The 60,948-nt window shown below is 39.7% G+C and overlaps 3 protein-coding genes and 1 long non-coding RNA gene across 4 annotated transcripts in view; 1 reads left to right on the top strand and 3 right to left on the bottom strand.

Moving 5' to 3' along the window:
• Nucleotides 1-596: 596 nt before the first annotated feature.
• Nucleotides 597-18,474, bottom strand: LOC115022356 (macrophage mannose receptor 1-like). The gene is made up of 32 exons (XM_029453329.1): nt 18,315-18,474; nt 17,646-18,002; nt 17,071-17,241; nt 16,210-16,365; nt 15,810-15,920; nt 14,273-14,410; nt 13,982-14,161; nt 13,221-13,375; nt 12,797-12,910; nt 11,598-11,713; nt 11,303-11,451; nt 11,014-11,213; nt 10,770-10,891; nt 10,490-10,562; nt 10,234-10,372; nt 9,976-10,014; nt 8,523-8,683; nt 8,361-8,422; nt 6,820-6,920; nt 6,561-6,703; nt 6,299-6,404; nt 5,817-5,944; nt 5,655-5,687; nt 5,057-5,098; nt 4,598-4,697; nt 3,690-3,922; nt 3,141-3,306; nt 2,133-2,312; nt 1,913-2,029; nt 1,326-1,481; nt 1,111-1,137; nt 597-1,025 (listed from the first exon to the last, which is right to left on the bottom strand). Exons 1-32 carry the CDS (start codon nt 18,418-18,420, stop codon nt 790-792), a joined length of 4,317 nt encoding a protein of 1,438 aa, XP_029309189.1. The 5' UTR covers nt 18,421-18,474; the 3' UTR covers nt 597-789.
• A 5,168-nt stretch (nt 18,475-23,642) lies between these two features.
• Nucleotides 23,643-24,712, top strand: LOC115022387 (uncharacterized). The gene is made up of 2 exons (XR_003833881.1): nt 23,643-23,885; nt 23,986-24,712. It is a non-coding gene; the product is annotated as an uncharacterized LOC115022387 (long non-coding RNA).
• Nucleotides 24,713-26,949: 2,237 nt separating this feature from the next.
• On the bottom strand, nt 26,950-51,691 carry LOC115022384 (macrophage mannose receptor 1-like). The gene is made up of 32 exons (XM_029453365.1): nt 51,564-51,691; nt 50,959-51,315; nt 50,537-50,707; nt 50,193-50,348; nt 49,704-49,826; nt 48,813-48,950; nt 48,523-48,702; nt 46,309-46,463; nt 43,884-43,997; nt 43,252-43,367; nt 42,965-43,113; nt 42,676-42,875; nt 41,945-42,063; nt 41,395-41,467; nt 41,113-41,272; nt 40,874-40,912; nt 39,043-39,206; nt 38,858-38,919; nt 38,003-38,103; nt 35,447-35,589; nt 34,652-34,757; nt 33,834-33,961; nt 33,668-33,706; nt 33,521-33,562; nt 31,781-31,883; nt 30,952-31,184; nt 29,423-29,588; nt 28,992-29,159; nt 28,786-28,902; nt 28,331-28,486; nt 27,881-27,916; nt 26,950-27,785 (listed from the first exon to the last, which is right to left on the bottom strand). The coding sequence occupies exons 1-32, from the start codon at nt 51,667-51,669 to the stop codon at nt 27,535-27,537; spliced, it is 4,371 nt and encodes a 1,456-aa protein (XP_029309225.1). The 5' UTR covers nt 51,670-51,691; the 3' UTR covers nt 26,950-27,534.
• Nucleotides 51,692-55,770: 4,079 nt separating this feature from the next.
• LOC115022357 (macrophage mannose receptor 1-like) overlaps nt 55,771-60,948 on the bottom strand; it is a 14,206-nt gene continuing 9,028 nt past the window's right edge. The window contains exons 19-31 of the mRNA XM_029453330.1: nt 60,761-60,861; nt 60,512-60,654; nt 59,981-60,086; nt 59,558-59,685; nt 59,420-59,464; nt 59,225-59,327; nt 58,762-58,994; nt 58,467-58,632; nt 57,422-57,589; nt 57,156-57,272; nt 56,614-56,769; nt 56,491-56,520; nt 55,771-56,383 (exon numbers count right to left, since the gene is read on the bottom strand). Of these exons, the coding sequence (XP_029309190.1) occupies nt 56,136-56,383; nt 56,491-56,520; nt 56,614-56,769; nt 57,156-57,272; nt 57,422-57,589; nt 58,467-58,632; nt 58,762-58,994; nt 59,225-59,327; nt 59,420-59,464; nt 59,558-59,685; nt 59,981-60,086; nt 60,512-60,654; nt 60,761-60,861 (1,744 nt within the window). The 3' untranslated portion in view covers nt 55,771-56,135. The remainder of the gene's footprint in view (nt 56,384-56,490; nt 56,521-56,613; nt 56,770-57,155; nt 57,273-57,421; nt 57,590-58,466; nt 58,633-58,761; nt 58,995-59,224; nt 59,328-59,419; nt 59,465-59,557; nt 59,686-59,980; nt 60,087-60,511; nt 60,655-60,760; nt 60,862-60,948) is intronic.

Below are 60,948 nucleotides of genomic sequence, written 5' to 3'. Positions count from 1 at the left end.
ATGCAATACAATTTCAAGCTGGTTTGAAAGATTTATTAGTAAAGTTGTGTTTTGTACATTTCAGATATGTCAGAATGAAATTGCTGTGCAGACGGATCCCCCTCCACGGACACACCACAAGTCCATGCAGGCGCGACCACGTGTCAGGTCAGCTGGACTGCAAGTTCCAATCCAAATATGTTTTATAATCAAGCATTATATATAATATGTATGTATGTATGTGTGTGTATATATATATGTATGTATGTATGTATGTATGTATGTATGTATGTATGTATGTATGTATGTATGTGTGTATATGTGTATATATATATATATATATACATATACATATACATACATACATACATACATACATACGTATGTATGTATGTATGTATGTATGTATGTATGTATGTATGTATGTATGTATGTATGTATATATATATATATATATATATATATATATATATATATATATATATATATATATATATATATATATATATATATATATATATATATATATATATATATATATATATATATATATATACATACATACATACATACATACATACATACATACATACATACATACATACATACATACATACATACATACATACATACATACATACACACATATATATATATAGCAGATAACGCGTTATATATAGCGTTATGGTTATGTCAATGGTAATCACTTCAACCTTATTTGAAATAGTTTAGTTCATTAAAGCCAGTTTTTTATAACTGCATTGAAACTTCTCTCATTTCAAAACAGAACATGAAATGCTGGTATTTACATCACACAGGCCGTGGGTTCTCTTCCTCTATATTTGCAACCAGTTTATTTGCGTCGACCACATTGTTGAAGAAGAGTGGGTTGTCGAAGGTAGATAACTTTCCAGGGATAGGTAAGCGGAGGCCAGACTTCTTGAAGAGAAACAAGGCGATGACTGCTCCAATGGCAATCGCAATAATGACCAGCACAACTGCCAAAATGATGTGGCCACGGGTTTGACGATCCACCACAGGATTAACTGTACAGATTCCACACATAGATGATGAGCCAGAACAAATGTATAATTATGAGTCAAATAAAAAGGATAAAAAGATGTAACCTACCAGTTCCCTGTGGCGCTTGTTGTAATTCTAGAAAGATAACAAACATGATTTAAAAAATAAATAAATAAAAGTAGCATTTATGTTTCATTTCATTGACATTATACTCTAAATATTAAAATCAATCTATGAATATATTTTTGATTTCATTTAAATTGTTGTTTCAAAAACATTACTTTAATTGTTAACCAAGTCCTATTAAAGAATGATGATCTCACCTTTGGGTGTTTTGCAAATATATCCTCTTTGGTACCACTGATTCAATGCCATCCATTTACCATCCTTAGATTTAATCGATCCATAATCACCCATGTTTTGACCGTTAAGCCAGTTATTGTAGACCATGACGGTTTTATCCAACCACTGCCACATGCCTGGGGACAAATAGAAATTCAGTATTTTTTTCCCTGAAGTGGTTCTTTAATTTTATACTTTATACTGTGAAAGGAAACAAGATTTATAAACATTGAAGTTTTCCACATGTGCTTGTATAACTTATAACATTTCCTATATTTTTTCTTATTGTATATTGACCCCAAAGCCACATTAATTGGACCATTGGGGGAAGTAGAACAAGCGATACCTTTCATATGATACATCTAACTTTGATACAAAGATATTGATGGGTACAGCTGTATTGGTTCATTCTCCATTTGTTAACTTAGTTTATATGCCTGTTTCAGTTCTTTATTCAGCAGGAATAAGTAATTAACAGTTATCTGTTTTACAAAGAAAATGTTCCTTCTTAATGTCCTAGTGTAGCTTTATGTTTCTTTTCATGAAAGATCAGACAATGTGACTGTACCTTTGTGAGTTTTATACAAGCCGATCCAGAAAGAGTTTTGGCTGTCTTCATACATTTTGATATTGCTTTGAATGAATGCTTGCTCCAAAGGATCTTCAATGCTGGCAAGACTTCCACCTTGATAAACAAACAAGCAAACAAAGAGACAGGTTTTTAGTTGAAGTAAACACAAGTGATACGAGTGATAATATGCATTAGACCATCCATAGAAAATACTTACCATGTCTTATACAGTTAGCAGATGCATCTGGCCACTCAATCATGTTAGTGAGAATGAGGTAACAAAACCTCCTAAATGGTCGCCAGAAGTTACTCTGTCTACTGTATCTGGATGTTTCTGGGTCTTCGGGGTCTTCGGGGCAAAATCCTGGGAAAGAGCTTGACTCTGTCGGTGGCACATCTGTGAATGAGAGACATTGACTCTGCGATAAACTAATTACTGTATGGCAGTACATTCTATCAATTCCAATGCACTGAAGTAAGCACCTATTTGACAATATTGTGGAACACTAACGAACCAGGTGAAGGCAGGATGTTAGTGTTTCACATTCTCCATTGTCTTGGAGAGGCGCTGCGCACCCCTGGAAATTCAATGTGTTTTTTTCCCTGGATTTCTTTCTTTTTTTTATATTCACAACTCACTTTTCACATTGAACAGGTGCTCTTCTATTAATTAAAGTAAACGCTTATGTTATCTATCTAATTTATGTGCATGTTTCAGTGTTGACAGCGTTGGTTTCTATTTAGTTCTCTCCTCTCCTTTCTGAAAAGTGAGTTGTGAATAAAACAAATATTTATTTATTTTAAATTCGAGAAAGAGAAAAAAACACCTTGAATTTCAGACGGGGCGCGGGGCTCTGTTGGCAGGGCGCAGCGCCCCTCCAAGACAATGGTAGGGGAAACACTGCACACTAAAACACACTCTGGTGCAATAGTTCAGTCCTGTTGTTTTATGGCTTCTTTTTACATCCTCCATTGTCTTGCATTGATGTTGTCTAGATATATTCAGTTTTATTTTTTATTAATAAAATGACTTGTATTCATATTATTCCATTACATTCCAGATGTTTTAGGCTTTTGCCGTTTCAGGATCGGTATCGAGATACTTTATGCAGGTATCATATCAAAGTCCAAATTTTAGTATCGTGACAGCACTACAGGATGTATGTCGACATTAACATTCAGGATGCGCCACATATGAAGTTATTAAAATATACACGAGCCTTACCTGTAGACTTCATGCAAATGCTGCTCATGTTCCGATTGCAGTCAGCAGTCGCCCATTTTCCATCCACACCCATGAACACACAAGGTAGGATTGTGCTTGGTTCTTGTCTGCCCCAATTGGGCATGGTGACATGCCAGCCATCAATATATCTGAAATATCCGCCAGTCTGAAAGCAAAGATTGATAAAACTGCATTCAGCATCATTCTTTCAAAAGATGGGCTAGTCAGAGCTAATCAAGGATCAACTCATTTTCTTACAATTAGCTAGTCACCAGCTCTGCTGAAAAGGATGTTAAATGTTTTCTTTTGTGAAATGTAGTTTTTGTATTTCTGGTTAATCTGAATACATTAATACTGCTTTGTTAGGATTTTATGCTACATCATGGACAAAAGTATAGAAAACATTTAGTTATAATAAAAGACATCAATAATATAAATGGACTATTTGTAATAAATATTTATCGAAACAAATATAACTTGATTTTTAACAATTACAGATGAAATTACTAAGGTAAGAATGTTTAGTTTGCAAGGCTTTCAGCACTGTACCTGATCTTTGTTCAGTCCAATCCACACAGGACCGTTGAGACTCAAAGCCAGCAACTCAACATAGGCCTGTGTCCACTTATTTCGCAGACTAGCCAGTTTAGCACCATCTCCTTCACAGAGCTTTTTGGCTGCATCCCAGCTCATTTGTTGAGTAACAACCTTGATAGAGTCATTAAATATTTTGACATAGTCGGTAGAAAGTGTTGGTTCAGGGGAGTCTGGGAGAGAAGGGTCTGTTCGGGGCGAGAAATTAGGCGCATTTAGTTTTTCCATTCGTTCTTAAAGCCAGGGGCCTGTACAGATGCTCAACAGGTATTATTGAAATTACTCACTCATCCCATTTTTTAAAAACTGTCCCGTTTGAATAGGCTTGGGTATCAAATACAGTACAAAGCGTCTTCAATGTGTAGTGTTGGAGTCATGTTTATCACATTTTGATGGTTGGGGAATATTGATCATGATACAGAACAGTCACAACAAATCGTTAGTTGCTTTAATACAACTGGTGCTGTTGTAGGTAGAATTTGCCGATCGCAAAATTAACTGAGGCTTCTTTAGCCATACAATTGCAAAGTGGGTCCTGAATTTAACCTCATTAACTCTTTTTTTTTTTCATCATCACTGACCATTATTTGTTCCAAAATACACCAACATCTCTTAGTCATGCGAAATGATGTTTGGCTGATGGTATTACATTTTGGGAATTAGGGAAATGCATAGTATCTTGTAAAAGTAAAAGTTTGGATATAATAATGATAATAATGATATGGACACATCAGGGTCATCACCATGACAATCCCTGTATGCAACGAATTTCAATAGCACAATATTGTAACAGTCCTTGTTTGAAAAAATCATTCTAGGTCATAGGAAATCCATTCAAGAGAAATGGCCAAGGATAGGCTCACCAACATTTCGAAGACAGACATATCCTTTGGTGTCATTGCAGGAACCTTTTATCCATTTCCCAATACCAATGTTGGGATTGGTAGTCAACGCAGCACACCTCTTCCAGTGAAACAGTGATGTGAGGTAAAGAGAAAACTATGGTGAGATTTAGACTGACAGCAGCTTTTCCATAAAAAAAACAAAAAAACAGAAGTACTACTGACTAATTTGCAAAATATGATCAATGGTTGAACAGGATACCTTTTCTATTGTCTAAGAGGAGGCAGCTCTTATGTTACTGCCTACACATAATAATCACCACCATGAACAGAATCAACGAGGTAGCAGGGCAACCAATAATATACTGTACTTGTAAAAGGATTCCCTGTACATTCTTGATTTTATTTATTTAGACAAATTCATATAAATATCCTCACAAAATAAGCAATAATCCAAATAATTTTCTGTTAAACTATTACCTCAGGCTCTGGCATACGACCAAACGACATGTGAAAATCCATCTTCAATAAAAATCGGGATGTCAGAAATGTGTATGAATATATAAACAGAACATTTTATACAAACAATACAGATGCATATCATTTATCAAAATTGTGAATTTAGATTGTGTGTACTAGACATTACCTAGGGCTGCACAATTAATCTCATTTTAGTTGCGATCATGTATTTGGCTTCCCACAATTAAATGAACATGATGATATTTGATATTAATGTTTAAATTAGTGCTCCGCTTATAGAAAACGCAGCTGAATATCAAATCAAGCGCTTCCTAAATTAACAGCCAGACACCAGCCAGCGATTGAGATGTTTTTGCTGTATTATTATCATTCATATGCACCCAATGGGTTTATGATTAAATAGTTTACAAGAGCACAACATTGCCTATCCTCTAAATCTAGCCTTTTATTTTGCTCTCAAAGTGCACCAGCGTGGTGCATTTAACTTTAAAATGTCATTTAAGGTAAATACTCACAATTCATATTGCAGAAAAGTAATATTGCAATGTCGGTTTTTTCTAATATGGTGCAACCCTCAAGTTTTAAATATGTTAACTACCTCAAAAGGAATCATTCCAGATCGATAATGTTCCTGCAAAAATAGAGAAAGAATTTTCATGAAAAAACAGTAAAAATAAGAGAGAGCTTTAGAGTTTTTAGTAGTGCATCACATATCTCTTGTACTTAATATTATAACACAAAAATCAAAGTGTCCACTTACTGCAGACGCCCAGTTGGTGTATCGCATTCGTCGCCCATCAATCCAAAGAAATTTATTGCCATTTAATTCATACAAACCAACCCACAGGTCTGTGGTAGGTTCGTCAGCCAATTTAGTAGTCAAAAACACTGAAAATGTAATGCACATTAATCATATAATTAATCTTTTATTTTTTCACCAGTTTTGCCTAAATATACATAAAATACAGTATATAGTGTATACTAATAATGGACAAAGTAGAAACAGCTTTAGAGCTTGAGTACTGTGTATATATAAAACCATGTATACAAGTATTTTAAACAAAAGAAAATATTAATGAACAAATGTTGTTAATGCAAACAACTTCAAATGTGTATAACTATTCACTAATAGGGCCCATTTTCTCTGGCTGACTTTACTGGGACACCCAACAGACATTTGCATGATATGCCCGATATGCATATAAAAATAATAGTTTTCTGGGAAAGAAACACAGAACACACCTTGTGCATGTCTTGAGAGAATTGAGGCCAGCTTTCCTCCCATTGCTTTGCATTGTGTCTTTGCGCCTTTGAACGTCTCCCTCTGTTTATTATTGATGCTGTAACACTACGGTGAAAAATCAACAGCTTTGAGTGTCTCAAAAGAGCAGCAACTTTATTTTTCATCCACATATAGATCAATGCTTTGTTAGATTAAAGGCCCATTTCATGCAACATCAGTTTCTCCATCATGACATTTATGAAATTAAAAGTGACCTCTAACCTTTGAGTCAAATTTTTCCCAGTTTTGTGGACAGCCACCTTTCGGAAGAATTGTTGGCGGTACAGTGGCGTTGGCAGGTGGTGAGCTACTGCGTTTACAAATGAACTTGTGCTCATACCCACAATTAAAATCATGCCAGAACCCTGTAAATCAAAATACAACATTAAACAAATACTACAAAATATTGATATAAACAATGTTAATTTTTACATTTAAGTTCTTTATTACATGCATTATATGAAAGTAGGCCATTACTCACCCGTAAATGAAGTCATGACAGCGCAATTCTCATCATTGCGTTGGAAAACAGGTTGATTTTCATCCCACTTTTGAAACACCACTGGAGAACCATCCATCCACCTTTTTTGAAAATTTTAAAGACACATACATCCTTGGCACACATTTACTTTCATTTCCATATTGTGTTTTTTTAATGTTATAAATTGTTATATTGCAATAGTACAAAATTAGTTCTGCTCTTCAATCAAGGCAGAAAAATCCACCAGATTTTGTACAGAAGTAATTTAACTGCTTCATAATTCACGCTGCTCTAATCAATACTAATGCTTGTAATGGCGAACCCACATCACTATCACCATGCAGTCCCCCTCAGCTCTCGAGAGCCCTTTAGTCTATTTTTGATTAAATGTTTTGGTTTTCTTGCTCGGAAACTCAGCTCTTATCAGCTTCCTCACCAGCCACGACAGGAAGCAGTTTTTCTGACAGACAGACTGTATGCTACCTGCCCAGAACTAAACGGCAGACACTCAAAGTTGGGACTAGCAAAGTGAACAAAGTGGAGCATCTAGCAAGCTCAGGAGACTGGCACGTCCCTCCAGGAGTTGGTGACTCTCTTACTCTTTTGGGTGACCAGACTATTCAGAGATGATAATGATGATGATTAATTTGAATAGACAAATTGTGTCCTAAAAAGAAGAGGTGCGTCTTGAGGCGGGACTGAAATATGGAGAGGGACTAAGAGTCACGGATGTCTTGGGGGAGGGAGTGCCAAGATTTGGTGTGTGTGAGGAGTCGGGCGGCGGAGTTCTGGACCAGTTGGAGTCTGTTGATGGCGCTTGCGGTGATGCCATATAGAAGGGAGTTACAGTAGTCAAGGCGGGAGGAAATCAAGGTGTGAATCAGTCTTTCACCTGCTAGGCAGATGAGAGACGGTCTGATTTTTGCAATGTTGCGGAGGTGGAAAAAGGAAGTTTTGACAATATGGCTGATATGGGGTTCAAGGGAGAGGGTGAGGTCGAAGATCACGCCACGGTTGCGTGCCTGAGGAGAAGGGGAAACAGTGGTGCCGTCAATTGTGAGTGTCAGGTTAAAGGTTTTGCTGAGTGTGGATTTGGAGCCGATGAGGAGGAGTTCAGTTTTGCTATTGTTAAGTTTGAGGAAGTTGTGTTGCATCCAGTTTTTTATTTCTGTGAGACATGAGTCGATGTGTGAGAGGGGTGGGTTATGGGGGGATTTGGTGCTGAGTTAGATCTGCGTGTCGTCGGCATAGCAGTGGAAGTCCAGGTTGAAGTGGCAGAGTATCTAACCGAGGGGGAGGATGTAGATTGTTAAGAGGAGCGGGCCGAGTACTGAACCTTGGGGGATACCTTGGGTGACTGGCGCTGTGGCAGAGGAGTGGTTGTGATGGGAAATGATGTGGGATCTGTCGGACAGGTAGGACTGGAGCCACCTGAGTGCAGTATCCTCGATTATCTACATATCGCATAGTTTTGATACGTTTCTTTTAACTCTTTTCTCATTTTTGTTTAACCCATTATTCATTATGTAGTTCATACTCACCCATATGTTCTATCAAGCTCTACGTTCAGGCCTATCCAGTAATTCCCACCTTCTCTGGACACCTACATGCACAGACAAAGGGCAACAGTAACACTAGCAGTACTTACGTTGCAGTATGTTCTAAGCTTAAATGCTATGGCTAATGAGTACTCGCTCACTCACCTGTTTCCATAAAAAGACACTTTCAGCTTCACTGTTGATAGTAACCAAGTCACTATGCCTCTGTTGGCAGGCTCTACGAGCTTCTTCCATGGCCGTCGACCAGAGCGCTATATAATACTGAGACCCATTCCATTCTCGCCACCCGTCTGAGATTTTGTAGTCTGAAGACATGTCAGAAAGATGTAATGTATTACAGGACATGTGTAGGTTCAGATTTCAGTTACATTACATGCAAGCGGCATCAAGCGATCCCCTGACTTTTCCTCTATTGCCACCGTGAAGTTCACATTTGTGGCTTTGAGTGAAATATCTTAGTAACTATAACGCTTGCAATGAAATTTGGTGCAGATCTTCATGTCCCCCTCAGCAGGATTCATATCAATAAGTTTGGAGGTCCCTTAACTTTTCATCCAGCATCAGACCAAACTTTTTGTTTTTCTAATACTCTGATTTGTGACAAATTACCTGCAAAACTAATAACTAGAGATGTCACGGTACCAGAAATGCAGTAGTCGGTACCGATACCAGTGGAATTCCACGATTCTTGATACCAAATCGATACCACGGTAAAAAAACAAAACAATAAATCCCATGTACTTCAACATACACTCGTTTGAATATTGTTTTTGTCAGAAGGTTTAACGGGTCATAATTCCTTCTCCAACATCTATTTTATACTGCTGCGAAAAACATCTTCTTCAAACAACTGTAACCTTGAATACGCTTTTCAAGATCACATTTGAACACATCATGGTAAAGGTATAATTTATCTTGGCCCGTAATACAAGTCAATTGCACCTCTGAGACTGAGTGCTAACAGCTACCGTCAACTTGCTCTCCTGCTGATTTCAACACGGGTTTGTTGTTTCATAATGTAGCATTATCAGGAAAACATAGGTTGTGTCTCCTGGACAAGTCACAGTGAGTTAACTGAATAAATAATCACAAAAAGTCAAGTGTGTACGGAGCGAGTGTTGGGTTGAGCAAAAGAGAGCGGTGAGAGGTAGCAGAGGAGAAATCCTGCGGTCCAGGGCCAGACCAGTTTGCTTTAGGAACCGATGAGCAGAGTCAGAATTGAAATGCCTTATTTCCTTTCCGATTTTAACACATCGGCGTGAACCCCCCCGGTACCTACAGTACTTATAGTACATACGGGTCCTGTCACGTTTACAGAATTTTGGCATCGACTTGGTCCCGAAATATTGGTTCCTCATGAGATTCCTACTAATAACATTCCTATCAGCCTCATCTGTACTTTGTGTTAATTAGCAAATGTTAACACACTAAACTAAGATGGTGAACATTGTAAACATTACACTAAATATTAAAGGAGGCTCAACCCACAGTGAAGTAACTGCAGCAAATTTAAACCATACATTAGAAAATAATGTTTGGCCTAAAAGCATATTTGCAATGTTTTCTTTGTGGTTACATAGAAAAATGGCCCACTTACCTGGAGTGACGCGGTCTGGAGGTGGATTTGGAGTTACTCCTGTAAGGACAGATAGAAGAAATTATATCCAGAACACTGAGCAAAGTACTGGAGTGATAGTAGGTAGTTGAGTTCACCTAAATACATTTGATAAAGACATCGTTGGAAGGTCGAACTTGTTCAGTTAACCTTCAACAAAGGTTACAAACATGACATGCTCTTCTTTGAAACCTTGGTAACCAAACAAGAGCGAAAGAAACCGTTCCATTCTCATTTTACCTGTACGGATCTGGCAAAGCCAATCATCGTACGTCTCGCAATGCACATCGTTCCAAGACCCACTCGATTCGATTTCAGTGCAAGATTCCACATTGTTTTTGTTGTTTGGCTCTCCATCCTTCCAATTTTGAAACTGCAGCTGTAAACAAAAGCAAACAATAAAACACATGATTTATATTGTTATCTATTTAATTAAGCATCCTAAACTAAATGATGGTCTCAATTATTATCATTAAGTAGAACACCAATAACTCACTGGCGATCCATCACTCCACACATAACCGGTGACTGGGTCAGGGGCACTAAGTCCAATCCAGACTTTTTCATGTCTGCAATGAACAATGATTATATTATGAATATCATACTGATGATTCAAATATAAAACCTGTTTGAAAAATGAAGATCAAAGTTTTGCCTAATTTAGCAGTCATCTGTAAATGCATTACCTAAGGCTCAGCTGGACTAGCTAACCTACATCTTCTTCTGCAACACGTTTCGCATTTCTTAATTTTGTACGTTGATCGGTCATACTGTACCGAGGTAGGGGCAATGTCATATCATCAGCACTGTGAATGCTGAGCAGGTCTCCTCTGATGGCCCTGCAGTAATCTCTGGCCTCATACCAGGTCCTCTTGTCAAAGGATGACTGTGAAAATAACTTCAACACAAGGCAGAGGTTCAACGTGGTTAGGTAGAGTGACAAGCAAACAGTGTTTTATTGTCTTTGCAGTCTTTGTATGTGCGATTCTTTAAGCTTTATTTTTTTACACGTGGCTGTACCTTATAACAATAGTGTCTTGATCTCATTTGAGCCCAGCCGTCCGCGCACGTGGCAGGGGGAACAGTCGGTGGTGCAGGGGTTAAAACTGCCCCCTCTGCCAGGTGTTTGCAGATGTATTTCTCCTTATTGGTGCAGGGCAGCACATCCCAGAGGCCAGCAAAAACCCCAGTTTTCATGGCAACACAGCCCTGTTGGTGACCTTGCATTGTTGAGGGAAAATGGTAAACTGTCAATTGTGAAGCTACCTTCTGACACACCTTACAGATGGAGTTTAAGATTGTTCCATACCTGGCATCTGAGCGTTCCAGTGAGTGTACCTCACAGAGTCTGTGTTGGTCCACACAAATAGATCAATGTCTTTCTGGTTTGAGAGGCCGAGCCAGAAGTATTTCTCTGCTCTCATCCCCACCAAGCTGACAAGGAAGGCATTGTCCACTCTGGAGATATTTGCACAATTAGGATCGCAGGATTTCTGTTCTCAGTAATTGAAAAAAAGCCTTTTTATATTTTTATTCTGTTTGTCCTAATACATTTGAAATGTAGAGTTACTCAGGACATTTGGAGTGAAAATAATTGTTCTTACACATTTGAAACATCGGCTAAGTAGGAACCTGAGTTCATACAGTCATCTTTGGCTTCATCAAAAGCTTTGTTCTGTGGCCCTATAAAGTAGCAGTAAGAGCCATGTCTTCTCCACCCCTGGATTGTTGGAAAAGAAAAGAAAGTGAAGAAAGACAATTGTGAGATATTTTATAACTTTCCATAATTAATGAATTTGTAAAGGAGGAAAAGAAACTGATAAAAATCAAAGATGATATAATCACTACAATTACATAAATATTCTAGAAATGTAAACTCGGCCTAAATGCAGTATAACGTTTTATAAAGTTAAACCTTTTATTTAATGCTGCATTCATGGATTTTAAAGAAACATTTTTGAACATTTAGGGGAATCACACGCTGAAAAACATACAGCCCCGACATGTTGTTCTTATAACATAGTAAGGGGGACATTAGCATTCATTTGAAGCGGTGTTTTTTACCCAACCTGTACATTTAGGTATAATATTTAATCGCCTTTTAGCTTTCTATTTTGGTCTTGATGAGGAAAATATCTCAGGGATGGGCATTTCAAGCAAAAATACTAGTCGATATTAGCTGGGAACTATTCGACCATGGTCCAAAGACAACACCTCCCCCCTGCACGCACATGCGCACACTGCTGCCAGGCTTCACTCTCAGATGACTGTGCATAGTTGTTGCAGACTTGTGTTATGCTAACTTTACCTGGAAAGTTTGCACTCCACCTCCATTTTAATTATCTTTTTTTCGTCACACAGCATTTATTGACGACTGTAGTGGGTTTTGCATGTTTCTCCTGTATGTACCAAACAGCAAACTCTGCTTCGAGGTAGGTAGGTGTGTTTCAGCAGCCTGCCTCTGCTCCACCTTATTGCCCCTTTTTGTATTAGCGAAGAGTTAGGTCAAGATGGCGAACACAGACACTACGTCCATTATATATACAGTCTATGGTTTATACAGTAGTATCTAGCCCATCCCTAGCATGGATTAGATATTTGTCGAGCTGGGCAGGTAGAGTACCGTGAATTTATCAGAGCTTTGCTGCGCTGTAGATAACCAAACTGCTGAGCTAAAAAGAAAGGCTCTAATGAGCTTTGGGAGATGATAGAGTTAGGTGAAGTGCCTAAAGGTTATCTCGGATTACTTCATGAACAAGAGAAGCTGTTTTTAAATGGATATAAATAAGTAAACATAACTAACAACTTTGCAGCCTTCATCCTGCTCCACTTCATCTCCAGTGGGTTCTGAGGCACTCATCTTCATACAAATGAAGCCATAGTTCCTCTCGCACACTTGGTCAGCCCAGTTCCCATCCTGTAACAAAGTAGTGTTATATATTTATTCATCTGGAGACTGGATGTATTGGAAGGTACTACAGACAATGCACTAGTGAAATGGCAAACGAAAATGTCAAAGTCTTTAAACTGTACAAATGAAAGATCATACTTAGGGTCCAGAGATATGCAGTAGACAATATACTGTATTCAATGTCAACTGCTGTCTGATAAATCAGGTAAAATAACAGTATTTGATGCCATGTTCTCTAAAAGGTTTTGAGTGTATTTTAAGTGCATATACAGTACATACGGTAATATGTGCACCATACCCACATAGTGCTCCTTACCTCTCCCCCCATGAGAACACAGTCCTGTATATCAGTTGAGAATTTAGGTTTCCCAAATTCCCAGCTCGTGAAACTGACAGTCGAGTGGTCACTCCAGTCAAACAGCCTCTCGGTCTTCCTGTCATTCAGTCCAATCCAAAGATTATCAGAGGATACTGCAGACATGGACAAAAGGATGTTTCTGTAAACAACTTGCCATTAACTTAATGTTGCTAATGAATAATATGGGTGTTAATCTCAAATTTCATCACAATACAATGTTATAGATTCTTTGGACAAGATACACTATTTTACGCTATCACAAAGTCTGCCACCATACGATTTCAATTCAATTCCATTCAGGGGCCTGCGATCGATATGAGAGGATGTCATATGACCATTTAACACATTCAGTCTCACCATCAAATCCCACCACTTTGTATCATACAGACGTCTAAAAGGGGGCCTTGTGCCTGGTATCGGCAGAGAAAAGAGAGATTCAGCGGAGGAGTTTGTCAAGCTGGGGATGCGAATGGACAGCCTGCCGATTGGCTGAGGGTAACACCCCATAGGCTTTGCTGAATAATACACAGCAAAATAATTTTAAAAAGAGAGAAAATCCAGGCAGAGGGCAGGATCTCTGTGGATGCCGCCACATACTTATCGTGGGTCCTTGTGTATGATTGAGAGGGATTATTTTTTTTAGTCTATACATTGTTTTTAAGGAAATGATTATACCTTTTGAAGATAAACATGCGTTTGTTTTTATTGTTTTCACGTACTGTATCCAAGTTGAGAGACGATAAAGCTTTGGTCCTCCACATTTCTGATGGTGACTAGGTCTCCTCCTTCATTACGACACACTCTCTGAGCATCAGTCCATGTTTTCTCAGTACGGTTAAGGTGGAAGCAGTGGCCATTGTAGGGAATCCAAGGTCTTGAACAAAATCCTGGCTCAGCAGCTGATCATGAAAAGAACAAGGAAATATACGGACTGAGTGACAGATATACGATGTAGCTATACGGTTTTAAAGGGCATTTGTAGTGTAGAATAGATAGATCTTTTTCTTTACCTGGTGTAGGCGCTACCTCGGCCGCACTGCTGTAGCAGATGTACCCGAGTTTCTTGCTGCAAAGTGAACTTTGCCAGGAGTACTGGACAGCGGGATCCAAAATTGCACAAATGTGTCCCAGATCAGAATGTGGATGTCCTAAAAAAAGATAATGGTTATACTTACAAGTTGTTTTTTTGCAAACAGCCTCAGATTTGTCTCAGTGTTATAGTCTCGCACATAATCCCCCGTAAAATCGTTTACTCTTCAGTTTTGTAAGGATTTAACAAACAAGATATGTTTTCATTTGAGCTTTAGATGTGCTGGAAGACAGAGCATGTTGACTTTATTAGAACACATTTTATTTCAGCATGACTCGAGGCACACATGGGAATTATAATACAAAAAACAGAAAACGTATTTTTCAGTCTATAAGTTGAGTTTACAAAGTTCATCACCACATTATGTTTGAATGAGTGAATACATATAGTACGACCAAAGAAAAATGTAAAGAAAATGTTGAACTTGTACCATGTTGGAGGGGAAAAATAAATTGGAAAGATATGCTGGATTCTAACTAGGTCGACTTCATTAGGCAGATAGCGACATCATTTAACGGCTCACTTTTATTTATTCAAAGGTATGAGATTGTAGAGAACTAGTTTTACACTTGTTAACGCTGTAACTCGTATACATATTTAAGTGGAATAAATTTAAGCATGAGGGAGAAAAACGTTCAACTTACTCGTCTGTGGCTACATTCTGCAAGTCAAGGCTAGTTTATTTATACAGCACCTTATCATACACAGAGGTCATACAAAGTGCTTTACAGACAAAGAAATGACAGAAGTTTAAAATAAAATAGATGAAAGTACAATTTTTAAACCAAATAAATAAAGATACAATTCAAATGGATTACTTAAAAGCGGTGGAAAAGAGAACAGTCTTTAGTTTAGGTTTTAAAATGGCTACGTTGGGGCGTATCTTAGTTCCAGCAGTGGGCAGCATAATGTCTGCCGTTTCACCACATTCAGACCAAACTCTGGACACAACTAACTGACAAGTCCCTGCAGATCTGAGTTTGTAATCAGCAAACATATCTGCAATATATGTTGGGCCTAGAATTGATATTATATTAAACTGGAAGCCAGTGCAGGGATCTAATATTTGGGCAAATGTGTTCTTTCTTCTTGGTGTTAGTATTCTAACAACAGCATTTTGAATGAGTTGCAACTGTCTAATGGTCTTATTGGGGAGGCCAGTTGGAAGTGTGTTACGGTAGACAACTCTACAAGAAAATAGATTGTGATGGTCTTTTCTAAATCTTACTTCTAAATCATTCTGGCATCTTAAGATGAAGACTTTGTTAAAGTTTTAATGTGGCCATTACATTTACTTTTTAAAGATGTAAATGTAAATTAAGGTTTGTTTAATAGTTTGTTTTAGATTCTATTTTGTTTAGATTCTTTTTGTTAATACATTTCAATATATTATATAATGATAGTGATAAATATATCACAATAGAGAAATACAAAATTGAAGTGAAGGAAAAACCTACCAGAGTCCCATTTCATGTAACGGTAAGGTCTCCTATTAGACCATTTCCAGCCATGTTCTGGATCCAGGACCAGCCCAGTCCACAGCTTATTGCCCCCTGTACCTAGTAGTACTGGCATGGGAAGCAGAAATGACAAAACAATGAGTCGTTGCCTTTGTCACTTATTGTTAGTAAGGCTCAGATTTCCTGATTATTTTGACAACACAACACCATTGCAAAAATGTAGATACATCAGTGCAAGTAATGCGTTTTAAGAATGTATAAAAAATGTTTTTAATTACGAGTGCTATTATAAATCAAATCCCTTAATGGAAACAAAGACAGCAAATTATTTCTGTATGTGCCCAAATGCATGATCCCTTTTATTAGTACATTCAGTATAGAGTCAGTGTCACCTTACCTGTGATGTAAGCCTGCTCGTGAGGATCGTTGATACTGAGCAGGGAGGCTCCCTGCTGTTTGCAGCTGGCTTCGGCTTGGGGCCAAGTCAGAACCGACTGTGTGTTGAGCTGGTAATACGCTCCTGTTGTTGGGTGAATAGTCCAGCCTTCTTTGGCTATGAATGTATATACAAAATATGAATAAGTCTGTCTCTCTCTCTCTCTCTCTCTGTCTCTCTCTCTCTCTCTCTGTCTCTCTCTCTGTCTCTCTCTCTGTTTCTGTCTCTGTCTCTCTCTGTGTCTCTCTATGTCTCTGTCTCTCTGTGTCTCTCTGTCTCTCTCTGTGTCTCTCTATGTCTCTGTCTCTCTGTCTGTCTCTGTCTCTCTGTCTCTCTCTCTGTCTCTCTCTGTCTCTGTCTCTCTGTGTCTCTCTCTGTCTGTCTGTCTCTTTGTCTCTCTCTGTGTTTCTCTATGTTTCTGTCTGTCTCTCTGTCTCTCTCTGTGTCTCTCTATGTCTCTGTCTCTGTCTCTCTCTGTCTCTGTCTCTGTCTCTCTGTGTCTCTCTCTGTCTCTGTCTCTCTGTCTCTCTCTGTCTCTGTCTCTCTCTGTCTCTGTCTCTCTCTGTGTCTCTCTCTGTCTCTCTCTGTCTCTGTCTCTCTCTGTGTCTCTCTCTGTCTCTCTCTGTCTCTGTCTCTGTCTCTCTCTGTGTCTCTCTGTGTCTCTCTATGTCTCTCTCTGTGTCTCTCTCTGTCTCTCTCTCTGTCTCTCTCTGTCTCTCTCTGTCTCTGTCTCTCTCTGTCTGTCTCTCTCTCTGTCTCTCTGTCTCTGTCTCTGCCTTTTCCCACTACAGTATTCAAAAAATGTTTACAGGCAGTACTTACAAGTAACCGGGCAGAAGCCCCATCGTTCACTTTGATATTTAGTTTCAGCCGCACACCAAAGCTTATTGTCAGGAGAGTCGAGCGTCGAGCAGTCTGAGTACCACTGGTCTTTGTACTGGAAGGGAAACATGCACGGAAGTCCAGCTGCATTTCCACCAATGGCATAAAGTTCTAAGAGGTGATAAGAACAAAGCAAAGATTGGTTTCAGAACATCTGTACCTGCAGCGATTTACCTTTTTTTCCTTTTTTTTTACGACATGACAAACCACTTCAAAACAATGCTAAATGATATGTTTGTTTTATCTTTACCACAATTCAAATGCAGATTTATAAAACAATTATGACTATATGATGTTACATAAATCCATGCGCAGCTGTTTACCAGTTTGACCTTCTGTTGGATAAAGCTAACGTGTACATATCCTTTTTGAAATAATCTCATCATCTCTCTAAAAACAACAAACTGTCCTCATCATCATTCTATTTTTGTACTTAAAATTGCTGAAAATGGTTATGATTTAGTGTGCCCTGTGGACAGTGAAAGTCCTTCAAGACAACACGTTTTACACTGTACCTCTGTATGTTCTGGCACAAGCTCCATTGGACGTCCCTGTAATGGTGAGGTGGTTATTGGGTCCTACTGTTCTGGAGAGAACGGCTGTGTTATCCGCAGTGAGCTCAATGTAAAGCTCTTGGTCTTTGAGGGCGAGCACTGTTCCATTCTTGCATTCCCACTTTTGGAGGTCGCTGTTTTCGTCACACTCGTGGAGGCTTATTTCACTTCCCACACTTTTCCCCTGGGCTCCCAGGCACTTCTTCCTCTGGTGAACCAGAAGTCGGTCACCGAATGTCCAGCGTATGTCATTGCAGTCGTTATTTGTTTTAACCAAACAAAAACCAGCGTCCTTGTTAGTTAGTTGAAATGGTGAATCTGTTGAGAAAGAATTACGCACTTACAAGAAATGAGAAAATCCTTTCGAACAAATGTTTACACAGTCTTTCATTGACTGACAAGTATTCAAGAATAAACTGAAATTTAAAAAGCAAACAAAGTTACAACCATCCCATGTCTGCAAAATGTAAAACCGGATTCATCTTGATATTAAACTGTAGCAAATATACAAGAATGTATTTAACGCAGGTGACACACTGACACATGGTAAATGACACCACAGTCTCACATAAAGAACAGTGCATATCTACACAATCGCACAAAAAACTCTTAAAAGTTGGAATACTGTACCATCTGAAGCCAAACATTGTAATACTTGGATGAGGAGCACAAAGGCTGTAAAAGGTATCTTCATTGTTAGTATTCGTCTGAGATGTCTCACACCTGAAGACTTCATCCATGCATTTCTCGGTTTTAAATGTGTGTGAATGATTATCGAAAGTCAATCTTGATACTACTGACGCATCCTGTCTCGTCGTGTCAGCATGACTTTTTTTTTTTAATTTTGTCTACTCTCAGACTTTTTTTCTTCAACATTTCACTTCCTTTTTTTTAAAAACATGAACCCAAATTTTCCCAGAACACATTATATATGGATTTGTCATTTGCCATTGCATAATAATCAGACACTGGGGGAAACAAGAAGTGCTAGTATCTTGCTCCAGTGAGTGAACTATTAAGTGATGGCCAGTCTACGCACAAATCAAACACATTTGTGCCATTAAGGGGACCACAAGTTATTCCATTTATTAATGATCGGCAGTAGTATTCCTGAATCTGTTTTACATTTATGGATACAATGAACGTGACTTGTATGATTTTGACACCCTTATGTGATGACAGAGGAAACAGATGTGATACAAACTGCGGTTGGCCGTTTGGTTCATCCATTTCCCTCGGGAATATATTGTGTAATACATAACAAGGAAGCTATCAAAGTGCTGACTTTCTGTTTTTTTTCTTTTCTTTTTTTCAGTTACTGTTTAGTTTGTTTCACCAAGATTAGCCAGCTGTGTGGAGGTGAAGAAGGAGTCAGGGTTGAACTTCTCTCTCTCGCTCTTGTCACTTCACGAGTACAACACTATGAATATATTGCAGAAAAGACGGTCTGAAAATGTGCGCTGCTAACTTTATATTTAAAGGATATTCAGTCTCCCTTCTCTCTATGATGGCCAACTTTTCACTGTGGCTCAGCCCTCTAGTGTGGTTCGTAATAACTATTGACACGTCTTACGAACTAGTTCTCACCTGGAGCCCAGTGACAGCTTGATAGCCTTACCCTCTCCTAATAGGCGACATGTTAACATTTTTAAACGTTATTCATGTGGCATTATGTTTTTCTTAAAACATATTTGCTGATGCAAATTAGTAGTACACTGTTTCAACCTCATTTCTACATTTAACCTTAACCAAAGTATTTTAGCTGCCTAATCCTTACCAAATACACACACACATACAGTAACACTTCCTGGACTGGTGAAAATGTTGTCAGTTCACATAACATTGTCAGTAATGCCCAATCACAGTCCTGTGAGGAGCTGCTGGCAGTTACGGGCGTGGTTTTGTGTGACCCTACACAGCGTAGCAACTGTAAACAAACCATATTGTGTGTCAGGCAGTAGTCGAAAAGCAGGCCGTTAGATGGAGAACTCTTAAAAACAACTCTAGGCTGTCGAATGATTACGGTTGATGAATCAATATCAATTTAGGGAGTAAACGTTGCAAATCTGTCCTCAGTGGTCCACACTCTTAATCCTCGGCTTGCAGAAGCAGCAGAGGAACAAGGCTCTGTTGCGTTGCCGTAAGGGAGAGAAAGTGTTTCACTAAAGAAGCAATTTGATGTTTAAATACTTACTTATGCACACATATCTGAACACTCACTCAATGATAATTGTTTCTGTAAATGGTTTACACATTGTGTTGTTGTAAGTATCGGGTTATAGTAGTATAGTATAGTTTGATTTGGTCGATTGGATCAAATTGAGGGGAAAAATTTTTTTATGTTATGTTCAAAGAGGAAGTGGCTTCTGGGAATCTGAGAAGTGAGCTGTGAGAACACTAGTGTTGAGTAAGAGGTCAACAGATAAAAAGGTGAGATGTGCCAGAACAAATTGCTTAGTAAAGCAAATTGGGAAACATCAAATTGAGGGTTTGGTAATCCGTGGTGAATCGTTAAATCGTTCTTTGTGTTTCAGCACAATTTGGCCAAGCAGTTCCTCTAAAGAATATTTGTCCTCCTTCAAACACATCTCTTGCTTCGTTCAAACTGAATAATTATAAGTGTCTTGCCTTATTGTAGTATTACCCATGATCTAAGGTCTTAAAGGTGCAATGTGTAATTCTGAGCCACCTGCTCCAAAGAAATAGGGGGCATAACTTCAGTTATTAAAGAAAAAAAAGACCCTATTGTAGTATGTTATCCTACGTTTATATTTTAGTTATAGTAGTTTAGCATATTTATAGTGTATTCAAATGTATTCTTTATGTTGTGTATTGTATTTTATAGCTATATATCGCTCTCTTCTAGTGTTATCCATATTTACTGAGTATTCCTGTGCAATGCAATATCCATCCATCTAACAGAGCCAGTCAAAATAATACTGCTGTCTTATGATCTTCACATGTAGTGGCCTGTAGTTTTATACGTTAGCCATCTGTGTTTATTGTGGCACTGGGGGATGTACGGTCTCTGTAACGTTATGCTTTGATAGTTTGTTTATTATCTTGGGTCCGAGGTAGCAGAGATGAGGGAACGACCAGGAAAGACTTTTTGTTTCCTCCTTTAGAAAGCGTGCAGCAGCTACCAGCACGAGGAGTCACGGCAGGGTCGTGGAGCGCTTGGTCTAGCCTGTGTAACATCAATAACAGAAAGTCCCCCGGTGAAAGGAGGGCTAATAAATAAATGCTAATTGCTAACTAAAGCTTTGTTCGTCTACTTGCGTCTACCAGGCGAGCCTCAAAACGTGCAGAGATCATGGATGTAATATTGACAAGCTCTTGAGTCTGCTCAAGTCAGGGCAGCTGACGTTACACCATACAGTTCACATTGTGCAAAGTTCATCCTGTGTGTTGAGACATTTTATTTAAAAAAGACCCAGCGTCTCCAGGAAGACGTGGACAGTATCAGAAAGATCAAAAATACAGATACAACTCAAGACCCCAAGCCAAGTTCCTGTGCCTTGCTTACCACCTGCTGATTAAAGTGAAGGGGGTTAGCCCCGAAGTTGATCTTTGTTTAATACAAGCCGCTCACTAGCTTTGACCAGCAACCAGACCTCCTACAACAGGTCTACTTTTCATTTATTTTTAAACAAAAACAATAAATTGTTAATGTTTGGATGTTCACCACATGTGGCACTCACGGATCAAAATGGGTCAAAGACTCTTTTAAAGAACAATATCTGAAGCCAAAACCTCTGTCCCAGCGTCCGGTTGCCTCCGTGGGCCCCTGCACAACCTCTTTCACTTGAGAGCTGCGGGTCAGGGGAGAGGGGCGGAGGACGGACCCTCTAATATGATTCAAACCACCGCCCCTTTTATTCTCGGGGTCACGGCTCTCCAAGGAGAAAACCTCAAACGACTCTCCCGTGCATTAATATCAAACCTTCCCTCTGGTACAAATACCTCCATCAACAAGTTGTTCCCTCTCCCCTAAGTACTTTATCTCATACACGGTTTAATACACTGTTCAGTCATGAAGTCAAAGTGTAATGGAAAAATACTTCATGGCTTTAACTCCTTCACTGCTCTGTGTCTCTTGTCCTCTCGTCATCCTCAGATTCACGACAGGGTCCGTGACTTGACCTTTCTCATGTCTTAGGTGTGAGTATATTAGAGAGTGTAGAGGTGGGGTTGTGCCTGACAGGTAAGCTTTAAATTGCTTAAGCCTTAAGTCTAGTTGTGATGGTGCTTCTCTCCCCTGGGTGCAAAGAGACCACCTTCCCCACACTGCACTCATGGCCTGACAGACCTCCGTGCTGCAGAAAGCACTTTTAAATAATATAATAAAATACTCAAAGACAAACTTTCTATCTTTTGATCATCTTTGGTGACAGACTTTCCACCACCAAAGCTTAAAATGTGACTACGAGTACCAAACCCGCTCTGATTAGGTTTAAACCAGTACAACTGTATATCAGCACTTCAGCAAGCTAACTTAAGTCTAGAGTACATTTATATAAAAGGTTAATAGGTTGGTTCACATGTTAAACATATACAAAAGTAATATATGTAAAACAAGTTGATTAACTTGAGTGAGTAATAGAAGTAGAAACCTGTAAGGATGTGCATTACATACAACAAGGGGAACCCATACTGTGTGGACAACACACCCAGCACGTGGTGGTGTCAACACCATCGTACATGCTTTACTGTAGCCACACATGTACATCTCTAAATATAGATCTACATATATACGTATACGTGCACACCGGAATGGCCGGTATTTATCTTATGGAAGGTAAACCTCCTTAAGCTGTTTAGCTTTGAGTTTTTTTGTCTTTTTAATTGTTTGTGCATATTTATAGTGCCAGTGCACAGTTAACACCTAAGCCGGACTTATTCATGCCGAACACAAAGATAAACCATCTGATGGAAATGTTTTTTTCAGGCGTTTGGTTATAAACTAAACTATTCGACGAATCGAAATGTTGACCTGATGATGGCACTGGATGTAAAGATGAAAAAGTGTATTTGTTAGTGAATAGATGTCAAAAGTTGATTATAATGTTCTACTCTCTGTATTTATGGTTATACAAGTTTTTCTTACAGTTTTTGTAGAAGCTAAGGACAAAGATTTGGTAATTAGTATTTTGATGAAAAAGATGAAGTTTTGTATACACGGCATCTATGGTGATATATCGATGACAGATCAGTGTGTTCAATTTCATAGCAATCCATCCAATAGTTGTCCCGATATTTCATTAAAACCCAAAACACCGCATTGTGGCACTAGGGGGTAAAGTGATGGGATCACCAAAGTCAGTAAATAACTTACAAATGACCAAAGAAATATAAAACGACTACAAAGACACGCAAAGCAACTGCAAAAAGACACAAAATAACAAAGACAGCAGCAAAACCGCCACAAAGAGACACAACATATATAAACATGGAGTACATACAGTAGTTTTAAAGTGTATTGCCTTTTATGAAACATGTTATTCTATGAACACCCATTCTAGAATGTTAAGTGATGTCATATCAAGAATTGTCTCAGATACAAAAAACAACAGAGAATTGTTCATTCCCTACAAACCTGCTGAACAGAGTGCATCAGAACGTATACACAGAGAGAGAAAGTATACCAACGATGGACAAAACAATGATTGTAAGCCAGCACCTCCTTGTGGAAACGGAGCTGGCGAATAGCTTGAGGAAACTGACCCTGGAGGAGAGGAGACTAGAGGTCAGAAAGCAAATGTTTGTTGAGCTGAGAGAAATGGAGGTGAACCGTAGACAGAAAGTCGCTCTGGAGACCCTGCAGCAATGCAAAAGGGACAGAGAGGAGGAAGAACAAGAGGCAGAAAGGGCACTGCAGGAAAGCATGGAGACGGCGAGGAGGCAGGAGTTTGAGCAGAGCCAACTGAAAGTAGAAAGACTTCAGTGGCAAGCAGGTGATGCTAACAAGCCCCACCTGTAGCTTCAGTTCTCTGAAAAAAGACCAACAGAGTGAACCAAGTTCTGCTGAGCTCTGCCGCCATAAGAGCGCCAAAGTCCACCCAGTGAACCTGCCCTCTGACACCAAACACAAGACTCTCCACAACAACTGGGTTGGCGAGAAAACTATCGAAAGTGTTCAAGCCAAAGACAACAGCGCCACCTATCTGCTCTTTGCTGCTAAGTCAAACCCCAAGTGTGAAGGTGTGTATCATAATCCTTCCATTCCTCTGCACTGACCTTGTGTTGAACTAGTTAGTTTGTATTTAATTGTAAGTAACATTTTATATTCTTTTGTTTTAAGAACAAAAACCCAAAGTCAACAAGTCCCTGCAGTGGATTCAGGACCGACTGAAGGTCGGACACTGGGTCGACAAGTACCAGCACTACGCGGACAAGGAGAGGGAAAAGCGCACGCGCAATGCAGAGCAGCATTATGAAAGCTGGATTGCTTTCCACCAAATCAGCAGCATGAGCACTTACTTTTACTAATTCACTTCGTTTTTTTTGTTTTATTATTTACTGTGGTACTGTGCTTATAGTGTCGCCTGCTGGAGAGTCTGCAGTTGCTCAGATGGGGATCAGACACTATACAAGCATGATGTCTACCTGTTCCTGTTCTGCTGCAGTAGACTCAGTCCTGGAGGGCTGATGAGAGAGGCTCACGCACACACCTCCCTGAAAACACCCGAGCTCCTCCCGTCTGTCATTTTTACCTGGCTCAGGACAGGAGTATTCCACAACCAACCACTTGTGGAAACTCCTGTGACTGTGGACAGGACTCTTGCCACACTTGTTGGAAGAGTCCAGTCCACTGTAATTTCACCTGGCTGTGGACACGACTCTTGCCACACTTGTTGGAAGAGTCGTGTACACAACCAGGTAAAAATGACAGAAGAGGAGGTACGGTTTTTCAGGCCACTCCCGACTCTCCCCAGCAGGAGGCGCCATGGCCACAGTCCACCGTCACACTGCGTTTTCTTTTTATAGTGTGATGTATAAACTATAATAAAACTGTGTTGAAGTGAAAACCTCAAGTTGTACTGATTACTGTCTTACATAAATAGTGCTTAAGATGTGTTGAAATATATTGATACTCATATCACAAATGTTGGCATTGTGTGGTGAAGGAAAAGTAATCATCTAAAAGTTGTCAAGTTCCTGGAAACTTCACAGTGACTGAAGGAAGTTAATGCTGCGAGCCAAGAAACATCATTTACATAGAAATCACAAAAACATTTTTACAAATTAAGTGTAATTAACGGAAAGAAATATTTGTTAATGTGATGATTTTGTTGGCCAGTTAATCTGGTCCTGGTTTAACCTTTACAAATAATAATTAACCAAAGAACTCAAGGTTAAGTTAAAACACATCATTTATTTTGCATGTTTAAAATAACCTGCAGACATTTGAACAGGCTCAGTGGGAATTATCTCCACTTTTGAGAACTCTTTTAAAAACAAAACAGTAATGACCGAACAACACAAAACTAGAATACAAATAAGAGAAATAAAAATAAGCTTGGTAATACTGGGGATGGACGAGACCGATGAAGAAGTGTTAGACAGAAGAAAAGGGGAATAATGTTTTTACAAAAGGTTCAGTATGTTACAAGGCCACATGCTTGCATTGTAGTGGTAATAATACACAACCCAACATCAGCACAGCTTCAAACTCGTAGTGTTCTCAGGGCAAATGTTTTGCACGTATAAATGTTACTCTACAGATAAAAGTGTTTTCAGTTGAAGTGCAGTTGTTTTTAATCCATTCCTTGTTTAAGAGGCAGGAATCTGTGGCAAGCCAAACTCATCCACCAAAACGCCATCCTGAAAACAAAAAGAAGAACGATAAGAAAACTCTTGAATGACTGCGTTACATTTCAAGTGTTATTACTCTTTTAGATGTTAAACGATACGGATTCAGTCCGAGGTTATCAGAGCTGCTTGTAAACAGTGTAAAAGACGAGTGTTTCCTCTACATTCATTCTGCAGCGGCAGAATTATGAGCTGCTAACATTTCACACGATCATTAAAATCCTCTGCAGTGTTTCATCCAGTGCGGGACTCAGGCTGCATCCACACCATACAGGCTGTGGCAGTGGGGGCCGCAGGAGATACTGTAAAAAACATGCCGGCCTGCGGTGAGAAGTTGAACCAGAACACACTTTTGGAGAAACACAAACCGGCGTCACGCTGCGGAGGCCAATCACTTAACCGCCGATCAATGAGCCATTCACTATAAGTGACACAACTGCAACACAACCCTGCGCTCATCACCCCAACGCCTGAGGTGATGTGAAAGCAGCCTCTCCACAGACACGGAGAGGAGCAGAGGAGAGAAAGCTGAAGTGAAGACACTTTGTCGGCACCAGTTACAAACAGGCTTAGTATTAGGGAACGACACGCTAACGTGGGCACGGATTTGGTGTTTTGAGCGGAGCTACACCAGAGGATATTCTGTTAAAGTAGATCGTGATGCTGTTTTGTCCTCATTGTTCTTCGTGAAGTTTACAGGAAGGGATGTAAAGTAGACCTGTTGCATTTTTAGGAGGAGAGAGCTGACCTCCATTTAAAATGTTGCCTTTTAATCCCTGCTTTGCTTGTCAGCAACTCATCTATATTAATTTAAGAAGGACTTTTCCGTTGTTTGCTCTGATTAATTTGTCATGCAGTTAACACATCAGTCATTTTGTTTTTTATAAACACTCAACTCCTGGTGTTCTTGGCCACTGTTTTATAAGAAGGACATAACGGGCGTAACAGCTTTAAAAGTGACATGTTTGGAAAAGAAACTGATAAATATTTAAAGAAACTTTAAAGTGTTACATTTAAAAAGGGAATATGGTGTGGTGATGGGGAAACACTGAAGACCATACCAACAACATTTACTTTACAGACATGTGGAGTAGACATGTTGTAACTGTAAAGCAAAACACTAGCAGGGTTATTTCTGATTTACTAACATGTACTTTCAATACTGTAATTGTCCAATCCGTGCCTGAGTATAATGTAAGGTACAGTGAGCACAGTGAAGACTGTCACCTTGTTTGTCTTGGCGTCACTGGGGATTCCCTCGGGGACAGACACCTGTTCAATGTGAAAAGTGAGTTGTGAATATATAAAAAAAAATATGTATAAAAAAAAACAAAGCCTGATTGTCGAGCCTCGATCTGAGTGCTCACACTGTCCTTGTAAAATAGAAAATAAGGCGGCAGGTCGGCCCCTGTGGAACGTTGTGGACACAGTCAATAAAGATAACTTAGAAAGCTCAGAAGCAGGTAGTAGTTTGTTTACTAGCAGAGGTATGTCACGTTACACCATACAGTTCACATCTGTGCAAAGTTCATCCTGTGTGTTGAGACATTTTATTTAAAAAAGACCCAGCGTCTCCAGGAGGACGTGGACAGTATCAGAAAGATCAAAAATACAGATACAACTCAAGACCCAAGCCAAGTTCCTGTGCCTTGCTTACCACCTGCTGATTAAAGTGAAGGGGATAGAATAGATAGTTTTTATTTATAATGTTTGGAAGAATTCAGTAATAAAATTGTCTAATCATATTTTCGTTGATATAAATGTAACTGATTGGCTTTTGATATCAGACTAAAGATAAATTAGACATTACAACTCTTGACTTTACACAGCAGCCGATCTTTGACATATATTAATATACACAGTGTTATCCTAAGAATTAAGATAGCAGAAGTAGAATATAAGTTTAAAACAAAATACAGGATTAATTAGAATTTTAAATGATCAGTACAAATTTCAGAATTTCGTCCCATTTCAGAACAGGGTTGTGAAATCATTGGCCATGCACAAGAGAAAGCCACAAACCATGAGATTGTTTTCATTACACAGTTATAAGAGGCTCAGGGTTCTCCTCCTCTGCATTCTCTACCAGTTTATTGGTGTCAACCACACCGGGCTGTGACCGCTCATTGCTGAAGAAGAGTGGGTTGTCAAAGGTGGTCAACTTGACAGGGAAGGATAAGCGAGGAGCGAACTTCTTGAAGAGGAGGAAGGCAATGACTGCCCCCGTGGCAATCCCAGTAAGGACCGCCACAACTGCCAAAGCTGTGTGGCCACGCTGACGAAGATCAACTATTGCACAGATTGAAAAAGAAGATGATGATCAGCCTAAACAAAATAAGTGACAATATTGTGAGAAATAAAGAAGGTGAAGAGGTGTTACTTACATACTGATGATGGAGGTGTTGGTGTTGGTGGTAATACTAGAGAGAAAAGAAGGGAAATGTGACAATTGTACACTAAAATCTGGCTACAGGATATCAGCCTAATAATGGACCAACCTGGCAACAACGGTAAACATGGCGTAGTGAAAGAAGAATTCACACTAATTTCACCGGCTCTACCAGCTGGGAGTGCACAAGACAGAGCCGAGTAACAATAAGTTCCAGTTTTACATCTATTCATAAAACCCTGTTTACATACGTTAACATTCACAATCACTTATATGCATCAGGCAAGTTTACAAGGGCAGAAAGCTGCGGTTAGCCAGGTCCAAAAATGTATCCTGCTCTGTCTCTCGGCCAAGTCACGGCAATGATTTATGACTATAATTGTCTAATCTTACAGTCAATCGTTTCAAAAGATAAAAATATTTTGTAGTGATCTTGGCATTATACCTTTGGGTGTTTTGCAGATGTAGGGTCTGAGATGAACCTGTCGGCCTGTATTCCATTTCCCATCTAGAGAATTAATCCTTCCGTAGCTTCGATCTGTTTGACCTTCAGCCCAGTTAGTGTAGTCCATGATTGTTTTGTCCAACCACAACCACTCCCCTGGAGACAAAGAGATTTTTCTTTAGTAGTTTCTTTTTATTCCAGCTGTCTCATTTAATGTTCTTTTTTACCTTGCAGGAAACAATAGTCACACTTTGTGAACAATACAAATAAATGATGAGAAAGAATAATTCATTAATGATTTTAAAACCATTGCATTTATTTCCAAAATAACCTTAGAATGAATGAATTTGTCTCCATTGGTTATTTACCAAGCATACTCTTTCTTTTTATATAGTATTATCTCTCTGTGGAACTGAATAGTACCTTTCTTGAAAGAACAGAGAATGTGACTGTACCTCTGCGAGTTTTATACAGGCCAATCCAGAACACGGGGATGCTGTCTTTAAATACGTTTACGTGGCTTTGAATGAATTCTTGCTCAACGCGATCTTCAATACTGGCCAGTGATCCACCTTCACAAAAAAAAAGTGTTGTCCTTATTGAAAGCTACATTCATTTTAGTGCCTAGAAATATCTTAGACCATCCACCAAAATGACTTACCATGTCTTAGACAGCTAGTAGATGCATCTGCCCAATATTTTGCTTCTGTGAAAAATGCGTAACAGTAACCTTGAAATGGTATCCAGAAGTAATTGTGGCCTGTGCTTAATATATCTGGGTCTTCAGGGCAAACTCCTGGAAAAACACTTGACACTGTTGGTGGTATCTCTGTAAATGAGAGAGACAGTAATGACATTGAGTTCTACTAATTAGATATTTTCATACTTTCAAATCCAGTGCATTGAAATAGGCACTATTTATAATATGTTATAGAGGAACACTGTGTCCCGTCTAAAAGCATATAAAGGTAAAAGGGTAACATCTATTTAATTTATTCTGACGTGTACAGGATAATAACTTAAAATTAAGACATGTTGGCATTTAGTATGGGTTACACATTCATTTATTCAAATGAATATTAATTGACATACCTGTAGACCTCAGACAAACACTGTTCATGGTCTGATTGCAGTCAGCGGTCTTCCATTTTCCATCCACATCCACGAAGACACAAGGACGGTCGCTGCTTGGTTCATTTACACCCCAGTAAGAAAAGCTGAGGTGCCAGCCATCAATAAATCTGAAATACCCATCGGTCTGAAAGCAAAGATTGATCAGACTGCATTTAGCTGTATTATTTAACAATTTCTAAATAATGTAGAATCTCAGATTTTTACAGCAATTAATAAATAAATGAATGACATTTTAGCTACATTAGCTGCGTGCATAATTTGAAATCTGTCCGCCGCTTTGGTCCAGACCAGTGGTCTTCACAATTTTTTTACGTGAGAGCCACATTGATAGGACAAAGTCAATAGAAGAGCCACTTTTACCGCAAAGTATGAAAAGCTACATCCAGTCATAAAAAGCCTGTCTGCTTATTAATCTGTCATCCCACCCAGAACATACAATATACAATGCAGCCAACCAATACATTCAATAACAACAGGATTAACTTAATACTGGGATGATGTTGTCAAACTCTGCAAACAATATTTCAGCTGAAGCCAAAAAGCAGTTTTTCACAATTTGAGTCTGAGAAGGTTTTTTTGCCCGAAACTAAATCCATGCGATCTCAAAAGATGCCTCAGTTAATCGTTCAGCTGTGTTAGTTGTCCTGTGTACGAGCCTTTGTTTTCCAGAAACAGAAGAAAGCTGCTCTATCTATATTATATATTTATTTTGTACTAATTTCTCTTCCAGTTGCGTGAGTTTCGTTGAATTTTGGATGCGTCGTTTGGAAATGTGGCTCCAAATGACTTCGCTTGAAACCAGAGCGGGTTTGTTTGCACATTAAGCACAAAGGGTTCGACTCGTGGAGGACAAATAAAAATTCCTCTGTCCACTTGTCTTGAAATGTACTTTGCTCGTCTTGTATGGCTCGTACCTTTCTTTTATAACGGGAGCAGCTGTTGTCTGTCCACAAACTCCATCTCCAACATCTTCCTCTCGATTTGCAGTGGTTTGATGCTCCAAAACCAAATCTTAACTTTCCTCGTTTGTCACGCTTTGTTTCTGTCCACCTGGTGTGCAGCTTTTTTAAATAAGAAATCGATCCATTGTACGTCTGTAGAAAGACGTGCTAACTAGCATGTAATGGTGAAACGAGTCGACCGGAGCCAAACTAACGCAGGTATGAAGTGTCAGGTTGGTCGTAGTATCCTTCAATTTAAATGTTCGAATTTAGCGATATAAATCATTTTTTAGCAAATGTCCATATTCATAAGCATGCTTATGATAACATATTTTTAATGAGCTTAAGTGTATTTATTTCCAAATGATTGACCATATGTTAACATGCTAATACACTATACTAAGCACTTTACCATTGTCATTCACTATAATGCAAATAAATGTTTTTCTTTTTGAAATGATAAGGTAAAATGTTCAAAGTAGTTACAAGCAGAGGTTAGTCATCTTACTTTTCTATGTGCTATTTTAGAGGCTTTCAGCACTGTACCTGATCTTTGTTCAGTCCAATCCACACAGGAGCTTTGAGACTCAAAGCCAGCAACTCAACATAGGCCTGTGTCCACTTATTTCGCAGACTAGCCAGTTTAGCACCATCTCCTTCACAGAGCTTTTTGGCTGCATCCCAGCTCATTTGTTGAGTAACAACCTTGATAGAGTCATTCAATATTTTGACATAGTCGCTAGAAAGTGTTGGTTCAGGGGAGTCTGGGAGAGAAGGGTCTGTTCAGGGTGAGAAATTAGACACATTTAGTTTTTCCATTCATCTTAAGACCAAGACCTCTGTTGTACAGATGCTTAAGACTCACTTCCTTAAACCTCCAATAACTGATTTTGACTGAATGAATGAGTTGTGAAGACGGCATTGACATATCATCACCTTTTAAATTCATACGGCACATTTCTTAGCAAACACTTGCTTTTTTTTTTAAATTGCAGCATATCCAGCAATTACACAGAACATTAGCTTTCATTTGCCGTCATGCTTCTCTCGTGCCTCTCTGCTGTTTTAGTGCTTAGCAAGTATTGTACAGTGGGTTTTTAGACCTTTTAACTGAAAACAACTGAATAAAACAGCTAAACAATGAGCTGAAACTCTATATCACGCGCCATAGAGCAGAGGGAAGCTGCACATTCTTATTATCTGTAGGTTCATCTCTATGAGCGACCTTTTTCACATTGTCACATGGTTTTTGTCACTTAATCGGTTATAGCCGCTTTAAGAAATACTTCAAGAAAATATGCAAATCATTGTGTACTAATGTAAAGTCATTTTTAGACCGTATGTATCGAAGAGAAAGGTCAGAAGATAGGCTCACCAACATTCTTAAGACAGACAAATCCATTGGTGTCATTGCAGGACTTTGGTAACCATTTCCCAATACCAAGGGAAGAATTCATATTTATGGCGGCACAATGTCTCTGGTGAAACACAGAAAGAGAATAGTGAGCGTACCCCTAACAGCAGTAATAATAAGTTCAATCTTAAAACATGTCTACTGAGGCAACAAGATTTTTTCAAGAAAGCAAGCAAAGAGAGTGATGCGGCAGTCGAAGCTAGCTATGTGGTGAGTGAGATGATTGCTAAGGCGGGAAAGCCATTCAAAGATGGCGAGTTCATCAAAAAGTGCATGTTAGAGGCTGCAAGTATAGTCTGTCCGGAAAAGAAGGGTCAGTTAAGCAACATCAGCCTTTCAGCCAACACAGTGGCAGAGCGCATTTCTGACCTGTCGGGTAACATATACGATCAACTGCGTGAGAAAACTAAACATTTCCGTGCATACTCAGTCGCTCTTGATGAGCGCACAGACATCACTGACACTGCTCGCAATGTATGTCCGCGGTGTTGACGACAATTTTGATGTGATGGAAGAGTTGCTCACAGTGATTCCAATGCATGGCCAGACCACCGCTCAGGAAATATTCCGCCAGCTGTGTGATGCCATTGTGGATGCCGGTTTACCATGGAAGAGGTTTGCTGGAATAACAACCGACGGAGCGCCATCAATGACAGGGAGGAGAAATGGACTGGTGGCACTTGTTCAAAGAAAACTGGGAGATGAGGGTGTGGAGGAGGCCATTGCTCTGCACTGTATTATCCATCAGCAGGCCCTTTGCAGCAAATGCCTGAAGTTTGACAATGTGATGTCTGTCGTGAAATGCATCAACCATATCAGATCCAGGGGCTTAAACACCGCCAGTTCCGCGCCTTTTTGGAGAAAATAGAGTCAGCATATGAGGATGTGCTCTACTTCACCGAGGTACGTTGGTTCAGCAGGGGAAACGTCTTGAAGAGGTTTTTTGAGTTGAGAGCAGAAGTGAAAGCCTTCATGGAGAAGGATGGGATGGGATGTTCCTGTGCTAAGTGATCCCAAATGGCTCATGGACTTAGCTTTTCTTGTTGACATCACACAGGAGCTGAATGTACTGAACAAGAAATTACAAGGCCAGGGGCAGCTTGTCAGTGCTGCCTATGACAACATCAGAGCATTCTCCACAAAACTTGTGTTATGGAAAGCCCAGCTCTCTCAGACAAACCTCTGCCATTTCCCAGAATGCAAGGCACTCATGAATGTGGGCACACCATTCAGTGGTGAGAAGTATGCTGATGCCATTGTAAAACTGCAGGACGAATTTGATCACAGGTTTGCAGACTTCAAGATACACAGAGGCCATTTTCAAATGTTTGCTGACCCCTTCTCCTTCGATGTGCAAGATGCCCCTCCTGTGCTTCAAATGGAGCTTATTGACCTGCAGTGCAATTCTGAACTCAAAGCCAAGTTCAGGGAGGTGAGTGGAAAATGTTTGAGAGAGAATTGCCCCCCACCTTCCCTGAGCTTTCCAGGATGTTCAGCTGTGAACTCTCGGTCAATATAGCACGCACTGAGGGATTTATTGCTTCAATCGACTACATTTGACAAGATGTTTGAGTTGTTAGAGTGTAATGAAAAGTGGTTGTGTGATTGTTACGAAACAAAAGTGCACTCTAATGTGTCTCCAAGTCATGAAAAAGTAAGTGGCATCTCTATTTTGACAATTAAGTTTTAAAAACCTCTTACCTGTCGGATTATGTTTATATGTCTTAATACATCCGCAGCAGCCTGCAATGTAAACCAAGATATTACATTTATTTAAAAATAATAAAAAAGCATTTAACTCTTTACAATAGTGAATATAGATTGTGTCAACGTGATGTATACTAATACCCATATATCCGAACTATAAAATGCTTGACGATAGTGAATCTAAAACAGAGGAAAAGACAACAGAGAAATGAAATGTCACATTTTCACACACACAAGTGATCAGGAGTGCTACACACAGTCCACTCCCATTACATTATAAAACACAACACGGATTCTGTCCACTTACTTTAAAGTCCAAGTTGACATATTGCCTCGGTCGCCCATCAGTCCAATAAAATCCCATTGAATATGAATTGTGAAAACCAATCCAAAGGTCTGTAGTAGGTGCGTCAGTCATTTGTGAAATCAAAAACACTGAAAATGTAACATGAAACAATGATTTAAAGATCAGATATTTACATGGTAGTTTCCCCCCCTCCAGTTAAACCTAAATATTAATAAAACACAATGCTATCTTTCCCTTTACTTCTGGATGTGCACTGTACAGTACACCTGTTTCTGACATGTAGGTCGACTATAGACTGGACAACAGCAGAAACAGTGACATTCACTGTAGCGCTGCACGATTATGGCCAAAATGATAATCACGATTATTATTTTATTCATTGGTTTTAGTGACAACATTTCTTTTATTGCGCTTTCACATTAAATAAACAGCGCACTGCTTTGACTTCCATGTTGTGCTACAACACTACTAATGTACAAATTAGGGTTTTACCATATTAGAAAGAAACTGCGATATTACATTTTCTGCAATTTGTATTGCGATATGAAAAAATGGTATTCACCACTACATTTTAAAGTTAAATGCAGCGGTGAGCGGAATACTATTTTCAAAACTCAAAATGTTAATTTAACTCCTCCATCACCAAATACAAAATAAATACAAAATAAAGAAAAGTGTCCGATGTAATGTCAGCTAATGTATCTGTTACCTGCCATCTCAAGGTTCTGCAATACCTGACCATGCAACCATGAACAGGAGAAGAAGTTTAGAAGATCGCTGTATATTTTATCAGGAAACAAACAATATGTGAAACAAACCTTCCACATGTCTTGAGGAAATAGAGGCCAAGTTTCCACCCATAGCTTGGCATTGTTTCCTCGCTCCATCCCATGTTAATTTCTGGTTGTTAATGATGCTGTAACACTAGAGGTGAGGAACGATAAGTAGATTTACAAGTCCTGAAAATACACTAAATACAGCCACTCAAACATTGTCCTCGTTCGTACATCGATTCCAATTCCCCATGACAAAACAATTTAATATGACATCTCAAAAGAGCGTCAAATAAATATGTATGACCTAAAGCAGTGGCTCTCAACCTTTTTTGGCCCAGCGCCCCCGTACCCATAATCGTTCGTCCATTTCTCCTGGAACATTCCGCATCCACCTTTCTCTTTGTTACACTCGCCATGCCACGTTCGCTGATGTCAATGACAGTCTCGTTTAATATTGAAGTTTTTGACATGACGTGACCACGTGATGACACGTTCCTCTTGTGTTGTGTTCAAGGACCCTGACCTTGGCCAGGACAAACAGTCAGTCGCCGGTTATATTCTATATCTGACTAGATTAGGATTTTTTTTTTTTTCTAAAAAAAAAATCTAAAATATTGCTTCCAGCTCCCCCAGACGTCCTCTGAACGCCCCCTGGGGGGACACTGCCACTCCCATAGAGAAACCCTGACCTAAAGGATCTAAATGTAAAAGACATTGTTGTAAATCAAAGGCCAATGTCATTGCAAGCTCTGATCATTACATTCTGTTCTATTCTAACAGTTTTATTCCCAGCCATTCAACACAACTCGTTTCAAAAGGCTTAAATTGACCTCTGACCTTAGAGTTAAGTTTTTTCCAGTCGGGGGGGCAGCCACCTTTAGGGGCCACTGTGGGAGCCACAGTGGAGTTGGCAGGTGATGAGCCACTGCGTTTACAGATGGACTTGTGCTCAACCCCACAACTGTAATCATGCCAGAACCCTGTGAACCAATCCAAGACATGAAAGTCAACATGTTAACAAATATTTGAATTAAAATATAACATCAAATATGGGGTTAAATTCTAAATACTTAGAATTGAACAAGAAAGAGAAGCCAAGGTGAGCTTTTACATCTCCAACTCCTCAGACATGCAACCAATTTAACTATACTTCAGGTGAAAAACTACTCACTTTGGAGCAGCATTAAATCAGATTGAGGTTGACATTACTGGTGTGTGTGTGTGTGTGTGTGTGTGTGTGTGTGTGTGTGTGTGTGTGTGTGTGTGTGTGTGTGTGTGTGTGTGTGTGTGTGTGTGTGTGTGTGTGTGTGTGTGTGCGCGCGTGCGTGCGTGTGCGCGCGCGCCTCTCGCTGTTTCGGGGCAGAAGTTATCAGAATCAGATCATATATAACACAGTTTTTAATGAACTATTAGTGTTGTTTTCTTGTCAGATTGACTCGCAGAAAAAATAGAATTAAAAACGTTTCGATTCAGAATCGTTGCGTCATCTGATCCGGCTCTTCGGATCGGCCTTTATAGAGTCCACCGATCTAAATATTGAAACCTATCTTCGGATAGCGGTTGGTGGGCATTGATCGGAGCCCCTGTTATTGTTTGGGATCATCACATCAGATCTTTTCAGACATCCCTGTGGATTGAACCTGAGTGGGCGATGTTCAAAACCTGTATTGCTGAAGCTGCGTTAATGAGCTGTGGTCTCAAGGTTTTAGGTGCCTCAAGGGGCTGTAACCCTCAAACACCGTTGTGGACCCCGGTGGTCAGGGAAGCCGTCTGAAGAAGGAGTCCTTCCGGGTTATGTTATCCGGGAGGACTCCGGAAACAGTTGCAGGGTACCGAAGGACTAGAAGGGCGGCAGCCTTTGCCGTGGCAGAGGCAAAGCAGCGGGTGTGGGAGAAGTTCGGAGAAGCTATGGAGAAGGACTTTCGGTCGGCACCAAGGTGCTTCTGGAAAACCATGGAGGAGGGAAGCGGGGAACCATCCAAGCTGTGTACAGCAAGGGTGGGACCCTGCTGACTTTGACTGAGAAGGTTATCGAACGGTGGAAGGAGCACTTTGAAGAACTGCTGAATCCGACTAACACACCCTCTATGGTAGAGGCAGAGCTGGAAGCTGATGGGGGATCATCGTCAATTTCCCTGACGGAAGTCACTGAGGTAGTCAAACAACTCCACAGTAGCAAAGCCGCAGGACTTGATGAGATCCATCCAGAAATGCTGAAGGCTTTGGGTGTTGAGGGGCTGTCTGGGACAGTGCCTAGGGAGTGGCAGACTGGGGTGGTGGTTCCCCTATTTAAAAAGGGGGACCAGAGAGTGTGTGCCGACTACAGGGGTATCACACTTCTCAGCCTCCCTGGTAAAGTCTACTCCAAGGTACTGTAAAGGAGGGTTCTGCCGGTAGTCGAAGCTCTGATTGAAGAGGAACAATGCGGATTCCGTCCTGGTCGTGAAACAACGGATCAACTCTTCACTCTCACAAGGATCCTGGAGGGGGGCCTGGGAGTACGCCCATCCGGTCTACATGTGTTTTGTGGATCTGGAGAAGCCGTATGACCGGGTCCCCCGGTTGATACTGTGGGAGGTGCTGCAGGAGTATGGGGTGAGAGGGTCACTTCTGAGGGACATCCAATCCCTGTACGCCCAAAGCAAGAGTTGTGTCCGGATACTTGGCAGTAAGTCGGACTCGTTCCCAGTGAATGTTGGCCTCCTCATGGACAGGATATCGAGGCGTAGTCGTGGAGGAGAGGGGTTGCAGTTTGGTGGTCTGAGGATCTCATCGCTGGGAATGAGCCCTTAGCCCAAATGAAGGAGTTCAAGTAACTTGGGTTCTTGTTCAAATGGGTTTTCTCAATCGGGTGGCTGACGTCTCCCTTAGAGATAAGGTGAGAAGTTCAGCCATCCGTGAGAGACTCAGAGTAGAGCCGCTCCTCCTTTGCGTTGAAAGGAGCCAGTTGAGGTAGTTCGGGCATCTAGTAAGGATGACACCTGGGCGCCTCCCTAGGGAGGTGTTCCAGGCACGTCCAGCTGGAAGGAGACCCCGGGGAAGACCCAGGACTCGGTGGAGAGATTATGTCTCCTCACTGGCCTAGGAACGCCTCGGAGCTGGCTGATGTGGCCCAGAGAAGGGAAGTTTGGGGTTCCTTACTGGAGCTGCTGCATCCGCAACCCGACACCGGATAAGCGGTAGACGATGGATGGATGAATGGACATCAGTTCCTGGCAAAGTAGCTTCTTATTTAATGTTTGCTGTAGTGTAAAACTACACTTGCTGTTACCACAGGACACCACGGGTGTCGCTGAATTAACTATGGGAAATCTTAAGGATTACAATTTAAATACTTTGATTTCTCATTTGCATGTGTGTCAGTGAAGGTGAATCATATTCCAGTGCACTCACCAGTAGCATACACCATGACAGCACAGTTCTCATCATTATTCTTGAAATCAGGCTGACCTTCAGCCCACATTTGAAACACCACCGGAGAACCATCCATCCACCTTAATACAACACAAACAAAGCAGTTGAATTTTGGCACAAACACATCTGACCATTTCCCAGGTTGGTCATTTGAGTGGGTCCCCAAAAAAAATTGTGTTTTTTGTACATTTTGTAAATAAATTCTAAATGTAATTGTTTTACTTTGTTATTGTCATCTATAGTGGTTATTTGCATAAAAACTGACCTCAAATATTTAGGAAATAAATTATTGTATTTTAAATTAAATATTAGTTTTGACCCAAAAAATATATTTTACTAACTGTAACTAAATTACATACAAACACATCATGATAACGCTATAATCTACTGCTGCCCAATACAGCGTTTGAATAAAGCCTGAACGCATTATAATATAAATCCATAGCACCTGCTGCTCCTGCCACAGCTAAGGCTAAGGCTCTCATCCTGACGACTTTAACATCACGGTTCAACTACGGTCCATTACACCACAAATAACGAGTTGATGAGCGTCAGAGAGAGAGACGGTCGGTGCTGAGAGCAGATCCTACATATCAATATCACTGCATTGTGAGAATATTAATAACATAAAGACAAACTTATTCACATCTAAAGGCTTGAGCTGTATTATGTGTGTTATTCTTCCAGGTTCAAAACTAATAAATAAAAACGTATTTGAGATGTTTTATACACTTCATACTTGTAATCATATATTTTTTCTTGGGACGTATTTTTCCAAGAAGTCTGACTTATTTTTCAGATTTTATTTCTCATTTGTATTTAATTCATACTCACTCGAATGTTCCATCAAGGTCTATGTTCAGGCCTATCCAGTAAGAAGTTTGAGTTTTGGATATCTGCACACACAGACAGAGGCAGACTCTAAAACCAGCAGTACTTCCATTTCAGTTTCTATGGTTATTGCACTTAAATTGTTTTTCGCTTTAATTGTTTAATGTAATATAAATGTCTCTGCTTACCTGTTTCCACAAGAAGACACGTTCAGCTTCACTGTCGATAGTAACCAAGTCTCCATGCTTCTGTTGGCAGAAGCTACGAGCATCTTCCATGGCCATCGACATACTGTTGATAAAATACTGAGTCCCATTCCGTTCTATCCACCCGTCTGAGGTCTTATTGTATTCTGAAAATATATCATCAATACATCTGTAAATTTGATTGTTCCTTTCTGTATGGAGTCAGAAAGGCAGTTTAGATTTAATGGAACCACAGAGAAGGAACATGGTAATATCACCGAGCTTACAAATACAATTGCCTTAGATAATAACCCATATGACCGTTACAAGAGCAAATAAACATATATTTGTGACTAGATATCACTAGAGGTCATTAAAAAAATGTTTCTCTAAATTGGGACTCTGAAATTGAGAAATACATTTTATTTCAACTCTGATTACAAAACTCATCACATTATTTAGGCAAAAACTGTGCCAAATGTATTTATAAATATTTTGTATATTGTTTATGAAGCTAAGTTTGTACTAAGTATCAAGTACTGCGTAGTGTGAGTCAGTGTGAACATAAGCCAAAGACTGGTGATGGTTTCTAACCTCTTAAGAGGCTTACCCGAATTTACCCGAATTTACCCGAAAATACCTACAAACGACATACTCAAATTAAATTGAAAGCTGCTCTTCAACCATTTGCACCAGCTGCATGATTTTGGTCCCATGCAAAAGATAACTTTCTTATTGCTCTTGCAAAATAGTGAAGAATCACTCCAAGTGCTTCTGGCACTGAGTAATAGTGGTCTGAATATACTAAATTTGAAGAAAATACACTCCGCTAGAATTTCTTTGTTGAAAAAGATGCCTGAAGATGGGTACAGCTAGTAGTCCCGAGCTGAAATACACAATAGAAACATAGAACCAAGTGTTATCAAGTTCACCACCAAATTTCAGATAAAAAGGGATAAAAACTTAATTTATTAGACAGGTTTTTCTAAGATTAACACCAGGCATACACCAACTGCAATTTGTACATATTATAATATTTATTAATAAATATTATTTTTATTTATTTATAAATAACTATTATATACCCATATTCCCTGTTAGTAGTAATCACACAGAGTAAGTGAAGTATAAACACACTTCCTTATCAAGTTGACACTCATTGGCTCATGAAGTTTGAAGATAAGCCATAGAAGCTCCGATTGGCTCAAATTAAGTGTCAATCTAACGCTAAGATTCCACCTAACATTCAGGAAGTAACTGGACAGCGCTGAACGCACAAAATATTACGTTATGACAGTTTATGATAACAAAATGTAAAAATCGATCAGCTGATTTCACAGATTCACAGCTGTTCATGGACTTTTATCGATGTTCACGGTGGATATCTTTTTACCGGAAACGAACGTGTGGACATCTGGCAATGGTTTAGGAGCGTTTTTTTCAAAATATTATAGGTAAGTGGGCTCAAAATTATAATTTGGATTTTGAGTGTGCTTGCTAGTTTGAGGAGCTGATTGTACCTGCTGTTGTGATTTTCATCTCAATATCTAAATAGACGAGATTCTAAGCTTTCCAAAAATATATATATATATTTTTTTTTTCAGGATTAGGAAATGCACATGTACATGGCACAATAAAACTCCAGCTGGGCCCGCCGAATCTGTATTAAAAAAAACTAAATAAAGACTTGTAAAGAGACCAGAGGACATATAATTCACTGATTGTATCTAAATGATGAAGCAGCAAAAAACTGATTTTCATTTCAGTTGTACTTAAACAATCATATAAAAAATAGCATATTTCTGTGCAGTCACAAGCATAATTGCACACTTACCAGGAGCGACAGGGTCTGGAGGTGGCTTTGGAGTTGCTCCTGTGAGGACATAGATTACAAATAAATATATTATATAGAGTATTAAGTTGATAGTGGGAAACTCTGGTTTGATATTAACACCTGAACACGCATGAAGAAGACACTGCTGAACTTCGCTCGCTCAACTTTTAACAAATGTTACAAAAGAATTTAGTCGCTATTTCTTTGAATCCCCACGTAACCAAATGAGCAGGCTGTACCTGCACGGATCTCACACAGCCATCCACTGTACTTCTCACATTGGACAGCATTCCAAGAATCTAAATATTCCCAACCAGCTCTAGCAACTCTGAATTGAGCACAAGATTGCACATGGTTTATATTGTTTGGCTCTCCGTTGTTCCAGTTTTGGAAGTTTACCTGTAAACAAAAGCAAACAATTAAACATGCAATGACAAATGGATTTATTTTCATTTAATTGAGTTCCATAAACTAAATATGATTTACTCAACCATTGTAGAAAGAGAAAACTACAAACTCACAGGTGATCCATTGCTCCATATGTAACCGGTGACTGGGTTGGGGGCATGAAGTCCGATCCAGACTGGTTCAGATCTATAATGGACCAATTTATATTAATGATTTAAACATGCAACCTGTGTAAAATGTTGTCGGGAAAAACTTTTGCCTAATTTCATAGTTATCTAATGATTCTGTCCCAGTGTTCTCCTAAACACTAGCCACCTTTTATATTTAGCCAATTTTGTACTCTCTTGAAATACTTGAATTTCTTATTTAATCATGCTCATCACTTGATATTAACTTTGTCAAACAGGACACATTTACAGCATCTTGGAATATTAACAGTGGTCTTTGATGCAACTCATGGGGATGGCCTAGTGGCCTGATTGTACGCCTTCCAAAACAAACACCAGAAGGTCGTGGGTTGCCACCATTGTGCCCCTGAGCAAGGCACGTAACCCTGAGTTGCTCCAGGGACACTGTCCCTGTAGTTAGTTCACTGTAAGTCGCTCTGGATAAAAGTGTCCGCTAAATGACCTGTAGTGAGACTGAGACTGGGTCATACTGTACCTTAGTATACGTCTTAGATCAGCAGCACCGTGGATGCTGAGCAGGTCTCCTCCGATGGCCCTGCAGTAATCTCTGGCCTCATACCAGGTCCTCGTGCTGATAGATGAATCTGAAAATAACTTAAACAGAAGGCAAACATTCTGCTTTAATTAAAGGTTTAAAGTAGTTTCACTTTACATGTAAATTAATAAAATGATTTCTCCAAAGACACAACTACATGTTATGATGCAACTGTGGTTCTCTCAGTGTGTGAATGACAGAGCTTCACATGGGTCATTATCTTCATTATTGATTAATGTATGATTATTTTCACATTGAATCATTTAATTAATCAATTAATTGTTGATTTTTTCAAATGTCCATCACGATCTTCTAAATCATTTGTCTGACCAACTGTTGCCTAACCAAACAATAACAAAGGTATTCAGTTTATTACGATAGGCTGAAAGATCAGCAAAACTTACATTTGAAAATTGTAGATAAAAGAAAAAGTCTTTATATTTAATAGTCTTAACCTAAGATTTGGTAAAGATGAGTTTGTCTCAAGTTGTGCCTTATCCAGCCCTTGACAGAGCATATCATGCATAACTTATAAACATTACATAAACGATAGTCGAAACTCTTGCCAGACTCATCAAGCTAACTTAACTCAATGGCAGAACCAAGGTTGCATATATATTAGAAATGCAGGTATACTTGTTTCACTTATGTTAAGCTGCGTTAGATTTTACCTTATAGCAGACATTTCTTGTCACTATTCGAGTCCAGCCGTCCGCGCACATGGGAGGGGGAACAGTCGGTGGTGCAGGGGTTAAAACTGCCCCCTCTGCCAGGTGTTTGCAGATGTATTTCTCCTTATTGGTGCAGGGCAGCACATCCCAGAGGCCAGCAAAAACCCCAGTTTGCATGGCAACACAGCCCTGTTGGTGACCTTGCATTGTTGAGGGAAAATGGTGAAATGTCAATTGTGAAGCTACCTTCTGACACACCTTACAGATGGAGTTTAAGATTGTTCCATACCTGGCATCTGAGCATTCCAGTGAGTGTACGTCACAGAGTCTGTGTTGGTCCACACAAATAGATCAATGTCTTTCTGGTTTGAGAGGCCGAGCCAGAAGTATTTCTCTGGTCTCATCCCCACCAAGCTGACAAGGAAGGCATTGTCCACTCTGGAAATATTTGCACAATTAGGAACGCAGGATTTCTCATAATGAAGTACATTAATATCTTTTGTTTGAGTTTTGTTTAGAAATCCTCAAACGTCCCATTACATCGGAGCTTCTGAAATTTAGCTTGCTCATTTTTACCCTTTTGAAACATCAGCTAAGTACGAGTCCGAGCTCTTGCAGTCATCTTTGGCTTCATCAAACGTCTTTGTCTCCGTTCCTACAAAGTAGCAGTAGGAGCCATATCTTTTCCACCCCTGGGTTGTAACACAAAAAAGGGAAAATATCATTAAGTTGTTAGTGTAAATATTACATTTTCAGAGAACACAAAGCTAAACAAAACAACCATGATATTTGACACTCTGCATTTCTTTGGCCGAGTATTCCACACTATGTTGAGATATCTGATGTTCACTTTCCATCATGTATTCTCTCTTTGAGCTAAAGATAAATTGTGTCCGTATTTAAATTACAGGTCATTCAAGCTGTAGGAAGTAGAGTTTGGGGCTGGTAATAAAAACCATCAGTCACTTTCAAATGAATATTGTACTTTCTCAACAACGTTTTCAAAATGTCGTAAAACCCAAGAAGGTATTTAAGCGTTTGGATCTTTCTGCACTTCATCATCAATGCTCCGTTTTGTGGACACAAATTGACCATCAGAAAGTTTTGAGGTAGAATACCGAGCCCTGTATGAGACACAGGGTTTAACTTTGTTTATTTCCCAGAGACAAGCGTGTTTTCATGCATTAGAAGAAGTGAAGTTCACGCACAGTCTTGCAGTCTACATCCTGCTCCACTTCATCTCCAGAGGGTTGAGAGGCACTCCTCTTCATACAAAGGAAGCCATGTTTCTCGTCACACACACGGTCAGCCCAGTTCCCATTCTGCAAGAAAGGAGCACATTAAAACGTTTATCTATGTCAGGGGTGTCAAACATACGGCCTGAGGGCCAGAACGGGCCCACCAAAGGGTTCAATCCGGCCAACTGAATCAAATCAAATTTATTTATAAAGCCCAATATCACAAATTACACATTTGTCTCAGTGGGCTTTACAGACTGTACAGCATCTATCGCAGCGCACAAGGAAAAACTTCCTAAAAGAAACCCCATAATTAAAGGGGGAAAAAATGGAAGAAACCTCAGGGAGAGCAACTGTGGAGGGATCCCTCTCCCAGGACAGACAGACAGACGTGCAATAGATGTCGTGTGTACAGGATAAACAACATAGTACAAATACAACATCCATTTGACAGAAATTATGTTGTGATCAAAAACAGACAAAGTATGGATGAATCCAGGATAATGTCAAAAAGGCTTCCGGGTGTCCGGCAGGACAAGGGCAGTAGGCTAACTTTATCAGTGCCATATGAGAGACAGGAATTCCGGGGATGATGCCCTAGATGCTGTGTTAGTAACATACAATTACATAAATACATACAGATAGAGAGGGAGAAGAGGGGAGAGGGAGGGGGGGAGAGGGAGAGGGAGGGGGAGAGAGGAATAGAAGGAGGAGAGCAGGGAGGTGTCCCCCGGCAGTCTAAGCCTATAGCAGCATAACTAGGGGCTGATCCAGGGCAAACCTGAGCCAGACCTAACTATAAGCTTTATCAAAAAGGAAAGTCTTTAGCCTACTCTTAAATGTGGAGAGTGTTTCTGCCTCCCAAACACAAACTGGGAGCTGGTTCCACTGGAGAGGAGCTTGATAGCTGAAGGCTCTGGCTCCCATTGTACTCTTAGAGACTCTAGGAACTACAAGTAACCCTGCAGTCTGGGAGCGCAATGCTCTAGTTGGTTTATATGGTACTATGAGATCTTTAAGATATGCTGGAGCCTGACCATTATTTGCTTTGTAAATCAGGAGAAGGATTTTGAATTATATTCTGTATTTTACCGGGAGCCAGTGCAGATGCAGCTAATACAGGAGTAATATGATCCCGTTTCCTTGTTCTTGTCAATACACGTGCCGCTGCATTTTGGATCAACTGCAGAGTCTTAAGCAACTTTTTGAGACAACCTGATAACAATGAGTTGCAGTAATCCAGCCTTGAAGTAACAAATGCATGGACTAGTTTTTCTGCATCATTTTGAGACAGGATGTGTCTTATTTTTGCAATGTTACGTAGATGAAAGAAGGCAGTCCTTGAGATTTGTTTTATGTGGGAGTTAAAAGACAGATCCTCATCAAAGATAACGCCAAAATTCCTTACAGTGGTGCTGAAGGCCAAATTAATGCCATCCAGAGCTTCTATGTCATTAGAAAATGCGTTTTGGAGGCGTTTGGGGCCAAGTATAATAACTTCAGTTCTGTCTGTGTTTAACATCAAAATGTTGCTAGACATCCAAGTTTTTATGTCCTTAAGGCATGCTTGAAGTTTAGCTAATTTATTGGTTTCATCTGGTTTAATTGATAGATATAATTGGGTATCATCTGCATAACAATGAAAGTGTATAGAGTGGTTCCTTATAATATTGCCCAAAGGAAGCATATATAAGGTGAACTTTTAGGTGAATAAGGTGGATTGAAGAGGAGTCATTAATTCCTCTGCTCTGCTGTTCCTATTTGTCCACTGGGGGTCACACTGTCTTAATAAGATATACGCTGCTATAGACCCCAGGTGCTTACGTACAGACTATGTGACACATTAATGTCAAGAATAGGCTGCTGTTAATGCAGGAGGCGTTGAAAATGTCTTTTTGGACACAGATTGTGACACATGTTCCAATTTCTTCACAGAGGTAAATGGGAAGCCAGTGTGCTTGGTGTGTTCACAGCACCTTTTAGAGATTAAAGAATATAGTATTCGACAGCTATCAGTCTCATCATGGAGAACAATTCAAGAAACTTGCAACTGACAACAGAGCAGATAAATTAACTGTTGGCAGGTTTGAGGAAGCATCAGTCTGCTTTTAGTGTTAATCAAGAGATGTGTGAGACATGAAAGGGCCTTCCCTTAACTGTTGCTTCATAGTTGGAGGCACACTCAAATATTATTGTATGCCGTAGCATCGACATTTCCCTTGATTGGAACTAAAGGAGTTTTCATATACTCAGTGAAATAAAGTGTGATGCATAGCTGCACAATTTGCTGGTTTGCTTTGAAGCAGGATGGCTTCATGATTTGCCATCATTGGACAAATAATGATACTTTTAAAAGAGGCTAGCATATGTACTATAGCCACATGGTGCTCCTTACCTCTCCCCTGATGAGAACACAGTCGTCTTCGTCAGTAAAGACAGCAGGTTTCCCAAACTCCCAGCTGGTGAAGGTGACAATAGAGTGGTCACTCCAGTCAAACAGCCTCTCTGTCCTTATGTCATTTAGTCCAATCCACAGCTCGTCAGTGGACGCTGCAGACATGGAAAGAAAGAAAAACCTTTCCCTCAACCGCCTGTGATATACTGTATCTTTGTTCTGGAGCTCTGCCACTTGCAATCATTGATAGGGAAGGTGGAGGCATACTGGGCCAGAGATCTGTGTCCAGCATTGACAAGTAATTCTTACCTGTGTTATTGAGGTGCTACACATAGTGAACCCTAACCCTAAAGCATTCAAGGCAACCATAAAACTTGCAGGAAGTTAAAAAAGAAAAAACTGAACGACTTCCCAATGCTACATGATTAAATACAAAACAAGATTCATCAGGATCAGATAACAGTTAATTATCAGTCATGTTGCTTGTTTAAAAAAGCATCTCGGTTTTTACCAGTTGGGAAAAGTGGAAGCAAAAGAGGAGGTGGTCGTCAAAGTTAGTTTGACGTTTGTCAAACTGGACGAACATATTGCGTGTGTCAATATGTTACTTAAGAATATGATATTGACGAGTTGGGCTCATATTTTAAATTTCCTGGGAAAACCGATTACCTCCCCAATCGCACATATTAAAAAAAATAGGAGTATAAGTTGTCAAGTATGTTGAGAATCAGGCCTTTTCATCTCCCCAACAATCCTTCCCTAACAGTCCTTGGTTTGAACCAAGGAGTGAAATAGGTAACACAGAGACTGAATATTATAACGACTGAATATTATAACGATGATTCTTAAATGCTCAAATCAATGTGTGATTAGAAGAGACTCGAAACTAGGAGATATAATTGTGTGATTACTAATTAGATCTAATAGATGTGATTTAGAAGAGACTCGTAACTAGGAGACATAATTCAAAATGTAATTGTGTGGTGTAAAATGTAATTGTGTGGTGTAACCATTGTAACATTGATACATGCCATTTTATGAAGTAAACTATGGAAAACATGTTCAGCACAAAGGCCTTGTCTTAACTCACTGACACCTCGCTAAACGCGTGGCCTTATCACAAACTCACTGGCGCCTAGCTTAAGGATGCTCTTGTAACCCATTTATAGCATGGCCTTATCACTAGGAACATACCTAAGATGTTGTTGCTCACCAAGAGCGTACATAATGAGCGCTGGAAAGAATATATATAGATAGAAGATAGAGGACTCTACAGCAAGGCCGTAAATGGACAAAAGAGGTGCATTGTTAAATCCTAAGACCGTCATCAAACAATACGTCACGGGCATATTGTAAACCGAAGGAACAAATATGGACTTAGGAAGAGCGGAGCAGAGGCGAGCACCAAAGGCCTATATAAGAAGAGAGCTGACACAAGCTCGAGGTTATTTCCTTTGCGACTTCATTCGAGATGAGAGATGTGAAGACTACAACACCAAAAAGACTCTGGAAGAAGTGATCCAAGCGGCTGACCGAAGCGCAGGATGGGAGTAACCACTTTCCCAACAGCTTGGACTCACAAATTGGATCTTCAGAGTTTTCTATGCTCTCTCTGCAAATGGACGACTGACACGGACTAACCTCATAGGACTTTCGACAAAGTCAAGAGCGGCCCGGAGGCCTTCGTCACACAGAAAGAATAGGATTGCTATGCATGGCGATCCGACCTCTCTCTCTCTCTCTCTCTCTCTCTCTCTCTCTCTCTCTCTCTCTCTCTCTCTCTCTCTCTCCAACCGATAAGTAAATTAGATAGACATGGCATTAGTGTGTTACCGGTGGTAGCCGCCAAATTCACATTGCTATTCATTTTGACGGGATTATTGGTGCAAGCAATCGCTATATTCTAGTTAAGACGGAACTTGATAGGATTAGGACTCGGACCCGTTAGTTGGAGAGTTGGTCGAGACTCGCCCCTGAGGGACCAGGGCGCGACCTACGCGGATCTAACAAAGTCAACAGTCACACTGGCGGCTATAGATGGCTGAGACTGAAGCTCCTAACATACCAGAAAACAAAACACTGTTATTCTTAGATCCATACCATCAGAGGGGCAGGTATGTAAAGTTTTGCCTGAGGGTGGCAGCAGAGGAAAGGCCTGCAACCTCACAGGTGTATTGTTTGTTGCAAAGATTTAATTTGTATGTCCTCACGTACCATAACCAAGTTGAGAGATGACAAAGCTTTGGTCCTCCACATCACGGATGCTCACTAGGTCTCCTCCTTCTTTGCGACAGGCTTTCCGAGCTTCAGACCATGTTTTCTGAGTCCTATTAAGGTGGAAGCAGTGGCCATTGTAGGGAATCCAAGGTCTTGAACAGAATCCTGTCACAGCAGCTATTCATGAAAAGAACAAGGAAATATACGGATATATGTATACGGAGTCACAGATACCACACAATTAACCAAAGACAAAATATTAGAATAAAATGTATATTTTTCTTTACCTCGAGTAGGAGGAGCCACAGCTCCTTCACTGTAGCAGATGTAGCCCAGCTTCTTGCTGCATGTTGAACTTTGCCAGGAGTACTGGATATTACCATCAGCAAGTGCACAGTCTTGTCCTGGCTCAGGAAGTGGATGTCCTATAACAAGAGGATGGTAAACATGTCAGAGTCTTACACAAGCGTAATTTATAACACCTAAGGGAATTAAAATGCTTTCAAATGACACCATTATGAAATGTAATACAAAGAAGAACCGGAGAAACAACAATGAAGAACCATAACTTAGTTTGGGTGTGTGTATGCCTGCGTGTAAACGTCATCTTGTAATGAATGAAGACATAAGGGACAGCATATTTGGAAAATAATTCAAAGAATAAATGAGAATGATGGGCTGGTTGAGAGCTGGGCTGAGGTGATGATTTGCCTGAATATTTTTGATATTGTGGTGAAAAGTCATCATGATGTTGAAAATGAGTTGGCATGTGTATATCGAGGATACTTTTTTTTAAAGATCTAAAATACAGCAAGTTTCACTGGAAATGGAGATGGTGTACTACATGTGACTTTATAAATGTGCACACTATTCTGTACACTACGATGACTAGATATGAATGCAAACAGCAAGGCTGACGTCCCTTTGATCAATTAATTTACTGTTATTGTAAGTCTTGAATCTAAACTGCTCAACAGTCAGAAGTCCTCCGTTACATATCTGCAGTGTAGCTGGGGACCTTGATGTGGTTTGTCAGTATTAAGTAAAAATGATATTAGTTTTACAACTGAAAGGCAACATGGTGCGTATAAAGTACAGCTGGGGATATATCAGAGATGCAGTAATCTTAGCATTATAAGAACAGCAACACAGAGCATTGAAGTGGATTTCAAACTTACCTGAGTCCCAATTCAGATAAGGGTAAGGCTTCCCATTGGACCACTGCCAGCCATGTTCTGGGTCCTTTATCAGCCCAGTCCACAGCTTGTCCCCCTGTCCCCTGCCCTCTGCCCCTAGTAGTGCTGTGTGTGTGTGTGTGTGTGTGTGTGTGTGTGTGTGTGTGTGTGTGTGTGTGTGTGTGTGTGTGTGTGTGTGTGTGTGTGTGTGTGTGTGTGTGTGTGTGTGTGTGTGTGTGCAAAACAAAGATTATAAAATAATAATGAGTAATAATAATATATAATATAATAATTCATCTATAATATATATATATAATATGACTGCTGTCATAACAGAATCATTTAAATATATTAATACAAGTCACGTAGTAAAGAATGTATATTTAAGCATTTTTTTCAATCACATTTTTCATTATTAACTCATTTTTTTTAAAGTTGTTGTTGTTTTTATAAAGCAGTTATTGATGAAGATCAGAGTCGGTGACACCTTACCTGTGATGTAAGCCTGCTCGTGAGGATCTGTGATACTGAGCAGAGAGGCCAACTGCAGTTTGCAGCTGGCTTCAGCTTGGGGCCAAGTCAGAGCCGAGTGTGTGTTGAGCTGGTAATACGCTCCTGTTGTAATGTGTTTATTCCAGTGTTCTTTGGCTGTGAAATACACATACAAAAATATGGAAATGCTCGAGGCTGATTTAAATGTAATCTAGTGGAAGGTCATAAATTAAATAATGGCCATTATTATCCTGAAATCCTTCATTATCCACTTCATTATACTTCAAACATTGTGCATTGCAACCATTCTCTCACTACAGTAAAATAAAACAAGCAGTACTCACAGTTAGTTGGGCAGAAGCCCCAGATTTCATTGTCATATTTAGTTTGAACCGCACACCAAAGTCGTTCATCGGAGGAGTCCTGCGTAGTGCAGTCTGTGTACCAGTTGTTTTTGTACATGAAGGGAAACATGCAGGGCCTACCATTTGCATTTCCTCCAATTGTGTAAAACTCTGAAAGAACAAAAAAATTGCTGCATTACTTTAATAACATCTGTACTAATTAAAAAATGTATGGAAATATATGACGCATTACTAATGATGCAAAATAATTCAAAGCTGGGATGGAGTCCATTCAATGTGTCTGTTTTCATCTTCTTAACTCAATTGAGAAAATGTGATCCATCTAAAGATTTACAAATAATTGGCGCACTAATTCCTGGTGAGGAGTTAGTGTAGACGAACAATAGTGTTTTACACTGTACCTCTGTATGTTCTGGCACAAGCTCCATTGGACGTCCCTGTAATGGTGAGGTGGTTATTGGGTCCTACTGTTCTGGAGAGAACGGCTGTGTTATCCGCAGTGAGCTCAATGTAAAGCTCTTGGTCTTTGAGGGCGAGCACTGTTCCATTCTTGCATTCCCACTTTTGGAGGTCGCTGTTTTCATCACACTCGTAGAGGCTTATTTCACTTCCCACACTTTTCCCCTGGGCTCCCAGACACTGATGTGCCCATTGAACCTGAAGTCGGTCACCAGTTGTCCAGCGTATGTTATAGCAGTAGCCATTACTTTTGACCAAACAAAAACCAGTAGCTTTAGTAGTTAGTCGAAACGCTGAATCTGTAGATAAAAGAATGTGCAAATAATTAATAGAACGGAGAAGAAAATCAGCAAATCCTCTAAACAACGCTTTGTAGTTTACCACAAGAGTTTTATCTAATTGGATTTTTTGTTACAATATTACTGACAATTCTTCACAGAAAAACAGAAACAAACCACATGTCTCAGTTATAGTTACCAATGTTTTTAACATACCTGCTCTGTAAAACCCCACAAAAAGCTTAAAATGAATAGTTGGAATACTGTACCATCTGAAGCCAAACATTGTACTGTTTGGATGAGGAGCACAAAGGCTGTGCACGTTATCTTCATTCTTAGTATTCCTCTGAGATGTCTCACGGCTGAAGACTTCATTCTTGCATTTGACAGAGAGGATTCAAAGAGTTCTGCGAATGATTGTGGAAAGAGGAGGACTTTATGAACACTTACCCAACTTGTCACCTCATGTCGTCAGGTTTTTTTTTTCCTTCTTTATTTAATGAATCAGCATAATTTCTCAGACTTATTTGTCAACTATTCCCGAACTGGGAGGGACAAATACTAATATTTGTGCACTTGGGTGTTTCTTTGCAATTGTTACAGCCCTGTGGAGTCTAGTGTTAAGCGAAGAACATAAGCTGGCGTACTTTGCCAATCGACAAAATAGAATCACAAACACACGATCACAGATGAAACAGCTGTGGCTGGCACATAAAGAAAACATCTGCTGAATCAGCAACAAACAAACCAATCTCTACTACCTTCACAGCTGTTTATCTGGTCAAAACTAAAGGTAAATAAATCTGCAATAATCAGATCCAAGCAGATTTACAATGAACACTTGAAAACATACCAGACACATGAATTGCTACATTGATGGCAAAGTAGGAAGTGGCACTCTGATGAGTCGAAACCCCGGAGCTTTGTTTTCCAGAGAAAGTGCCTTTGTCACTGTGCTACCAGTAACACATGGCTGTTTCAACACCTTCTTACAAGTTAAGACAGTGATTTCACAAAGCTGGGGGATTTGTTGGTCTTTTTTAACTTAAAATGCTCATAAAAATTCTGAAAAAAGTCAAACATTCTGCTGGTTTTCGATGTATCGTCTAATTATTTGGTTTATACATTTAGGGAATTAGAATATGTTGTGCATGCAGTACTTGCAGTAAGATACTAAATGTCACTGCGGACTCTGAACAATCTACACACTATTTGAAACGCTTGATATATAAGATCCAAAGAATGTCTGTGTCAATTGTTGGTCGTATTTGATTGAAGACTTGAGGAGATTTAGATGTTAATTGATGCTGTAATAAATATATATTGAAGGACCGCTGAATGGACCATAGGTTGCAGTGAGGCAAACTTTTGTTGTAGCTCAGTCGGACATATTGGTGATATATATTGATTTTATGTCAAATATCTTGAAATGTATATTTGTTGTAATTAGTTACTTCATTACCAAATGTATGCATCGAATGAGTCATGACCCTAGTCAGGCCTAGCATCCAAACACGTGCACCAAGTTTGGCAACAAGTGTTTATGTAAAATTGAACAAAATTTGACATTTTTAGAGCAGAGATTGCTCGTGAACGTGATATCTCAGGAACAGCGGGGGGATGAACTGATTATTATGACAATTTCACATAAATGTCTAATAGGATAAAATTATGACATTTTTTAGAAAGACATGGGTGTAAACTACAACTTGATTGGTGGTGGAGGCCTTGGTACTAAATGTCATTTTTTCTGGGGAGCCCAACAGACACCTGAACAGTATTTTATCTTCGGGGAGCGACTCGAAAGAGACGTCGTCTCTTTAAGTAACCATCACTTTTAAGTGCTGTCTAACAAACAATGTATCTAAAGATGAATAGAATACAAAATACAAATGGGAATAGAAAATAATGGAAAGGCGATGTCAAATAAATCATAGTTATCAACAAAAAAGTACAAGAATGGAAACAGTCTCGTGAAACTGGAAATAATCAACGTAGAGAAAGGAGACCTTTTGGTATTGTGTAATATTTCGAAGAAGGAAGCCATCATAATGCTGACGGTCACTTTTATATCGTCTCAGTTATCAAAAGTGAACTTCTCAGGAATTGATTGACAAGAAATCCCAACTTAAGGTAATGTAATTATGTCTTGTTTGATAATTCAGTGGTTCGTCTGAATCAGGGTAACAGCAAGGAAGAGAAGAAGACAGGAAGACTGCATGATGAAGATAATAAATCAACCTAAGCTAAGAGAGGGAACACTGTACAACTTTGATTATGTACAGTATGTGCATATATACATATCTATATGAAGGATGTAGACATGTATACAGAGTGTACATAATTATCCAGTCCATGTATATCCATTCAGTCTTTATTGTTTTGCACGATTGAACTCCTGACACGTATACAGACGTTTATTTATATTATTCGTGCTTTTTATATATATTTATATAATATTACATAATAGTGCTGTCTATTGTTAAGCTTTATTTGAAGTCATTTAAAGTTGGGATTTGATGTTGAAATGCTGACTCGATTACCTCCTTTACTGATAAGTAGACAGACAGACAGACAGACAGACAGACAGACAGACAGACAGACAGAAATAATTACAAAGATACACTGCAACATTGACCACTGTTTTTGGTTTTTGGTTTGAATGTTTGAAGTGTTTGAATCCCCCGGCCATCACCGAGAGGAGTTGTACAGTCTTATGTCCAGGGGGACAAAAGAGCCTGTCTGTGGAGCAGGACAGGGACAGCTGTGCAGAGGGTGCTGGCCGTTGTCCAGGATGGATCACAGTTTATCCGAGGTCCTTCTCTCTGCCACTGTCACCAGGGAGTCCAGCTCTGTGCCCACTACAGAGCCAGCCCTCCTCACCAGTCTGTCCAGCCGCCCAGCGTCCCTCTTCTTGCTACTTCCTCCCCAACACACCACAGCATAGAAGAGAGCGCTGGCCACCACAGACTGGTAGAACATCAACAGCAGTTTGTTTTGCAGATTTTGAAGAACCCCAGCCTTCTCAGGAAGTACAGACGACTTTTTCGCCCTTTCTTGTGAAGAGTGTCCATGTTTGCAGTCCAGTCCAGCTTGTCGTCCAGCTGCAGCCCCAGATATTTGTAGGTAAGTAATACTGTAGGTGATTAACTGTTTCTAGTACATTACTAGCGGAAACATACTCCTCCCCCCACACACACACACACACACGCAATACAGTTCAAGTGCAAGTGAATTTACTTACGACACCATTTTCTCAATGTGCTCAGATATTCAAGGAAATGAGGAAGGTCAGCAGGTCGGGCATTTAGTTAGCTCAGTTAGCTAGACTATATGTGCACACTTATGTAGCTAAAATGAACATGCTTACACAGGTGCAGTAAGGCTGTGAATGAGCTCATTTAGCTTGTTAAAGTTATTGCTGTCACTGAAATGGACTATATTAATATATATATATATATATATATATATATATATATATATATATATATATATAATTAATTATTGAGTGTTTGTTTACCTAGATAAACAGAGGGGGTATCTCTATCAAACATAGGGAGGAAAGAGGACAAGAGACTTGAGGGAGGCAAGCTTTGTCACTAAATAATAATAAATAAGTACATATATTTAAAACAATGTCTGCATTATTTTTGTATTTTTAGTATACATTTTAATGGTCATGGAAAATGTATTTAATACAGCAACACACTCACAGCAAACTTCTCGTTCCACAGGAAACACCGTACTGTTAGTGTTTGTCATTGGAGTTGACTGTAATTGGTGTGAATTGATGATGAATGTAGTGCCCGTCCACAAAAAGAGGAAGTGGCTTCTGTGAATCTGAGGTCACTGTTGAATAATAAAACGTATAAAAAGTTGGCTGATGACAGTTGAACAAGTTGCTTCTGCCAGCATAATTTTGCTAAAACATTTCCACACAATGCACTTTGCACCAAGTGAATAATGTGCACGTGTCATCTTACCGTTATATCAACTAACTGTCTGGTGCCTTGCTCAAGGGCACCACGGCAGGGCAGGAGGTGAACTGGGACCTCTCCAAGTAGCAGTCATACTCCATTTTTTTCTTTAGGTTGGGTCGGTGACTTGAACCAGCAACCTGCCACTGCCACTGCCACTGCCACTGCCACTGCCTGCCACTGCCACTGCCACTGCCACACTGCCACTGCCACTGCCTGCCACTGCCACTGCCACTGCCTGCCACTGCCACTGCCACACTGCCACTGCCACTGCCTGCATCCTCCTTCGTTCTTTAGCCATCAGGTGTTGGTGAGTAAAACAAGTGTTGGATTCTGCTGTCATTGAATAAAGCGTCTCAACAGTTTACCAAAATAAAGTCTTCATCAATGGATAGTACACGTGGTTTGAAGACGGTTGGTGGGGAGTTGGTTCTGGTTCTGGGGAGGATGACGGGAAGTGATTTAATTCCTGGTGTTATTTTATTTTAGAAGACATAACTCAATAAATTGCCATTTATTGTTTAGTACCAAGTTCAAAGTTTATTTAACAGTGACAGGATTTTTTACACATTTCAAGAGTACAAGCAATGAACAGCATCTAGTGAGCATAAACATAACATGTAACAATTATATACATTCAATCATAGATAAAAAGACAAAATCAAATACCAATCATTCCCAGTGAGACATCCTCGAGCCTAAACTGTTCTGTTCCATGAGGTCCGACATCACCAACTCTATTGAAACTCACACTTAGTGACATATTGTTAAATAACTGAATATATACCGAATATAGCCACAAATGAAGCATCAAACATGAGACTGGGATACAGCATGTCGCACTAGATTCTGCTACTTTATAAATCACAGAGTTATAATGGGCTCAGGGTTTTCTACTTCTGCATTCTCTATCAGTTTATTGGTATCGACCACATCGGGTTGGGATCGTTCTCTGTCGAAGTAGAGTGGATTGTCAAAGGTGGGTAAGGGAAGTGGAGACTTCTTGTAGAGGAAGAATGCGATGACCATCAGCGTAGAAATGGCAGTAACGATCAGCATGACTATCAAAGTCGTGTGGACACGACTGCGAGGATCCTGACCTCCATGAGGTTCTGCACAAAATTCAGCAAGTAGATGTTGATCAGTCAAAACAATTCTCAAACTAAATGTAACTTTATTTTGATTTAATTTTGATTTAATTACATACGGTGTAACTTACCAGATTTTGATCCTGAATCTATGAACATCACTGTTTGGGGAAAATAAGGGGAAATGCTTTTAAGGATGATGAAATGAGGAAAACACCATACATGTATAAACTCCATGGTGGTGATGATCTTACCTTTGGCGGTTTTACAGATGTATCCTCTGTCGTGCCATCTGCGACCTGTCCTCCAAAACCCCTCTGAGGTTTCTATCTCTGCAAAGTCGTTCTCAGGCTCCTCTTCAGCCCAGTTAGTGAAACTAAGGACTGTTTTGTCCAACCACATCCATGTCCCTAGAGCCAAACAGAAACGTATTGTATTACTATTACTATTTGACATTATGATATCATTATTCATCTGTAATGTGTGTGTGTGTGTGTGTGTGTGCTGTGGTGGCCCTATCAACGTGCATATTAAAAGAAAACAAAAGAACAAAAAAGAAAACACACTTTTAATATCGTGAATTTGAGCTAATTGATTGTACCAATGTGCACGTGCATGCGCATGTGGCTGACGTGATACATACAGTATTCCTGCTAATGGTTTCACATTATTCTCCTGAACGACAGGTGGCTGCATCAAGATACGCACCCTCAAAGGTAGCGAAGTAGAAGACTGCGAGCCAACAGACACGGCACGAGGCACCTTTTAAGTATAGGGACAAAGAGTGTAATCATACCTTTATGAGTTTTATACAGGCCGATCCAGAAAGCGCTGTTGCCATCTTGAAATCTTTCCAGATTGTTTTTAATGAATTCTTGCTCAGCATTATCTTCAACGCTAGCCAGGATTCCTCCTTCACAACAAAAAACAGCCTGGTTGTGAACAATTACTAAACACTTATTGCAACTTGCTGATTATTCATTTTTACTGACATCAGTTAACTATACAACAGACACTTGATCTACACTATATCTAAAATTGTCCAATTGTAGTGTTTCTTACCATGCCTGACGCAGTTGCTAGCTGCATCTGCCCATTCAATTTCATCTGTTATAAACAGATAACAATGGCCTTTATATGGCAGCCAGCTGTAACTATTATGGTTGTACTCCTCAACCGTCTGTTCAGGGCAAAACCCTGGGAAGTAGGTTGACTCTGTCGGTGCCAAATCTGTGAGCGACAAAGACAGTGACGAGGGAATGAAATCATACTACTTATTAGTGAACTTAAAAGCTTTATATGCTGTCATTGTAATAACTAGCTCTGATCCAGATCCTGGATTAAGGTTATAGTATTGTATCTGAGGGAATTGACCTTTTTTCACAAAGTCAGTGCTCGTGGATTTCTTCAAAGGTAAAGTGTTGAAATCACAAACAAGGTGTGTATAAAGTAACGACCACGTCTCACACTAATGGGAGTGTGGGCGTTCCATGAAACAGAACTGCAAAGTGTCTGCTGCAAAAACCCAGAGGAGCAGATTGTCACCTGTGGAATAACTGGTCTACTTTAAAAGTCAGCCTAATTTAAACTTGAGGCGCTGCTGCTGCTAGCCTCAGGGCTCAAGCCCCTTCACTTCTATCAGCAGGTGGTCTTGAGGAGTTTTATTTTTTATCGATAAATAAACCGTACACACACTGCACGGCTACGTTACTGCTGACTTTCTACTCATAAGCTCCTCTCTCTCCATCCCTTGACCGACCGGCAGCATGCACACTCCCCGTCGCTCGCCACGCTACCGGAGATCATTTGCAGGTGGTGGTGGCAGTTAAATAAAATAATATTCACAAACACGCTCTCCATCTTTTCTCTGTCTGTCTGTCTCTCTGCGCCTGTGTGTGTCGCTAGTGTTAAACACAACCTGCGCACCGACTCGTTACATAATAAAGGCATATCCTAAAGATGATGATCTATTTCTTTCACTTGGCATCGATGGCATTAGATCATTGATCATTGAATCGATCTATATCGCTGTATCGCTACACCCCTAGTGGACAGTCAGTATGCTTGATGGATTGTAATTATTTTCATTGCCTGCTAATGATCGTACCTGTAGACTTCATACAAACGCTGTTCATGGTCTGATTGCAGAGAGCAGTCTTCCATGTTCCATCCACATCCAGGTACACACAAGGTCTGTCCCTGCTCGGTTCACCTTCAGCCCAGCCGGCAAAGTTCAGGTGCCAGCCATCAACATACCTAAAATAACCGAATGTCTGAAAGAAAGAATGGATCGAATCACCATTTTAAATCACCATGCACATTGTAAATGGCTTTTTGGAAACTAGCCCGCAGGAGTTGTTTTGCTACAGTAGAGTCATGTTCAGTTGTTTGCAGCCCTGTACCTTCTGTTTGTTCAGTCCGATCCAAATAGGAGCTTTGAAATTCATAGCCAGCAGCTCGATGTGGGCCTGCAACCACTCATTTCGCAGACTAGCCAGGTTGGCTTTTTCACCTTCACATTGCTTCTTGGCATTTTCCCAGGTCAGATTTTTATTTACAAGCCGGATGCTGTCATTTCCCAGCATTACATAGATTTCAGAGACTGCTGGCTCAAGTTGAGGCTGGATATGTGGGTCTGTTGAGAAGAAGATAATAGTTTTAATATATTTTATTGTCACAGGGACCTGTAGGTTAATTTTACAGCTAACAATTTTCCAAAGCATGTTAATTTTACTACGTTGAATGCGCAATGAGCTTGTACAGAATAGTGCTGTACACCAGTTGCTTAATGTAAGACATACATACTTAAACAAGATATTGCAGGATTCACTTTTAAGTCTCTAAAGAGAAAAAGTATAAACTCACCGAGATCTCGAATACAGATAAATCCATTGGTTTCATTGCAGGACCTAACAAGCCATTTACCGGTACCAACGGAAAGACTGCTGGACAGCACCACACAGTTTTCCTGGAGAAGGACATTGGGAATGATGAGTCTGGGAATGTGTTCAGTGTGATATCAAAGTTTAAAACTAATGCTGACTGTTTTTTTTTTTTTACCTCATTCCATCTTGTATAAAAGGTCCCCGGACGACGTCGATGTTTCTGAAGAGCAGAACAAGAGGAATTACATTTCAAACATTTGTATTTTTACTAGACAGTAAGTCAACAATAAGCTGGTAGACTCTGTGTACTTACAGATATGCCCCAGTTGGTGTATTGCCTTGCTTTGCCATCACTCCAGTAAAATCCATCTTGTCTAAAACTATTCAAACCAATCCACAAATCTCTCGTTGTTTTTTCAATCAATTTAGTCGTCAAAAATGCTGAAAATCCCAAAAGGTAAAAAGATTAAGTCATTTTTTAAAATCTTTTTTTGAATTACGATACTTTGATCATTTTTTTTGCAAGTTTATGATTAAATCAGATTTAAACCAGTTAGTAATGCTAGAAAGTGGACCTTGAGTTAACATGTTTTGAGATTAAGATTTGTCATGAATTCTTTCCAAAAATACTTTTCAAGAAGTCAAGAATGAACTTCCCCCACTCTCTTTTTGCATCGTACACACGATTATGTATGATTAAGATACAAAAAATATTAGGAAAGAAAGTAGAACAAACCTTGCACACGCCTTGTGGGAATTGAGACTATATTGCCTCCCATGGTAATGCACTGTCTCCTTGCTTCTTCCCAGGTGGCCTCCCGGTTATTGATGATACTGTAACACTATAGATGAGAAATTGAATTGTGATTTTTTTTCACACACAACTAAACACTAGTCTTATTTCATTAAGCTTTGATGCCATATGATCTGATCTTAAAAACATGTGTGCGCTTCTTTGTGTGCTACCAGTGTTGCTCATAAGCTTTCAGTGCAACTCGAGCATTGCATCAAAAGCTGTGATATCTTGAAATCCAATGGGGTTTCCCCACGCAGGTTCAAACCCTGCTCACAGCGATTAAAGAACCGGATAACTTCTGGATTATTTGCTACAGGTAGTACCACTGCTGTCTGCAGTACACCTTGATTCAAAGTGTCATACAAATGCAGTCCATTTCTCTAAGCGATAGCCCATACAGATACAAAACACATGTTGAAACCATGTAAATGAATACATAAGTAGATGCGACACTAAACAGTGATTTCTGACCTTTGTGTCGAATTTGGTCCACTTGAGTGGACATCCACCTTTAGGAGGAACTGTGGGGGCGACAGTGCTGTTGACAGGTGCGGAGATTCTTCGTTTACAAATGGACTGGTGCTCTTGGCCACAATTACAAGTACGCCAGAAGCCTGTAAATACAGCAGAGATACGATGAGTAACATTTGTACTGAATCTAATCTTATCCAGGGCAAATACTTTGTTTTATTTGTCATTATTCCGTTTGCAATTACTCACCCATAAAATAAGTCATAGTAACACAGTTCTCATCATAGACTTGAGTATTTGGTTGATCTACGTCCCATCTTTGTAATGCCACCGGAGAACCATCCATCCACCTTGAAGCATAGACAGTGAATTATAATGTGGAATTAACAATATACAGAATACTTATAAACATTAACTTAAATAAAAAGAAAATGGGA

Source organism: Cottoperca gobio, chromosome 17 (genome assembly GCF_900634415.1).
Source record: "Cottoperca gobio chromosome 17, fCotGob3.1, whole genome shotgun sequence".
In the NCBI taxonomy this organism is placed as follows: Eukaryota; Metazoa; Chordata; class Actinopteri; order Perciformes; family Bovichtidae; genus Cottoperca; species Cottoperca gobio.
The sequence above is the reverse complement of the archived record's forward strand: the minus strand, read 5'-3'. Positions and strand labels throughout refer to the sequence as shown.

Excerpts from the sequence above, each read along its gene's own strand:
- LOC115022356 (XM_029453329.1), bottom strand. The coding sequence starts at position 18,420 with ATGAAGTCTTCAGGTGTGAGACATCTCAGACGAATACTAACAATGAAG. Across the intron at positions 5,945-6,298 it reads TCTCTCAAGACATGCACAAG|TGTTTTTGACTACTAAATTG; the intron begins GTGTGTTCTGTG and ends TTACATTTTCAG. Across the intron at positions 1,138-1,325 it reads TATTTGCAAAACACCCAAAG|AATTACAACAAGCGCCACAG; the intron begins GTGAGATCATCA and ends TTATCTTTCTAG.
- LOC115022384 (XM_029453365.1), bottom strand. The coding sequence starts at position 51,669 with ATGAAGTCTTCAGCCGTGAGACATCTCAGAGGAATACTAAGAATGAAG. Across the intron at positions 43,368-43,883 it reads AGGATGTAGACTGCAAGACT|GGGTGGAAAAGATATGGCTC; the intron begins GTGCGTGAACTT and ends GTTACAACCCAG. Across the intron at positions 42,876-42,964 it reads CTGGAATGCTCAGATGCCAG|GTCACCAACAGGGCTGTGTT; the intron begins GTATGGAACAAT and ends CAACAATGCAAG.